Source organism: Meriones unguiculatus, chromosome 15 (assembly GCF_030254825.1).
Source record: "Meriones unguiculatus strain TT.TT164.6M chromosome 15, Bangor_MerUng_6.1, whole genome shotgun sequence".
Taxonomy (NCBI): Eukaryota; Metazoa; Chordata; class Mammalia; order Rodentia; family Muridae; genus Meriones; species Meriones unguiculatus.
The window spans coordinates 10,457,518-10,512,536 of record NC_083362.1 but is presented as its reverse complement, the minus strand read 5'-3'; the positions used below and the strand labels follow the sequence as shown (position 1 = coordinate 10,512,536).

At 44.4% G+C, this 55,019-nt stretch overlaps 1 protein-coding gene across 3 annotated transcripts; it reads left to right on the top strand.

The window, feature by feature from the left end:
- Positions 1-9,241: 9,241 nt before the first annotated feature.
- Lpin2 (lipin 2) lies at positions 9,242-53,066 on the top strand. Of its 3 annotated transcripts, XM_060368154.1 has the most exons (21): positions 9,242-9,465; positions 23,215-23,415; positions 26,477-26,572; positions 29,510-29,808; positions 32,299-32,406; positions 33,017-33,140; positions 33,945-34,287; positions 36,619-36,718; positions 39,364-39,432; positions 40,135-40,322; positions 42,127-42,220; positions 42,623-42,692; positions 43,451-43,540; positions 44,312-44,394; positions 45,248-45,392; positions 45,973-46,121; positions 46,644-46,730; positions 47,520-47,672; positions 47,994-48,108; positions 49,385-49,488; positions 49,767-53,066. In XM_060368154.1, the coding sequence occupies exons 1-21, from the start codon at positions 9,361-9,363 to the stop codon at positions 49,909-49,911; spliced, it is 2,868 nt and encodes a 955-aa protein (XP_060224137.1). In that variant the 5' UTR covers positions 9,242-9,360; the 3' UTR covers positions 49,912-53,066. The 3 variants fall into 3 exon arrangements, with proteins under 3 accessions (XP_060224137.1, XP_021509468.2, XP_060224138.1); XM_021653793.2 differs by lacking the exon at positions 39,364-39,432; XM_060368155.1 differs by lacking the exons at positions 9,242-9,465; positions 23,215-23,415; positions 26,477-26,572 and adding an exon at positions 28,326-28,506.
- Positions 53,067-55,019: the final 1,953 nt, after the last annotated feature.

The following is a 55,019-nucleotide window of genomic DNA, read 5'->3' as shown; positions in this document are numbered from 1 at the left end:
ACTGTCTGCAACTGTGTTTTTTTTTGTTTTTTTTTTTTTTTCTATGTGTAGCCTTGGCTGTCCTGGAAGTCATTCTGTAGACCAGGTTGGCCTTGAACTCATAGAGATCCTCCTGTCTCTGCCTTCCGAGTGTTGGGATCACGGGTGTACACCACCTTGCTTGGTTCTGTCTGTAACTCCAAGTTCCTTCCATGGGTACCAAGCACATATATTACACACGCTTATATACATGCAAGCTTATATACACATGTGCGTACATACATATATATATACACGCAAAAATAAAATTAATAAATCTTGTTTTAAATTGTTGCCATGCAGCTAGGCATGGCGATGCCTTCTGACAAACTATCTTCTGGTTCTAAGACTGGAAGTCCTGCTAATCCTCAGAGCCATGGTTAGCATTACAGCTTGAGGCCACTCAAGACTACAACAGCTGTCCTACTGTGTGCTCTGCCCATCTGTTTGCCTTTAAGAGAACAGTGTAAAAAAACAACCTTACATGTACCTTAGATTTTCTGCTAAGCAAACAACTTTTACAACCTAGGCTAACTTATAAATATGATCTTATTTAGCCTTCCATGCCCTTGACCCAGGAGTAGGTGTTCTAACAGTCATTTGCTGAAACCATCAAATAAGGTTGCAAGTAATCTTATAAAATGAACGCCTGTAAATGTTGTATGCAACATACGGGTATTATTTGATAGTAGTGGTTTGTTTGACGTCTGAGTCAGTTGGGTGCTTTGGAGTCAGTGCCTTAATCCTTTGTAAAACTGGTTAAAATTTCTGTAGAGTGTCTCGTTCTTTCCCCATGTGATGTGTTCTGTGCTGTTCAAGAAATATAAAGCAAAAGGCCTTTGTTAGGAAGGACAGAAGATATATCATTGATGACTCTGGGTTTTATTAGTGGATCAAACTGATGCACTGGGATTGTGTTTTTAAATGATGCATGCATGTACATATATGTACATGTCACACACATGGTCATAGGCACACATGCATGTATATGGCTTGCCATATTTTTCATAAACATTTAACTTAAATTACCTTTTCTGTATAGTCATTAAGAATTTTTATTAAAATTTTTCTGAGAAACAGACTTGGATTGTTGGAAAGACTAATAATTTTTATACAAATTATATACCATTTATAGAGACTCTTAATAAAATATAATACATCATGAAGATGTTTTGGTGCTGTACTTCCTTAGAGGGCACATTTCTCCCAAGGTTGGTACTTGTAGCTGCCTTTTGCTTTCTGGGTCCTGTTTGTTTTCTGGCATTGATGCAGTGGCTTTAGATGTTACCGGCCTTTCACCCTAAAGAATTGCAGAGCTAGCTAAGTGCATTGTTTGAAGCTCTGTTGTCAGTAAAGTCTATTCCTGCTGTCTGGATTTTATTCCTTCATATGTATAATTGTCTGACATATATAAAATTGAGTATTAAAACCAAGCAGAGGCTCCTCAAAGCAGGAGAACTGAAAGTGTCAGACTAGCGTGGGCTGCACAGCAAGACTTTGTATCAAGAAAAAAAACTTGAGTGTTAATGCTACAATTTTTTTCACTCATACGTCTTGGTGATTTTTGGTGTTTTCTGATCTGTTTTGTTTTTGGGTTTTGCAGTGTTGGGAATTGAGTACAAAGCTTTGTGTGTCCCAGCAAGCGTTTACCCTGAACTAGTCCCCGTACTCTAAACTTTAAATTGGATATAAGTTCTGGAAAAAGTTTTATAATTCTGATTATTTTCTTTTGATGTAAATGTCAATTATATGAAATCATTATGTGGTGTCAGACTTAAACATGATGTCACACAACAACAGCTCCAGCAGGGGGAGGTGGAGACAGAAGGATGAGAAGGAATTTGAGGCCATTCTAACTTGAAACCCTTTCTCAGCAGACCAAAAAGAGAAAGATTTTTACAAGTAAATGTCTTCATACAAGTAAATTATCTTTTTGCCGCCTTTTCTGCTAGTTACTTCCTGAAACTACAGGCAAGAATATGAAATGGGAAGTAGTGATAACGAGATACAGTTAGAGGTTGAATGTCTTGGAAGCTTGAAAAAAAGTAGCAGAAAGAAGTGACTGCAGAAACAAATTAGGGTTGCCAGGTCCTCTTGGCCCATTTCGGATAGCTGTTTATGTTGCCATGAAGGGACAGTGTTTCCTGGCAGCACTCATCTCTGTTAATACAAAGAACAAACTGTTGGTTAAACACTGACACTGTGGTTAAAAGCCACAGCTCTCAGCTCAACTTTTTACCCTGGGTCTCTGCCTCAGCAACTGTGGCTTCACCAGTAGTTTCTCACTGATTGGACACATCAGGTTTATCAGTTGTTTGTGTCCTTCACACATGTATCTTTTGAGTTTCTAGTGTGTTTATTGTTCAAATGAACTTTATATTTGCAAGAATTATTATACTGCCCCTCCCAAAAAAAAACCAAAACCTACAAACCTGAAGAATTCTAAGGGAATTTCCAGTTTATAAGTTCTTAGTCAACACCACAGCAGTCCATTTCCATAGATGGAAGATAGCAATGGAAGGAGGGTGCCTGCTAACTGCTAGTATTTCTTAAATGTTAAAACATTGTTTGAAAATAGTGAAAGAAATCATAGGAACAAAGTAACAAGTTACTGGTTTTCCAGGCAGTGCAGAGAATCTCAGGGTGAAAATGTGGAGAAGCAGTCAGAGAAGGGGCGTCCTCCCAGGAGTCTAGTGAGCCGCACTGACACCGCCACTCTCTGTCCACTCTTCACTTCAGTTTTGATCTTTGGGGAGTGAACCTAACCCCCTCCTCCTGCAGTGGTCTCAGTGTTGTTTCTAGAAAATGAACTACTTCTGGAGAGAGCAAAGCCATCATGCTTTTAAAACTACTGTTTTAAAATCTGACAAGGAGACTTATATCTCGGCATTTTTTCTTTTCTTTAGCCAGATCTCACCGTGTGGTCTAGGCTGGCCTGTAACTCTTGCCTCAGGCTCCCAAATGCAGGGACCAAGGGATTTGCCATCTTCCCTGCTTCTGCAGTACGTCCTGTTTATGAAATAGGGTGACATAGCCCTTTTAGCCTGTCATTTCTGCCAGTGTGCAAACTGAGATGAGATGAGGTAGAGATAGAAGATGTTGAAACAAAGTTTTGTATAGTTAAACAAACCTCATGTCTCAGAAAGAGCCAAGGACAACCCCCCCATACGTCACCACCCCCCCATACACACCTCCTCACACACACCTTTTGCCTATGCTGGGCAGGGACTTTCTTCACTTCTTTTGACTTTATTTTATGGTAGTGTTGGCCAGAAATCCTAGCCAGAGACCGTATTTCTGAACCTTAACTGGACTGTCCATCTCTCTCCTCTTAAAAGGCCAGGGTGCTTGACTCTTGCAGCCAGGCACCTCCTCACAATACAGGGGAAGCATGTAGGCTTCAGAGGTATGCTCGCCTCAAACTTTTAAACTGAGGTATGGATATCCAGTTTTCTAAGGAGATTCCAAGCCACAGAAAAAAATATAATCCATTAATCCTTGACTTTAATAGATTAAAAATATTAAGCAATCACTTTTATCAACCAGTAGACATTAAAGCAAAATGCAAAATGTGCTTTGTTTTCTTTTTGCCCGACTGGGGACTAGACCCAGGGCCTCATCATGCCTACCACTGACCTACCTCCTCAACCCCACTATGTTACTTTTATATATAGATGAGGAATTTGGAAAGAAATTGTTTAATCTTTGGGGAAGTCACCTTAATAATCCTCCTGGTATATAGTTTCTTAGGAGGGAATCTAATACCTTCTCATATAAAGTTTGCTCACACAACAAATACACTAGGAACTAAAGAGATAACTGCAGAAGGACATAAAGGCCAGAGCTCCCTCTACTTTTGCTTTGTGTTCTTGGAAGTGCCTGTTTGATCTTATTATTCATTTACAGTCTATGCTGGTAAGGATTGTCTCTGAGTATTATGAAACAAAGCTATATAGCTATTCCCTGCTAAACAGTTAAGTTATAGCAAGAGGAATTTTCTTGGTCTTAAAGCATTTCAGTCTCTTTGGGTTGTTTTAATAGTTTAAATAGTGAATGTAAGTAAGTACAGATATAGGGAGAAACTGTACTTTAGCATGGTTGACCTCCAGAATAAGGAAATCCTCATTTCAGGTGAACTATGGTTCTTCTTTTTCATGTGAGTTACTTGGTTATGAATGAACTTGAAACCATAGAATTATTTGAGTGAAGATTATGGATTATTTTCTGAGACAGAGTGTCACTTTGTAGTTCAGGCTAGCCTCAAATTTGCTTCCTTCAAATACATCTGTGAATTTGTGGGTGGCTTAGGGTTGTAGAATTTTTTTTAATTGCCATTTAAGAATATTTCATGTTTTTTTTTAAACTAATAAAAATGCAGTATTCTCAGTTCCTTGCTAATACAAAAGAAGTTGTTCCACAGTGTGAACACTGGAGGGAGTTCATTTATTTTTGTGTTTTTTTTATCGAAAGGAAAAATAGCTTATAGCCTGAAATAATGTCTATTGAGTCAATGTAACACAGTTTCCTTACCTTTAATTTGATCATGTGAAGTTTTAAATAAATGTTTATTCGTGGTTAAGCCCTCCACAGAGCAGATGTTGTGTATGCCTTTAATCCCAGCACCAGGGAAGTAAGGGATATGAGGATCTCTGTGAGTTCAAGGCGAGCCTAGTCTACATACCAGGTCAGCCAGAGCTACACAGTGAAACTCTGTCTTTAAAAAAAAGAAAAGAGGGGGTGGACATATGGAGCCACGGAAGCGGCCCTTGAAGAATGGCGGAGGCAGTCTTCCATGTGCCAGAGAGGAAAAGAAGACTGTTTGAGAGTTACAAATCACCACTGCTGATCTCCCTTTGCTTAGGACTAAGGTCACAGGAAGGAATTCCAACGCTTTCCAGCTGAAATGCTTAGCAATAGCGTGGTGGTGAGTGGCACTGAAGACACAGAGCCGCTGTATGGGAAGGGTTATTTTGGAAAAGGCATTCTTTCTAGAAGCTGTCCAAACTGGCTGGTGGAAAGGTGAACAGACCTCAGAGAAGTATCAGCATGGAGTGGCATGGGTGTGGACTCCATGTAGATAGGGCCAGGATGAGAGCTCTCTGCAGAAGACCTTACAGACAGCAAAGAACCACCAAGCTTCCTTGCAGAAGGTGAAAAGAAGGGATCTCACAGCATGATGACCACCAACTCTGAGGCCTGCTCCTCCCTGGAAGGCAGAGTGGGAAAGGACAAAGTCCATGACCACTGGAAGTGCTGGACAGTCAGATAGCCTGCAGGGTCCAGCACACACTCTGCCTGCCTGCAGCAGCGGACCTGGCTGTGCACACTTGCTGTGGCTAGTCCATCTAGACATGTGGTAAAGGACACCACAGTTCTTCCCAGGTCCCTTGCCACAGCCAGGAAGCCTTCATTCCCCCAGGGTGGACTTTGGCCTGATGGCAGTAGCCAGGCAGCAGGAGAGAAAAGGGCTGCTCATGAATATGTGCTCAGAGGAAGAACTGTGTCATGTCCAGGAGGAGTTGGTGGCCCCAGATAAAAAGCTGCTGCAAAGAAAGAGACTGGTATGCAGGCCTTTGAGGTGGCCCACCTCACCATCTACACCCATCTCTGAACTGCTAGAGCACATGAAGGGGTTGGTCCTACAGATCCAAGCTGCAGCATCTCCATGACACAGGGCAACAACGGGATATCCAAGAGGAGTCCTGGTGAGGATCAGTATTGATGGTGTAGCAGGAGCCGGAGGCCTCGAACCAGACCAGTGACTAGTTGCAATGAACATTTCCAAGCAGAGAGATATTTGGACAACTTTTCTTTTTGTTTGTTTTCTTGGGAAGTTTGCAGGGGTGGAGAGCAGACACAAAGGGATGGGGATTTGAGCGGGATTGGGATGCATGATGTGAAATTCATAAAGAATCAATAAAAAGTTTTTTTAAAAGAGAAGAGGAAGAAGGAAGAGAGAAGAAGAGGAAGAAGGAAGAGAAGAAGCCCTTTCACACCCAGCGTCCCATGGACTTCTGGGGTTAATAATGAAACATCAACAAAGGATGTGTATATGTTACTGAGCATCATTATCACTTGTGGAATCTGAATACAATTCGGATTCTCTAGACAGCAGTTTTTGTTTCTTGAAGCTAGATGCCCTTTTGAAAAGTTAAATCTTAGAGACTTTATTTCTGTCCATCTTTCCCTTTCCATAACCAAGGCAGTCTCATTTTATAGCCCAGGTTCACTTCCCTCCTGAATCAACCTCTTGGGTACTGGGGTTGCAGACATACACTGCCACATCCTGCCCTCTACTTTTCTTGTTTTAAAAATCACTAAAGAGCCAACATAGTGCTATTTTCCTATGGTCCCAGCACTTAGGAGGCCAAGATGGTAGAATTGCTTGAGCACAGCATGGGAAAAATAGGGAGACATGCTCCCACAGGAAAAACAAAACAAAGCATAACCAACTCATTTCACCCAAGCTGGCCTTACTAACTTCCTACTTGAGGATAACATTGGCCTTCCTGCTCCCTTTCCCATCACCTTCTGAGTGTGGAGACTGCAGGCATGCACCATCATACCTGCTGTATGGCTGCTTGCTAGGAACGAACCCAAGGCTTTCTGAAGGTTAAGTAAGCACTCCTAAACTGTGCTACTTCCACAGCCCTCAGGACTGTTAACCTAATGCCTTTCTTTGAAAATTATGGAGCACATTGAGAATCGCTGGCTGTGGTTTTACTGTGAATTGGACATGATGGAAAGTGTCACTGGGTTGGCGGTAGGAGGGAGGTGTAGATATGTGCCTTGCGATGACATAGGTTCAGATGAGCTCATTTCTGCTTGGGTCCATGGTACACGTTCCTTTGCCCACAGGACCTTCTGTGAGTTACTCATCAAAACAGTGACACAATACCTAGGCGGGCAGGAAACCTGATGGCTGGTCTGTTATGTAAGAGGCCTTTTGAGGTGGCCCTTGCCCACAGAGCTGACCCCGCCGTCCCCGCCCTCTTCACTTGTTGAGCCTTCACTTCTGGGTCTTGCCAGCTGCTTCCCCCGCCCCTGTATGTTCTCTCTGGGTCTCGGCTTGGCAAAATGAAAACACAAACCAAACAAGGTTGTTCTGTGCCTGTTCCTTCTTCAGTGAGAGACCTCTTCTGGGCCTTAGCGTCCTCAGACTTAAAGTAGATGAGTTTTCTCTTTTCCATCTACCCTCCTGCTTAGTCACTGCCTTTTGTGCGCACTCTACATATTTTCTTACCAATATTTTATTCCCTCTGCCTCCAACTTTTCATCTTCTTAGGCCATTTCTCCTTAATCCCCTGTTCCTTTTTCTCCCATTCTTCTCTCCTGGCCTCTGATTTCTTCCTCACCTGGGAGTGAGGTTTTGTTACTCTGTCTGATGCCACGGGCCTGGAGCTGCTGCAGGCCATGGAGGAAAGACTGGAATTTTTGTACATGCACAGTGTTTCAGCCATCAAAGCTCTTTAGTTCTCTTGTCAAGGGAGGAAGTTGTGTATGTGATATGTAATTAAATGGCAAATGAGTGTGGGTGCTTTGTTAATCTGCCCTCTGACAGCTGGGGAAATGAGGTGGCTATGATGGGTTTTCCTGTTTTTAATGTTGGTAAGATTGATTTTTTTTACATTTCTTTTGGGGGTAGAGAGCCTCAGCACACGTGTAAAGGCCAGAGGACAGTATTGTGAGAAAATTTCTCTACTTATACCATGTGAGCTCTGGGGACAGAACTCAAGTTGTTGGGCTTGGTAAGTGCCTTTACCCACTGAGACGCCTCCATCACTCAACAGTTTTATTGCATGAATCTTGATGGAGTCTTGCTGTAGTTAGCATTTCCGTCCCCTCTTGGTCAAATATTTGTCTTTGTGAAGGTTCAAGGTAAAAGGAAAAGTTTAATAATGTGAAGCTCATTAAATGTAAGGTGATCAGCTAGTTGATAAATCCTTGTATAGAATAATTAAAATTCCTCATTAGGAAAACATGTTGCCTCTCAAGACTGTCTTTTGGCCCTAACAACAGTGGCATGCAGCAGAAATGGAGTGTGAATTGTATATGTAATTTCAGTTTCTGATCAGTCATATTATAGAAAGAAGTGTAGGGGCTAGAGAGCTGAGGAAGAGCACCTGCTGTGCAAGCACAGGATCTGTTTGGATTCCGGCACACAGGAAAAGCTGTGTATGCATACCTGTAGTGCTAGCACTGTCCAGGGCTGAAGCAGTGGGCTCACTGAGGCTTGTTGACTGTCAGACTAGCCCTAAGTTTAGTGAGAGACACTGACTCAGAGAAATAAGGAAGAGCAGGGTAATAAAGCAGGGTACGTGACTCAGTCAGTCTGTCTTCTGCATGTGTGCACAGGTGTGCACATCAAATCATGTGCCCCTGTTCCATGCTTAAACACACAAAAGATGTAGGAAAAAATGACTTGTCATTTCAGCACATACATAACATCACAATTTCTTCACCTTTTTTCATACCAGTCTTCCAAGTCCAGTGGCTATCTTCACTTATAGCTTATAGCATGTAGTATTAACCTGCTTGCAAGTTCAGAAAGCACATATGGCTTGAGGCTATTTGTAGTAAACTGCAGAATGTTTGAGATTGGCTTTAATAAGTGTTTTAACTGAGAAAGCAAGTATATTTTACATAGTCTCATCCACGTGTGTTAAGTGTTTCAGGGTTTTAGAAAATTTTGAGGTTACTGCCTAGTGACATCCTGAAAATGGCAAGGAAATACTACGGAATTAAATGTTGCTTTGTCATACTCTTGAAGTCTGGTTTTGTTGTTCATAGAGTGCCAAGCTAGGTTAGACCCCAGATTTTTGAGAAGTACTGGGTCATGCCAATATAATGAAGTAAAAGTATTTATTAGTTAGACTATAGAAACAGTGATGCCATCTAAGCATTTGGAAATCATTGCCTTCGCATGATTACATGAGTTTTTCCTCCCTGTGTAGAGCTGTTTTCATTTCCACAAAAGAAGATGTGATTGGCTTAAGGAATCATTAACTCAATCCCTGTTCTGTGCGATGGAAGCTGTAGTTGAGTATCTTGTGATTGGGCAGGACTTAGTACCTATCAGTGTAAACACATGGCGCAGCCTGCCCCATGCCCCTGCTTATCTTTGGAGAGATGGGGCTGAGGCATTTTGAGCAAATCTCATTGGTAAAGTTGTGTGTGCATTGCTTTTTTTTTTTTTTTTTTTTTTTAAAGACCTGTTTGCTTTCAGTTTTAGCTATGTCCCTGTTTGTGGCAGCTAGCACTTGGTTGTCCCCAGAATAACTTTTGTTTGTTGGTGCCTTCACCTCTGTAGAGTCATGCTCTGTAAGCTTCTTCAGTTCTAAGATGTTTTACCTAGAAGATAGCGGTGAAGATGAGGAGAAGGTTCAAGAAAGCTCGTTGAGTAAAACTGCAGGTGTTTATCAAGGCAAGGCCCCTTCTGGTATTCTGGTGAGTTGCGTTCAGTCATGCCTCTTCCTTGCTTGAGGCCCAGTCTGGGTAGCACTGAGAAGGAACAGCGCCTTCTAAATGAGAGTGGTGAATGCCCCTTGTTGGTATTGTTGTGGTAACTTTCCACTTTAAGAGTGTTCTGTACAACAAAATGCTTGGCTGCCTGCTGTTTGTCCTTGCCTTGTGCTATTCTCATGCTGTTTGTTGTTGTTTAATAATTTCCTGCCTAGAAAAAAAGTGGTTGCTTTAAATTGAGAACTTGTCTACAACTAGACTTCAGAGTAATGGGTTGAGTTCTGTCCTTGCATCTCAGTGTGGTAGTTGAGGGCTACTTGGTTTTTATTGTCCTGGCCAAATCTCCTGTTAAGGCTAAGCTAGTATTTTGAAACTGGCGTTTTGTTTGGGTATGTGGTACAAAAGAATGACTGTAGGCTTTCCCTTTTGTGACTGTAAATGAACAAAAACATGCTTAAATGTGTGTGTGGAGAGGATGCTTGCCTGAATTCTTAAAATCTAGTTTACTCTTGCTACAAGGTACCAAGTAAAACATGGCTTCTAAGTTTGAGTTCTAGAGGTCTGCTTTAAGGAAACAAAGTCAAGTGATATAAAGGTAGTATCGTTTGACTCTGCCTATGGACTCTTAGAAAACTAATGTGCTTAAATACATACTTCAATTATTTTGCTTTTTATTTTTGTTTTGCAACAGGGTCATGCTGGTTGCTTACACTGATTGTTGAACTTACTATCCTCCTGCTGCAGCACTCCTGAATGTTGAGATAACAGGCCTGCACACTCAGCCCAGCTTACATGCTTAAAGTGAGGTAGAGGCTAAGTAACTTAGGTTCAGATACTCTGGAGTTCCAAATGAAAGTACGGATGTTGTGTCTTAACTAAATTACCTTAGTTACTTTTATTTTAAAGCAAATTAAGGTTGAATATCTTTTATGAAAACCAGCATGAGGTCAATAAAATAAAAAATAGATGATTTCAGATTTCTGAAATCTGTTAATTTTGGTTGATTTAGTTTTAAAGGTATAAGAATATTTAAGTTGCCTTATTTTTACCATATTCTGTATGATATTTGCTTTTGGGTCTGGTGTCATAGGTGTCCATATGTGGACTTTTTACTTACTAGTGACAACATTAATTGAGTGTAAATATAAGAATGCTTCTGTGGGAGGCAATCTTATTTTGAAATTTCTATTGTAATATAAAGGGTGTGTGCATTTGTGCACACTTGTCTTAAAGGCCAGAGGAAAAAATGCGGACTATGTAATTCTATATGAAGTATTTCTGAAGTCCACTTAGTGGCACATATGGCCTAGGCTATTGCAGTTCTTTGAGGCCCACTGTGGGTGTTTTCCAAAGGGAAGACAAAGGTGTTTGCTTAGGCTGCATTTTCTTAACAGTTCCCTTTTGTGTCATTGATGTTCTATGAGTCACCACCTCACCCCAGCAAAATTTCTGAATTAGTGGCTTGCATAGTAGATTTGATATCTACTTAATAAGCTGTAATGATTATCTAGTTTGACTTTCGAACGAACATGGGTGTGTTCAGTAAAGAATCCTGACTTTTAGACTAACCAGAGTGCTAAGTGTTGAATCTGGCTGATGGGCAGAAGGATGATAAGGCAAGAAATCCTCCCTTTTCCTGGCTACCAAACTTGTTATAAGTGGATTTGGAGTTCCATTTTAAAAGTGAGCTCTTCGCTCCACTCTCCCCAACCAACACTGTGAGCAGAGGCTCCGTGACTTTCTCCTCCACCTCAATCCCAGAGGAGCGCGGGGTGTTCGCAAGCCCCAGCAGAGGCCTATGCATCTGAGAGGGTATTCTAGAATACTTACACGAAGTGGGCTTTGATAGAACCTCAGGCTTGGTCTTGAAGGAATTGGACACAACTCTGTAAAGGGTCTAAAATTAAAATCTCGCCCTTCTTGGGAAAGCATTTATTTTATACATTTAATTATTTTAACCCAATTCTACTGGGTTACAAAATCCATTCAGTTCTGGAAAAGAAACTGTAGGCCCACATTCTATAGTGAGTAGTTTCTGTGTGTGGTGTCACTTTTTACCTAGTTGAAAATGCAATATTTGTTATTTTTCATTGTTTCACGTCTTAGTGTAGAACATTTTTTCCTCTTCCTCAAATCCTAGTTTATACTCCAGAGGACTTACCTAGGTTTCTTCTGTTAGTCATCAGTCCTAGCTCAGTGATGAAATCATTTGTTACTGGCTGCCGTTGGTGGACCATCTAACATAGCTGCTGTCCTTCTGCAAGGGAGCTCATCTCGCAGTCTGTGTGGAAGTTTGCTGTGAGCATCTCTACGCTGGCTCCTAGGCTTCAGAAGCAGAAGGATGGGGAATTGGAGGGTAACCTGGGCTAATGGTGAAGCTGCCTTAAAATGAAAAGCAAAAAAGGAAAAAGGAAAAAAAAGAAGACTCCACCAAAAGTGAACTCCGAGTAAACCAGAAGAGAGAGTTGTATAATCTCAGAGGTGTTATTACATGCACAGATTGACCAGAAAACAAGTGGCTCTCATCAAGGGCACAAGAGCTGGGATAGTAGAGGGCATCTGTCATCTTGTATTCTCCTACATGTTAACAAAGCGCAGCATGTTGGCCCTTATAGCCTGATGCTCAGTCATAAGATTGAAACTATATTAGAAAAAATAAATCCCTTCAAGGACAGTGAAGCAGAAGAAAAAAAAAAAAAAAAACAGCAGGTAGCATCACCTTCAGCTTTGGGGAACTGATAGCTTGCCTCTGGTCATCAACTTAAAATAAACTGACACTTTGTGGTTCCTTGAGGACTTGAGAACTACTGTACCTGGAGTGGTGGTATGCTGGTCTAGGGACTCCTCCAGGACTCTGCTGTGCAGCCAGGGCCACAACACAGGGCATGGAATCCCTGCTAAGCCCTGCTACGCTTTGCCCCACGCATACGGATTTACAAAATAGACTATAAAGCAGCAGAGACCAATAATTGTTTTTTGTTTTGTTTTTAGAGCATGTGTGTGCAAATGCGTGCGCGCGCACACACACACATACACAGTACATTTTCTGTTTCAGAATCCCCCCTCTCAGGTTGCCGTGTGTCCTCAGTCAGTCTCTTCCAACCTTCTTACTCTTGGCTGTGCTTCCGTAGTCTTCACGTTTCAGTGTCTAATGATCAGATATCTTGTGTCCTTAACTTTGGTTTCATCTGGTATCATCAGACAATTAGATGGGGGTTATATGTTTTTAACAGCACAGAAGCAGTGAATCCTTTTTAGTGAGTTGTCTCTTGGCTATTTGATTATGGCGGTGTTGTAGGCCCCTGCATTTGTAGGAAGGTGTGATTTGGGACAGCAGCCAGAGCATGTCGAGGTGTTCTGCTTTTCCTTAAGTGTGTGTTTAAAATACAACTGGGCCACCTAAACAAATGACAGACTTAGAACTTCACTAAAACCAAATTATTTTAATCCAAAGTAGAGTTTTCTTTCTAAAGCAGATACTGTTCTATCAGACCTATTGACAACAACGTCCTTAGCCTTGAGTTGTTGAGAATGATACTGAACTTTGGGCCTGCAAGTATTAATCGCGGCTTTGTTAGTAGAAGTGTCATGAGACCCCTCTAAACCCAGTGGTAATTCATGTGGCTCACTGCTACCTGAGCTTTAGCAGGGGAAGGTCCTCCAGCCCAGAGAATCTGCACAGTTGGAGTTTCTCGGCATCAGCTTCGCTTAGCTGTAGAATTTAACTAAGGCTCTTGTTAAGGGGCTGAGAGAAGGCAAGAAAATGAAAGGGAGGAAGATAAATGAAATTTAACATATCTTTTCCTGGCCCTACAACCTACATGGATATTAGATTCTTTTATAGTCAAAATATATCCTGGGTACAGTCTAATATTCATGTAGGTTATAAACCTAGAGGAAGCTTTGCCTCTGAAAGTCTTAGTAATTCTTAGAGGTCAGCACAAACAAAAAGAACCTGCACCAGAGAAGGCTTGTCCCAAAGAAATTGCAGATTGTGCTCCTAGTTATTGAGAGTCATCCCTGAGGTAGATGCTGTGGTTTCCATGGCAGCTTACTAAAATTGGGTGACTATGGGGAAGCCAAAAGAGCAGCCTTCTGCATTGATTTTAGAGATCTCACAGTTACTAACGATCACTACCAAAATAGGTTAGTTGTACAGTTAGCATGATGTAGTAGAAGGTTTAAGATTGGGGGGAGGGATTGAGAACTTGCCCCTTAAAACATGAATTTCTGACCATAACATTATAATTAATTCTCCTGGTAATAAAAAGCCTGTCTTTAATGTATGGTAGCATGTGGAGAAGCATCATGGCCTTTGGGGCTTTTGTTTTGAGGTGTTTTGGGGGAGGGAGGAGTGGCAGTTCAAGGCAGGGTTTCTCTGTGTAGCCTTGGCTGTACTGAAACTCACTTTGTGTAGACCAAGTTGGCCATGAATTCAAAGAAATCCTCCTGCCTCTGCCTCCTGAGTGCTGGGACTAAAGGTGTGTGCCACCGCACCCATCGTGGCCTTCTAAAGCCTTCTGAAATGTCTTCATACATGTATCTCTGAAAGGGAAAGGACAATGACATGGCAAGAAATTTGAGTGGGCTTGTCTCTGTACAGCTGCTTGACTTCAGGCGGGGGGCGGGGGGTTGTCTGCTGCGGGCCCTGGTTTTCATACCTGACAGTTCAACCACAGCTCAGCAGAGCAATTCCCACTCCTGTGTAGTCAACAAAATCCTAAATACAAATATTTGTGTTAGCTGTGCCTTGTAATTATCAGGAATGAGGAACACCCAGGGTGAGAGGATAAACTAGAAAATATTTGTACCACAGAATAATATTTCATAAAGAACAAACTACTAGCTGGGCGTGGTGGTGCTTGCCTTTAAGCCCAGCACTCAAGAGACAGAGGCAAGTGGATCTCTGTTTTGAGTTCTAGGCCAACCTGTTCTACATAGTAAGTTTGAAACCAACCAAGACTACGTAGTAATTATCTGCCAGTAATTTTACTTCTTACATGTCTCCTTATTCATCAGCCAAATTAGATAGCCTCTGTTCACCAGTCGCTTCATATAGTGGACATGAAGACTGGGCATATGTTATTTGAGAGATAAGAACTACATTCTTATCTCTTATTCTTAGAAAGGTACATTGTAAGACATGGTTCTGTGGGTGGAAATGAGAGAGATGGGTGAGGGTCTAGGGACATAATTTATGGTGCTATGATGGGGTAAACAGGTCTGGTCATGTCAGTGTTGAGGGTTTGAGGAAAGAAGTTGGTAGCCCCTCTCCTCCTGTACTGCTGGCCATGCTGGAATTTGCCCGTTATTTTGAAATCTAAAGAAATGTACAAAAATAAACATTTAGTTTTTCCTATTCTATTCCAGATTTGGTTGCTAGAGAAAGTGCCCTGGTGCGTTGCTGAATGTTAGAAGTGTAGATCTTGGCATTCTTGAAGCTGTATTCTTCAGATTTGTGATGTCGTGTGTTCAGATAAGCCTAGCCCACCTCTTACTGTGTATCTGTCGTCAGTCCTGGTGTGGGCTCTTGTCACCTCACTTCCCCACACTGACCCAAACAGGAACTTCCTTTTCAGACTAGCAGACTGTCTTGCCCGCAGTTTTCTCCTGGGTCCCTTGGGGTTCTTCAGAATGACCTGTACAGATGTCATTTGCTCTCATGGGTGTATTTTAAGACTTAACAAGACACTCATCCTGAGGTGAGTGTCTTGTCACTGTCTAAGTTATATCTATGCAGGTTTTTTTCCGGGAAGTGTTTGCAGAAAAGCATCTGGTTTCTGTTGTATGAGCATCACTTTTAGGACTAGGAATTGACCATTACTGGTATCTGAAAAGTGTGTGTGTGCATGTGGTGCATGCGCGCATTGTACACACTCGTGTGTATTATATATGTGCACATATCTTCATTTACCTCGTAGATTTCATTGCCTCATTGATAGTAAAATACTTTATATGTATATTCCTCCATTTCCTTGCTGATTCTATTCAGTAGAGCTTCTTTTTGCATTCATTCACTTGTTTTTTTTTGGTACATTAATGAATCCAAAAACATTCAAAGCTAGGGTTGTAGCACAATGGTAGAATACTTGTCTCCTGAGCCTGGCATGGTGGCGCATGCCTTTAATTCCAGCACTTTGGAAACAAAAGCAGGCAGGTGTCTGTGAGTTCAAGGCCAGACTGGTCTACAAAGTGAATTCCAGGGCAGCCACTGTTACACAGAGAAACCCTGTCTCGAAAAACAAATAAAATAAAATAAAATAAAATAAAAGGAGAAAATTATGGTTTCACCCCAACATACCCTACTCCAGCCAGATTCTAAACGACAGCGCAATGAAGACACACAGTCCCTGACCCCATTTCACAGCAGGACTTGGGTCCCTACTGCAGACTCAGTTATAGGGAGCCTCATCCCTGTCTTTGAGAAGGTTCTTGGGTCTTTGTCTGTTTTTAATTTCTAAGTTTTGTTACTTTTTATGTTTATGAGTGTTTGCCTGCATTTGAGTGTGTGTGCCATATCTATCCCTGGCGCCCTCAGAGGCCAGAAGAGGGGAGGGCACCTCTAGAGCCACCATGTGGGTGCTGGGAATTGAACTCGGGTACAATTGATTCTGTTTTGAAATACAATTTTAAGATTTCAAATAGTTGTACCTTGGGCTATTCAAAACAGACTTCACATACGTGTGTGCTCTTAACCTATGAGCCATTGCTCTACCTTGAAGAGTGTTTTATGAGTGATGAAAGCACTGTAGTTCGGGGAGCCAAGCCCTATTCTTTATGTATGTATGTATTCTCTTATGGCTGGGTCCCAGCCCCCTCCCTCCTTTCCTCCAGTCTTACCCTCATGCTCTCTTCCCACCCCACTCTCCCCTTTCTTTTTTCTCTTTTTTCTCAGAGAAGGAGAGGCCCCCCAAGGAGTATCAACCCACCCAGGCACCTCAAGTCACAGCAGGACTAAGCACATCCTCTCCCACTGGGGCCTGACAAGGCAGTCCAGCTAGGGGAAAGGGATCCAGAGAAAGGCAACAGAGTCAGGAAGAGGCCCAACTCCCATTGTTAAGGGACCCGTCCGTATGTTGACCAGACTACACGTCTGCTACATATGTGTAGAGGGTCTAGGTCCAGCCCATGCATGCTCTTTGGTTGGTGGTTCAGTCTCTGTGAGACTCCATGGGCCCAGGTTAGTTGACTCTGTAGGTCTTGTGGTGTCCTCCCTCCCCCCCAGCTCCCTCAGTCCTTCCTCTCACTGTTCCACTTGCTTTCCAATCCAGCATTGCATTGTTCTTTTAAACTATGTGTTCTACTGGGAGGATGGCTCAGTGGATAAAACACTTGCCTTGAAAGTATAAGGACCTGAGTTTGGACTTTACTCAACCTATGTAAAAACACATAAGCACACATGTATGTAATCCCAGCACTCCTGTGGCAAGGTTGTGAGGCAGAGACAGAAGAATCTTCAGAAGCCCATGGACCAGCCAGCCTGGCATAAACAGCAGTGAATGGGAGAAACTGTCTTAAATTAGGTAGAATGTCATACATTAGGGATAACACTCAAGGTTGTCATATTGCTACATATGTGCACACCTGTACTCACAGAAACACACATACACATGGACATTTTTTTTAAAAAATAAGTTTCATTTGTCCTAAAATGGTCCAGTCAGCCCCACTGAGGTTCAGCCAGACATAGAAGTCTAGAGTATACTTTTGAGGATGAGGTCTGCAGCCCAGAACTTGGTTTTCTACAAGCATAGTCGTGAGTAAGAATGGAAACTTACTGGAATAGAAGCTGCAGGAGGTTCTGAACCTGGATATTGGTCAGAATCCTGACAGACCCTTCCAGCCCCACTGCAGCTCAGTGGTGGGCCAGACCTGGAGCGCTGTAATCCTTCCCTGCTCAAACCTGATCCTTTTGCAGATGGCCCAAGAACCACTCTGAGAAATGAGACACAGTCCTTGTTGTATTCCATCAGGAAAAAGGAAGTGGGAAGCTAGGAGGAGGCTGGCCAGGGCTATCTGAGCTCATCTTTGGGGAGGAGCACCTGGTGTCCCACACACTTTGAGAAAGGCACAGAACAGTGCCCAAAGCTGAACATGTCATTAGTTTTATGACAGAGTAATTGCAGAAGTGGCAAAGATTAGCAGAGATTCTTGGCTTTCACATGGGGCTGTGAATCCATAACCTGGCTTATCTTCATGATTAGTTATTAAGCGCTTTTGTAATTGAAACTTCCATTTTAGAAAATGGCCAGAATGATAAAGTTTTGACCAGGGATAGTAATAGTGTTCTTTATATTAAACCTTAATGGGGAGTTCTTGCCACATGTGCTCTTCTGTTCATCTGTAAAGACTGGGTCACTTGGCAGTGCTTACTGCATCCCAGCTCTGTGCCAGATGGTTTCCTGGCTGTCTAGATGGGCATGATCCGAAGTGATGCTTCCTCTCCCTCAGTGTCTGCCTCAGCTGCCATCAGCTCCAACAGATCTAGTTCCCCATGGGACTTAACTGTTCTTTCTTAGAGCTATTCCATCTTCTGACTTTCCTCATGGAGCCCATGCTGCCCTGAAACTCACTGTGTCTCCCAAGAATGACCTAGCACACTTTATCTTCCTGCCTCTACCTCCAGAGTTGTGAGATTGTAGTTGTGTGCCGCCGTGCCTGGCTCTTGTCTCCTGCTTTTTTTTATGTTGCAGTGGCTTCTCTTTAGAACATCCTCCCTATGTTGTCTGCTGGCGTTATCCAGATCACATCCAGCACCCATGGATAAACTTGTCTTGGATCTGAGGTCACGTGTCATCTCACTTTTGCCTTTCAAACTTCATTTCTTTGCCACATGCAATGCTATTGTCTCTTCCCAGAATTACCTGCTAGGAGCCCCCTTTTCCCATCCCATTTAGCCCTTAGACTTCTTTCTACACCTAGAACAAGTTTTGTTTTTTGTTTTCATCCTGAAGTCTTTTTTTTTTTTTTTTTTAAGATTTCTGTATTATGTCTTTCTTGACTCTCCCAGGCAGGTATTTTTCTCTAATATAGCCTTAGGTCAGTAAAGGGCCAAGCAGTGGTGATGCACACCTTCACTCAGGAGGCAGAGGAAGCTGGATTTCTGAGTTCAAGTTCTACAGAATGAGTTCCAGGACAGCCAGAACCACCACACAGAGAAACCCTGTCTGGAAAACAAAACAAAACAAAAAAGTCAGTAAAGGGACTGGCAGTGTGGCTCAGTGACAGAGCACTTAAGTTGAATGCTTGGTTACTAGGTTTTGGTTTTGTTTTGTTTTGTTTTGTTTTTTTCCCACACAGGGTTTTTCTGTGTAGCCTTGGCTGTCCTGTACTCATTCTATAGACCAGGCTGGCCTCGAACTCACAAGAGATCTGCCAGCCTCTGCCTCCATGAGTGCTGGGATTAAGGGGTGTGCCGCCACTGCCCGGCAGATGGTAGGTTTGATCCCAGCACCATCAAAGGAAAAGAAGACCACTCCAACAGCATTGTCACGGGGCATTCTGTAAGCTAAGACAGTATTTGTCTTGTTCTCTTGGTGGATCAAGGCCTTCTGGGGTGGGTGGGGGGCTAGGGTTGTCTCTTTGGATCTTAAGGATTTGACGAGAAGGAGGCTCTCATATTTTAACTGTGAAAAATTACCTTTTGCCATGATCAGGCACGTAGAGCATATATTTGGTTAGTGACTACAAATCTCACTATGTGTTTTTGTTTTTTAAAGGAATTATAGTTGTGGAAGGCACACGCAGACATCTACCCTATAACATCAGCCAGTGTATCTAAAGTTTCAGTTTCATTCTCTTTTAGAACACTTGAAGGCCAGGCATGGTGGGGCACATCTTTGATCGCAGCACTCTGGAGGCAGAGGCAGGTAGCTCTGTGAATTTGAGCCAATACAGTGTCCATAGTGAGTACCTTTCAGGACAGCCAAGACCTGCCTCAAAAGAAAGTCTGAATTGGGTTGAGTGAGCTCTCTGAAAGTCACTGTTGCTAGATTCGTTGTGTAGGCAGCATGTGTTCCTGGCCATTTCTGGGAGTTAATGCACACTAAGGTCCTGGCCTCCACATATTTCAGGTTTCATAGCCTACAAAATATAAAGCCAGTGGCTTTGTGTCGGCCAAGAAAAAAAAATAAAAGACAGCCTGTATTTTTCTACATTTAGCAACTATCTTTTCACAGTAGATTTTCATGTGTAACAGCATCTCTTAACCACAGTAATTAAAATCATCCTGATGGATGTTGTAAGATTTAATCGTGGATTGTATGCTGTGGTCGAAGTGCGCTTTTTACACATTTAGAACATGATTGTTTATGGCTTAATGTAGATGTTTGAAAGTGACCATTTGTGGTGTTTTTCGGTCTTTACCTTTGTGTGGTTTTGCAGATTGTAAGAGTGTTCATTTCAGCATTATCCTTGTCGGTCAGTCACTAGTATTGTGTGCATGCTGCTCAGCTAGTGTGGGGCAGCAGGCACAGCAGCACCGCGTGGGCAGTGTAGCTAAGAGGACGGGAACATGCAGAGTGTGCGGGTGGCAGAGAAACAGCTCCTGGTCAAAGAGGTGATCGGTGGAACTACCTCCAAATAAATTTGGTTTTGGAGATAATCTTTAACATTAAACTGTTGTGTACCCTGACTACAGAAGTGGGAACAAATATTTGCATTTCCTCCCCTTCTATGTGAGACAGGGACACTGATGCCATAGACAGACCCGCAGGGGGCAGAGCAGTAAATGGAAAGATGCTCAGCATTGTTATCTGTTAAAGAAATGTAAATCTTTTAAGTTGTCATGACTAAGATAAATGGTAATGCCACATTGTGAGGATGCCAAGTATATCAGCTTGTAGATGTTGCTGGTAGGATGTAAAATGGTAGAGCTGCTTCTGAAAAGCAGTGTGACTGTTGTAAAACAGCTAAGCCTACAGTTTGTTTGCAACTGAAAAGTTGCACTCAAAAAAATGTTGTACAGAATATGAAAATCCACATTCACAGAAACCCTGTATATGGATACTTATGACTCTGGCTTTATTTGTAATAGCCAGAACTGCAGTTACTTGTCTTCAACAAGAGGCTTTGCTTGCTTGCTGTGTTTTTAATAGTAAGTCTATACTGTGAAATACTGTGCAGCGATAAAAATAGAATGAGTTATTGATACAGCAATAAGTCTCAAGAAAAATATGAGGGAAAGAAGGGTGGCCTAAAGGCTACATACTTTATAGTGCCATTTTTGTGACTTCCTTTCTAAAATGGCAGAACATCAGAAGTAGAGAGCCTGTTAACGGTTCCCCAGGACTGGGGAAGAGAAAGAAAGAACAAGCAGAGGGATGCTTGTGCTGAGGGCGGTGTTCTAGTTCGTCAAACCACCCTGTACCAGACGGGGTTTCTCTGTGCAGCCCTGGCTGTCCAGGAGCTCACTCTGTAGACCAGGCTGGCCTTGAACTCACAGATCTGCCTGCCTCTGCCTCCCAAGTGCTGGGATTAAAGGTGTGAACCACCACTGCCTGCCATGTTCTGGTTCTTACCTGAGACAGTATTGGCTTCCTGGTTGGGATATTTTGCTGGTGCATCCCAAGTACAGGACACTGAGTCAAGTGGACAATCAGTGGAGGCTTTGGAGGCAGCCATAGTTTTTCTCAGAGCTCCGCAGATCTGCACCGATCTCACAGTAGGAAGACTGGTTTGTTAATTTGTTTCTTTATTTGGTGTGTTGGAGGGAGGATTCCATGTAGCCCAGGCTGTCCCTGAACTCCTGATCAAGAAATGTCAATTTTTAAAAATACAGTAAGCCAGGCCTAGTGGCAGCCAGGAGGCAGAGGCAAGTAGATCTCTGTGAGTCAAGGCTAGTAGGGTCCTCATAGTGATGAATTCCAGGCCAGCCAGCCAGGACTACATAGTGGGACTGTCTCAGAAAGAAAGAGAGAGAGAGAGAGAAAGAGAACATGAGATGATCTATGAGTATTCTGATGAAACAGTATTCCTGCTAGATACAGTATAATGTCTTTGTTTATGGTTCTAGCTTGTTTATTGGTAGTTCATTTGATCATTTATTCATTCAAGAAATAATTATTGTCAGATATAATGGCACACATTTCTAATATCAGCATTCGTGAGGCTAATATAGGGTGGTCTTGAGTTCTAGGCCAGCTTGGGCTACAAGGAGAGAGACCTTGGAGAAAGAGATTGGCCAGGTGTGGTTGCACAGCCTTTAAACCCAGCATTAAGGGGCAGGGATGGGGAGATCGCTTGAGTCAGAAACAACCTAGTCTACCTCTTGAGTCTTAGGCCAGCCAAACCCGCACACTGAGACCCTATCTCAAAAAATAAAAATTTCAAAATTTAAGTATTTGTTGTGTTCTTAATCTGGCCTTGCCATCAAAGCCAAATCAACCATCCAAAAACCAAAGTTACCTGTTTGTAATTGTTTCATAATTATAAAGAACTCCACCATAGGCGATCATAGTAAATTTAGCTGCTGGTGTGCATTGTTCAAAGCCAGTTCTTTGGTATGTGCAATTTGAAATTGGTTACCTAAGTACCCAGCATGTGGTCGGAGTTATAGGCCTCAGCTGCTAAGCAGCTAGACCCTGCTTACGTTCATCTGTGTAGACTGTTGAGTGGAATCTCTGCTGCCCACAGCACAGCCCATCCCTGGAGGGTAGGCAGACTGGACAATGTGCAGATGGGAACTGGCAGGTCCCCTCCATCTTCTCAAAGATCAGTACTTTGTCCCTGTTCCACCTAGGACTCACCTGACAACACAGAATGTCTCTCTAGAACTTTGCCGAGATGGAACTTTGAGCTTAGGGCAACTATAGCTGATGTAGAGAGGTCAAACAGCTAATAGCTTGGACTTCTCCCTTAGCCTAGAACTGGTTGTTTGTCTGACCCTGCGTTGGCAGAAGGACTTTGCATGGATTTTTCTTTGACCTAGCATTAAGGTGTCTGCTGAATGATGTTGTGTCCAACCGCTGGAATGAGATCTGACAGCCCAAGGATTAAAGGGTTTGTTTTGGTGTGGGTTGGGTTTTTCAGTGGAAGAAGGGGTAGGAGGGAAAGCCAAGGTTAGGGTACCTCCCCTCCTTTGAGTTACAGAACTCTGGTGATCTTGATTTGAATAGTGAGGTGAAAGAGAGGAACAAAAAGCCCTTTTGTGCCCTGAACATTGTGGGACATAAGCAAATGTCCCATTGGGGGCTACTGAGGTACTGAGGTGATCTCCCTGGAAAGTAATGTTAACATGTCGGTCCTGGAGCAGCTCACCAGTTTGTTTGATGCAGCATGTTTCTGAACCATAGCGTCTCAACTGTCAGTATGTCCCTTGTTTCTCCTGGAGGTGATCCACTGAGCCTTTTCTGCTTGGCTGCTGTGGTCAGAGTGGATGTAGTAGATTCCAGACCACCTCGGGAAGACTCGCTGTGGCCATCCCTTCTCTAGTTGATTCTCTGCAGGTCGGCAGCTATTGGCGGGGGATGGACTTAGTGGAGTCCATGATGTCAGCTGGCCCCACCCTGGGGCTGGGAAAGGAAGTGGAACTTCCTCAGCCTCAGGCCCCACTTAGAGCCTGAGATGTCTGTCCTTGTGCAGAGGTGTGTGAACAAAGCCGCAGCAGCAAGAGAGTGATGGCTCCCAGCAGCAAACGAGCAAACAAGAGTGTGTGTTTAGGCAACTTTTTTTTTTTTTTTTTTTTTTTGTCACTGTTGTCAGATCGAGTGCTGACATCCTGTTATCTCCCTGCAGTCGCAAACCATGAACTATGTGGGCCAGCTGGCCGGGCAGGTGCTCGTCACTGTCAAGGAGCTCTACAAGGGCATCAACCAGGCCACGCTGTCCGGGTGCATTGATGTCGTGGTGGTGCGGCAGCGGGACGGCACCTACCAGTGCTCGCCCTTCCACGTGCGCTTCGGGAAGCTGGGAGTCCTGAGGTCCAAGGAGAAAGTGGTGAGTCCCGTGTGCAGTCTGCCCCAGGCGGGAAAGGACATCAGCGCACCAGTCACCGTGGCTCTCTGCACCCATTCTTACTATTTTTTTTAACTTGTGTGCTATTGAAGACAGTGGTAAGAAGCCAGCTTTTAGGTACTGCTTTTGAAGTGGCTCCTAAATTCAAAAGACAGGAAGTTTCTCCAAATGAAACAGAAACTGAAATTATGAAGATAATCCTACATGTTGAAACTCAGAACAAACTGAAGATAGTTAGAAACGAGGAAATTGGGTTGTTTTTTTTTTTTTTGTTTTGTTTTGTTTTTTTTCAAAAAAGAAAATTTTCCTTTTCTGAGTACAGTACTTTAAAACCGTATAGGGGCAGCAGGATGGCTCAGTCAGTAAGGGCTCTGGCCATCAATCCTGATGACCCTCTGAGACCCACAGGGTAGAACAGGAGAACATACTCAAAACTTATCCACTGACCTCCACGCGTGACTCACATGCACACTTTACACCAAAAATGAAAACTGCAGGCTGGAGCTGTACACCAGTCACCGTAGGTTTGCATAGCGTGACAAAGCCCAGCTGAGCACCTAGGAGGGAGAGGCAGGGCCAGCGGTCAGGTCAGCCTCAGCTCAGCCCATCTGAGGCCAGCTTGAGATTCCTGAGCCCCTGTGACAGACAGAGCAGACAGGATAATACCGTTACACTGGTTATGAATGAGTAGACTAAGCTCACGTAGGCAAGTGTACGTGTGTACACTGTAACACAGTGCCCCAATTGGAGGTTCATATTTTTTCTCTTTTGTTTTTATAGTCAGGGAAATGTTGTTTGGGTTTTTTAAAATATCTTCTCCCTAGAGTATCGGGCAATAGGAAAGTTTTTGAAGTGTGTGTGTGTGTGTGTGTGGTGAGTTTTAAAATGCATTTGGCCACTTTTCAGACGCACATACTTGCTGACACAGGTGGAAATGTCTGTGTTAGTGTTAAAGGACCAACAAGTGTAAGAGGGAGTTTTTTTGCTATTTTGTTTCTTCTTTTTTTTTTTTTTTTTTTTTTTTAAAGTGAAAGAAAATGGGTTTTACCAGACTAGACTCTTTTTCTTTCTGAAAACACATATTTTTTGGGTGTTAAAAGTAATTTTCCTCTGGATTTTCCAGACTAGCCTTTGCTTATCTTCATTTAGAAAGCAAAGGCAGCTACAGTTTTACTTCTTGACTTGGCAGCTTCCATTTTAGGGCAGTGTTGTGCAGCCATAATTACCAGTTAGTGCCTTTGGTAATTGTATTCTTTGTACTTTTTGTAGTGACACTATTAGTAATTTCAGATTGGAGCTGGTCTGCGGGGGCTGAAACCATTTGTGCCCTGCACTTTCTCATTAGCTGTTCTCCTCCACCCCAGCACACCCCACCACTCCCTGGAGCCAGGTTTCTAGTTGATAGGTTGGCTCTGTCTTTGGGCCTCTCAGGTGGGGCTGCGTAGACGTGTCAAAGCACATTCTCTGTGAGGAGGAGCTGGTGGGGTGCACTCTCTGCTTGCCTTGTAGTCGCCATTTGACTTCCTTACTGGGTTACACAGTTAATTTCATTGACTAGGAACTGTTAAGTACCTAGTACAAAGTTAAATACCTTGTGAAGACGCCAGTACTTTTAGGAGCATAATACATAGGGCACAAGAAAAGAAAATCTCTTGTTTCCTGTTCCCTGAATCTTAGGGGGTATATTTGAGAAGAAATTAGTCCTATGATTTGCCAAAACACAGCTTTCTTATGACAGTGAAGCCACATCTACCTTAAGATACACTGATAATTCACATCAACTTCTTGTCTCTACTCTTTTTGGATTAGGGTAAGCTATTCATTGATTCTTTTTTAAGATTTATTTATTTATTAGTTATTATTATACAATGTTCTGTCTGCATGTACACCTGCACGCCAGGACACCAGATCTCATTATAGGTGGTTGTGAGCCATGATGTGGTTGCCGGGTATTGAACTCAAGACCTGGAAGAACAGCCAGTGCTCTTAACCTCTGAGCCATCTCTCCACCCTTAGTCATTGATTTTTAAACTGACAAATTTTCAAATGTTGTGACACCCGAGAAACAGACCTGAAATCATAACTACCTTAAAACTACTGTTTAGAGAGACAATTGTTTTTGATGATGTAGTCTTGTTTGATAGACCATCCTATTATGTAACTCAGGAGTTTAATTTCAGAAAGTAAACTTTTAGTTGCTCTTTCACAAAATCGATATCATGATTATTTATTAAAGGAAAATGTCCAGGGTATTAGAACTGACCTCAACATGGGCGAGAAAACCCCACCTGCTGCTGCCGTAAGCAGAAAAGCTCGTGAACCCAAAGTCCAGGGTCATCTCTTTCGGCCAGTGCCAGTTTAGGAAGGTTTTAGCGATGCTGCCAGGGTTTTGGTTTCCCACCTCAGAGCCCTGCCTCTGATTGTTTAGTTCTTTCTCACCACTCACCAGCAGAGTCCACAGAAGACCAGCGATTGCTCACTCACTGGTCCTGACAACATCTATTATTGCACAGTGACCTGGATTAGAAGATACTAGCAGGGAATATGCTCACAGCTCAGCACTAGGGTTACTGACACATTTGAGTGCTGAATTCTGCAAGACAAAGCTTAGGAAGTGCAGAAACGTTTCTCCCATTTCACAGTATTTGGAAGGTTAAGCTGGGAATGTGGCTCAACCATGCAACTACCACATTTGAAAAATCTGAGGCAGAATTGCTGCCAATTCAAGATCAGGGCAGGCTACGTAGCAAGCCCCTGTGCTCCAAAAAGAAAAGAAAGTTGAGAGAGGAAGCAATACACTTTTAAAATGCTATGAAAATAAATGCAAAAACATTTTTTCAGCCCCTGGTTACCTGTCTATCCCATTGCCCAAGTTTACTTCTTTTTCAGGGTGGGGAGATGTCTGTGGGGCTGATGACAGTGTTTCTGGGGTTGTAGCTCTAGAAACCCAGTGCCAAGTTTGGCCTGAGAGCCTAGAACTTAGGCCTAGGTCAGCCTAAATGAAACTTTTTTTTTTTTTCTAACTTACTTGTTTCCTTCTTAGATTGATATAGAAATCAATGGCAGTGCAGTGGATCTTCACATGAAACTGGGGGATAATGGAGAAGCCTTCTTTGTCGAGGAGACTGAAGAGGAATATGTAAGTTCTCAAAGCCCCTTTGCACATTGTGTCGGGCTTCTAGAGCATGTCTCAAAACAACTGCTCCTCTCTTTTCATGATTGTGTGAATGATTATTGGCTAAACAAGCTTTCATTGTATGTTGAACTTATCTTCCCCAAAGATCTCACACCAGCTTTCAGGGTATGGAGAGCATGCAAAAAGCTGCTGTTGTACTATCAAGAGGCTTTCCTGTTTGTCCATCATTGCTTATGGCTTGACTTGAATTTAGTCAGTTCTGCCTCGAGGCATATCTCTTTAGACTATGTCTGACTATGTACATATGTGACTTTTAAATTCAGAAGACCAGAGAGATAGTTCAGTGGGTAAAGGCACATTCGACATAGGCCTGACAAGCTTGAGTTTGTTATCTAGAGCCACATAAATATGGAAGGAAGAACTTCTCCACAGAGTTGTTCACTAATGCTAGACTGATATCATGTTGCCTCCACACACAACCCCTATACACACACACACACACACACACACACATATAACAGTTTTAAAGAAAGATTCTCTTTGTTTGGTTAGGAATATCATATTCATGACCTTAAGAGCCACTGAGTTATGATGACAGAAGATTTAAATTAATTAGCCTGCGTGTTTTCATATATTAGTGTATATTTGGCCTCTTCTACAAGACAGCATAGTCTATATAGGTCCCCTGACTGTGTGCTCCCAGGCGTACACAACCCACTTTGAACAAAAACAAACTGTCTTTATGCTGTCAGTGTGGCTCTTTTCTAAGAAAAGACATAAGCATTGTTATGTCTTTTTTCATATAAAGTTAAATCTTACAGCAAAAATAAGAAGCTTCAAGGTATTAGGATACAGAGGCTTTTTGGCTTTGAAGGTCAGCTACTAATTTGATGTTGTGAATTCACAAAGAAAACAATGTCACTGGACGAAAAATGAGTTTATTTTGGTTGGTTTTTAGTTTGGGCAAGAGTGCCATGCAGGTGCTGCTCTGGGAGGCCTCATCAGCTCCTGTTCTCCCGGACAGACCTCTCTGCTATTACCTCACTGCGTGTACACAGCCTACACAGAATCTCGCTCCTCAGAAACAAAGGCAGGAGCAGTGCGAAGCATAGCAACTAGTAGCTGGTACGAGATAAAAATATTTTTGATGTGTTTATGAAAATCAAGCATAATCCTTATCTTTTATTAGACCTGGGTTGTGCCTCGCTGGGTGGCAGGTACTGCCAACATTCTGTTTAAAACCTGCCTTAGCAAGGGAAGAAAAACTTTAACACTTTATCTGTTCCATATGCAACTGAATTGGCCAGATTTCTCTGCACTATAGTAAGTTCTAGGACAGCCAGAGCTACATAGTGGAGCCCTGTGTCAAAAAACAACAGTAATACAATAAAAATTATAAAATGTCATAATTCATCCAGCAAATATTAGAATTGCTAGTTTTGACATATACCATGGATAAAATAATAATAAAATCCAGACCTGCTTTTGAAAGGGATTAAAAGTTAACAAACCCTTAATAAAGGCACAGTTTACTTAGTTTTTTGTTTCTCTGCCTTTTTCTTAATGAGTGTCCATCATCAACATCCCTTCTCCGTCAGAAATTCTGAGACAACCCCTTTTTAACAGCTGCACAGTTTCCACGGTGTGCATTTACTGGTTTATTTCACCATTGTCTTATTGGTAGATATCTTTACTGGATTTCTAATGCTGTGATCAACACCGTGAATTTATTTCACCTTATAGCTTACTTCCTGATGGGAAGTCAGAGCAGGAACCTGGAGGCAGAAACTAAAGCAGAGGCCATGGAGAATCGCTGCTTACTAGCTTGTTCCTCGTGGCTTGCTTTCCTGTATGACCCAGGACCACCTGCCCTCCCTGGGCCGGGCCCTCCCACATCAGTTGTTAATGAAGAAAATATGATGGAGGCAATTTGTCAGGTGAAATTCTTCTTCCCAGATACTTCAGGTTTGTGATGAGTTGGCAAAAACCAACCACTATAGACATGCAGGAGCTTTCTGCCTCACCCCAGCACTCCTGTGATAGAACTAGAAGATACGACCAAAAGCCAAAGCAACCGGTATCTAACAAAACCACTAATGAAAGCTCTGGAAGTCGGGGCACATCAGCCTCATCCGGGTGCCACAGTTGTGTGTTGGTGGAGAGCGGCTTCAGGGTGTTTACCACATCCAAGTTGAATATTTCCCATATTTTAGTGTGTTCAGTTAGGTTTTCTGAACTGTTGTATAAAAATTTGACCATTTTAAATTATGAAGGTAATTTATGCCATCTTACCTACCTCTCCTTTCTTCTTGGTATACAGAAGAGTAAAACTGAAACAAATGGCCAAGAAGTTCACTAGATTTATTCAGTATTAAGTTGGAAGTTTAATTATTTTAAATATTGGGCCATCTTTTCTTCCTTTGAGTCCCTGAAAGGCTATTTGGAGTGAAATTCACTGATCTTATTCATTGTAGGGTCTCACGTCTTTTGCAGTCACTTTTCTCACCCCCCACTTGTTTGGCCACTTGGCTCTACATCTTACTAGTTGGTGCCCTCCCTCACCTGCCCTGCTGCCCCTGTCGGGTGTGTCCTTGACCTTGGTCCCTGCTTCATCACGTTCTTCCCGTTGTATCCAGCCTAGTAGTACTTGGCGTGCTGCTGCCGCTTTGCCAGCCCTTGCACAGAACTTAGTTGGCTCTGCTTTCATGGCAGCTTTCGTGTGTCCTTTGCTGAGTTGGCAGAGTAGTTCCTGCAAATGTACATACTGGAAAAAAAGTTACACACTGAAATGAACTAACGCTTGCTTGAGCCAGCAGGTGACAGCCTTACCTATAGGCACAATGCCTTCCTACCCCTGTGAAAGTTGTATTCTCAAGGAATGAAATATTGCTTTGGTGACTGTCCAGTTTGTCATGGATAACTTCTCTCTTATTCGTTAAGGAAAAACTACCTGCTTACCTTGCCACCTCACCAATTCCTACTGAAGACCAGTTCTTTAAAGATATTGATACCCCTTTGGTGAAGCCAAGCAGAGATGAAAGGCCACCGCAGAGTGCAGACATTTCTCACACCTTGGAAACAGAGACAGTTTTCACTCCAAGTTCTGTGAAAAAGAAGAAACGAAGGAGAAAGAAGTGCAAACAAGACAATAGGAAGGAGGAGCAGACAGTTTCTCCTGTTGCAGAAGATGTATTTGTGGGTGTGAGCTCTGATGAGGAGAAGGGGGCCCAGGCAGCAAGGTGGGTTCCCAGACTGGACAAGGGCCTCTTTGGGCCGGTGCTTGCTGAGCCCCGGGTACGCAGTAGAGGGCCGGGGAGCCTGGAAACTGCTGCTGTCTCAGGTGTGTATGGGAGTCTGTTTATTGTGGAATCGAGGGAGAAGCGCCACAACACCCTTACTGTTCAAACTTTGGGTATGCCACTAAAGTGTTCGCTGCAACATCTTCCCATTGTCTGCGTGGCTTCGTTGGGTGAGCAGGTTCAAGTGAGAGCATTATATTTCAGTTGTGCAGCTTTCCAGCCTTTGCCCCCCAACTCCCTCCACACCTTTCCTGTCCCTCTCTACTTCTCCCTCCCCTGCTTCCCCATCCTTCCCTTTCCCTTCCTCATCCCTTCCCTTCCCTCTCTTTCCTTCCCTTCCTCCCCTGTTCTTTCCTCTTTCCTTTTTTACTTTCTCTTCCTTTCACAGAGTCTCTTTGTGGAGCACAGCACAGGTTGGCCTCAAACTCATAATCCTCCCAATTCCAACTCCTGAGTACTGGAATTGGTGGACGTCACTATACCTGGCAACCATATTCAGGATCTTGTATTTGATATTGAACCTTTTCCTGAGAAACTGGGAGTTTCGTTTTGAGTTTATGAGCAAAATACCCTATTAGGTTAAAGAAAGACTTTCTTTTTTTAATCACCACTTACATACCAGTCAATAGAAATTTCAAATTATGCCACTTTTCAAGCCAGCACTGTCCAGAATTTCAAGGCAGCAGTTTACGGCAGACTGTACAGTTGTTCTCACATGAGACAGGCTTTTCTTCCACCTGTATGTCCCAGTGGTCACCCAAACACCGGCTCTCTTGATGGCAGCTCTTAAACAGAGGCTGCTGCCAAAGGTGGCTTGCATGTGGCGTCCTTTACTGAACGGGGAAGGACTGAGGAGAGCATTGCTGACCAATGTGGGTATTTCAGCTCAGCTGCTGGAAGGGTATGACACACTTGTCTGGAAAGTGGTGCTAGTGAAGTACTTCTGTCAGTCAAAGAAGGAAAGGGGAGGCTGGTGCCCACCTGCGATCCCAGCACTCGGGGAGGCAGAGGCAAGTGGATCTCTGTGTGTTTGAGGCCAGCCTGGTCTACAAAGTGAGTTCGGGACAGCCAAGGCTACACAGAGAAACCCTGTCTCGAAAAACAAAGCAAAAATTGAAGTATAATTTACAGGCATTTGCATTTACAGAGACAGAGCCTCAGTCCGTAACCCTCCCTCTCTGGTCTGGGGCTCACTGTAAAGACCATGCTGACCTATTCAGAAATTCACCTGTTTCTGCCTCCCAAGTCTGGAATTAAAGGTGTGTGCCACTGTGCTTGGCTTAATTTTTTTACCTTTCTTTTTTTATTTTCTGTATTTAGTATGTGTGTATCAGTATTTTGCCTGTGTGTATATCTGCACCACATGCGTGCCTGCTGCCCATGCCCCAGGAGAGGGCATCAGATTCCCTGAAACCGTAGTTACACATGGTTGTGAGCTGTCTTTCATATGATTGCTGGGAATCGAACCCAGGTACTGAGCCCTCTCTCCAGCCTCAACTTTCTGTTTCTTAGAGAAAATTTACCATTTGATTTCTTTATTATTAAATAATAATTCTTCCCTGGTGTCTGTGTAGGAATGTTTCTTTTCCTCTTGAGTGAGATTGTGTGGAGATTAATCCTAGAGGAAGGATTTCATTGAGGAAAACCTTTAATGAACAGGATGATCTTAAAAGATACATACATTCATATATCTTAAGTGACATAGCTATATGTGAAGGCTTTGTCAAAAAAGATGTTACCGCAGGGGAAGTAAAACTGAACAACAAAAGGCACTTTTCCTTCTCTGCTCTTAGCCCAACAAGCTAAGTGGTGTGATGCTGATCTGCATTGAGAGCACTGTCGGAGCTTGGGTGCTCTGTGAGAAGCCCTGACAGCTGCGCTGCGGTGCTCTGTGCTTGTCAGAGTGTTTAGTGAGTCCCACATGCTCTCCTTATAACCTCACTGACTGAGGAGTAGACAGGATGTGTGATATATGCTCTAAACATAAAAATTTAGGCTGTAGCTTTTTTGCTTTGAACATAATCTTAAACTAAACTTCGGGACCTTTTACTGTTATTTAAATGAACTTATACCGCCTTAAGTTTTAAAGAACTGATGAATGGCAGCCAGTGAGAAACACTGCTATGTTGTCAGCATAAGCATAGTGAGGAGGATTGATCCCAACATTCATGAATGCCAGGCAAGCGCTCTACCATGAAGCCATACCCCCACCCTGTCAGGAATTTCTAATCCTATTTCTTTTCTGTCCTTCTAATATATACCACTGATTACTGCAGTGAGTGGTGGGTGGCTTTGGTTAATTCTCGTTCATATTAGCCATTTAAAAACATTCTACTGATCTTGCAGCTTTCTATTAGGAGATTTATCAGTAAGTTGGGGACCCATTTTAAAGCTGACATATCATTCCTGCCTCACTGTTTTCCCCTTCAGAGGATCTTCAAATGCTTCCTTAAAGGAAGAAGACCATAAGGAGCCTACCATCTTCCGTTCTGGGGATCACTACCCCTTATCTGATGGAGATTGGTCCCCATTAGAAACGTGAGTATCTTTGAAATTTCTGTTTGCTTAAGTGAAGGGGGCCACATATTAGTGGCTTTTATGTTACTTGATAGTAATACCACTTTCCATTTGTGTAATAGTAAACATTTGGTAAAATTTAACATGAAAATGAACTGTTTGAAGCAATCATTTGTTCCTAAATTTAATCCTATTCTAATGATGTTTGCCAGTTATAAATCTGAATAGTCACCAGAGAGTTAGTAGATAATTGTGAGCTGCCGTGGGGTTGCTGGCAATTGAACCCAGGTCCTCCAGCTCTTTACCACTGAGCTATTTCTCCAGTCCCAGATTAACTGATTAGTAAGCCCACCTTCCTTCGTGTTTTGTGTTTTCTGTGTTATGAAATTGCCTGTATCATTGGTTTCCTCTGAGAAACAAATAATACACACCATGAAGGATCTACAAGGGAAGCTCCTTAACAATCACTACCTGGCATTTTTATTTTATTAAAGAACTCAAGCGGAATACATAATTGATGTTTTCTTCAGTGGAGCGTTTGTACCGGAAGCTGACATATTCACACTTGAGTTGCTTCTCTGTGCTCTGAGGCTCTCCAATAGTGAAGCCTTGTTTCCCTTTGTATTCACAGCACTTATCCGCAGGCTGTGTGCCCCAAGAGTGATTCCGAGCTGGAGGTGAAGCCAGCTGAGAGCCTGCTCAGGTCTGAGTCTCACATGGAGTGGACCTGGGGCGGATTCCCAGAGTCTACCAAGGTACTGTGGTTTGCTGGGGAGATGGGATGTGTCTGATTAAACACTAGCAAAGAGTATTTACCTCTGTTCAATGAGGGAAGTGGCGTTGCCCTCTTGTGGTTGAAAAAGTAAGTAAAAAACATGTCCGTAACATTTCCACTGTACCTTTACTTGTAACTGGAGGAATCCAACATTTTTTGTGTTTCTATCTAACAAATAATGCTGATTACAGATAAATAGAGAAAAAAATTAAAGATACTTAAAGGAAACTAGAGCGTCCACACTGTAATCTTAGTCACCGAAGTTAGGGTGGGGCATAGTTCGGTTGGTAAAGATTTGTCTTCCATGCTCAGGATACTGGGTCCTGCCTGTCCCCAGCATCTGGGCAGGAAGAAATTCATAAAAGTTTCAGCTGTTCATGCTGAAAGAATAATATACTGAAAGTTCCATTTCGTGAAAGGAAATCATTTAAATCCCCTGTTGAATTCAGTTTTGTTGAAACAGAAATGTTCTTGATTGTTTAAGTTGCTGTAAGGAGCACTGTGGTCGTGTTAGTAGAATCATGGTCTCATGCATACTATAAGCTCTCAAGGTGGGCGTTCTCTGCCTTAGACTCTGAAAATTGTCTAGATTTTTCCAATGTTTGACTCTCGTGATAATAGTTATGAATGTAACTGTCTTATAAACATCATGACATTGATCAAATTAGTTATTCTGCCAGATGTGGCCTATTTCACATATAGTCAGCTAGTGTGTTACCATATAAATAAAATAAACCATAACACGTACATATGAAGTTAAATTTTAAACTATTCACTTTTGCAGGTCAGCAAGAGAGAAAGATATGACTATCATCCAAGAACAGCTACAATTACGCCATCAGAAAACACTCATTTTAGGGTTATTCCCAGTGAAGACAGCCTCATAAGAGAAGTTGAGAAGGATGCTACTGTTGAAGATACCGTCTGTACCATAGTGAAGCCCAAACCCAGAGCCTTGTGTAAGCAACTGAGTGATGCAGCTTCTGTTGAACTTCCTGAAGCACCTGTGGAGGCTCCTCAGATTTCATCTATATTAGATGCAGACCATGTTCCCTGCTCATCCTCAATAGAGGCTCCCGCAGAACCCAAACCAGCTGCTAAAGTTGACTCGCCAACAAAGAAGAGAGGTAACTGCTTGACATTGCACACTGTCAGTGTAGATAGTGCATTGTTTCACTGCTTCGTGTGCTAGGTGATAGCTGCCTGTGTATTTGTGATCTCCAGACAGAACCTGTCCCAATTTCATTGCAGCAGCTTATCCATTGTGTGTATTCTTTTACTCTCTAAAGTCCACCAGAACAAGACTTTAAACTGTGTTACTTTTGGTCTTCCGAGTCAATACTCAGTAGGTCTTTAAAGAAGTGTTTATTAGAGCTGGAGAGATGGCTCAGTGATTAAAAGCACTGAGTGCACTTCGAGCAGATTGGGTTCAATGCCCACACCCACATGGCAGCTCACCACTATAACTCCCAAGATCTGACACCCTCACACAGACATACATGTGTGAAGCAGGCAGGCACTGAAGTGTATAAATACAAAATAAATCATAGCCAGGCGTGGTGGCACACACCTTAAAAAAAAAAAAATTACTAAGAGGTAAATGAATGTGTTCCAACCAGCTGGTGGTATAGTAACAGTAGTACAGTTGTCAACACGAAGAATTCATATGTGTATTCCCCAAGTATACTCAGCATCTCTGCTAACTCAGGTCTGCCCAAGATTCATGTGCTGTCTTGAGTTAACTAAGAATGTTAGTGAGTGAAATCTTAAATGGCCGTTTTATTAAGTAGAAGTAAAAATTGAACAGAGAAAAAAAAAAAACATTTTCTCAGACACCTGATTAGCTGAAACACAAATCTCTTGTATGTTTTGTATGACTTAAAAACAAATATCTACCAGAGGCTGATTACTACCACCCACATGGCAGCTAATAACCATCTGTGGTTCTAGTTCCAGGGGACTCAACACCCTCTCTGACCTCTGTAGGCACTAGGCACATAGTCATATATCAGGCAGAATGCCCATACACCTAAAATAAAGAAAAATACTTTTTTAAGCATCCACTAATTATCAGTGCTTGCCCCCCACACACTAATTTTCCTCCTAAACTGGTGTGGAGAATGAGGAGCCCAGCCCAACAAACAATGCTCTTAGTTGTTTCAGATCAGGCTTGATACTAAGTGACACAGTTACCCAGTGAAAGCCATAGACTACACAGTCTGAATGCTGTCTCGGAGCCTATCTCGAGGAAGTAAAACCTTACCTTAAACCACCTATCATATTCAGCTACTACACTTTGAAGGAGGGAAAATGAAAAGGAACACCAAACGTTCCAGTATCACAAAATGATACAGGTTCAAATCATTCAGAAATAACTTGTCTAGAATAAGAGTGTGTCTGTCAGGGGTGTTTGTGCCCAAATCTGACATCGTGCTGAAAGGTTTTCACCAAAAGGCTGCGAACTGTTCGTTCTGCTCTCAGGACTGTTGAGGAACATAACCAGTTCTTGTGTGGTGCGTGCTTTGTTTTGATGTACAGCACTGTGCAGGAATTCACAGGAGCTCAGAATGGTTCCTGCCGTCTCTGGCTGTGTTCTCTCCACACACACCCCAGCTTTATTATGAAAGTTTTGTACATACGTTGGTGCATTACTTAATGGCAGGAGGTTGTCTAAGAAGTACATTACTAGCAGTTAGCACTGTGTGAACTTCATAGTGTTTTCTACAGTGTGAATCAATTGACCTGGCCCCTTAGTGCACTCAGGAGGTGAGGGAACATGAAGTGCTGTGGCCAGTATAGGACGACACTTGGGATTTCAGTGGGTAGATGGGAGTATGCCTTAAAGTGATGGTAGATAATTGATAATCCAGTCACTTTTGTCATTATCAAGCGTATTCTGTATGTAATTGAACTGCTGTCTAACACAGGGCTAGCAATGCCATACAAGTGTTTACGCCACCATCGTTGCAAACATGCTGTGCTACCCAAGATGCTGTGGTGTCACGAGGTGGGAGAAATTTTCAGGTGCAGTGTGATATTTGGGACTAGCATTGCGTATGCATCCACAAGGGTCATTGGGTGGCACAGTGCAGAGCTGTGTCTCCGTGTCCTCTCTCGACTCCCTCCCTCCCTCCCTCCCTCCCCTCCCTCCCTCCCTCCCTCCCTCCCTCCCTCCCTCCCTCCCTCCCTCCCTCCCTCCCTCCGTATCTCCCTATCTCTTGACTTAGAAACAGGAAGCCCCTGGACACCTAAGTATAATCTGTGGAACCACAGTCCCATCGGCAGACACAGAGGAAGGGAGAAACCGCATAAGCGAGGACAAGGACAAGGCAGCAAGCATTCTAGGGGCCTTGCTGTAGGCACATAGTGGCCCATCTTGTTTAGAAAACTTTATTTTATGGCAGAATTGTAAATAGAGAATAATTCTTACCTCTGGTGTGTTTCTCTTTTAATATCAGGTGTTCACAAAAGAAGTCAGCACCAGGGACCTGATGACATTTACCTCGATGACTTGAAGGCTCTGGAGCCGGAAGTGGCAGCGCTCTACTTCCCTAAGAGGTGTGTATGCTATGTATCAAGGAGACAGCTTGAGGTGCTTGTGCACTGAGGAGGAGGCAGCTTGAGAGACTCCGGTAGTGTCATCTGAGCAAGAGGAGTGATTGTCTTGCAGTTAAATCTGTTCATGTCTTCTGCTTTGGGAAGCTCATAAACAGTGTGTGCTTTGACTGTACAGACTTGAAAGTACTTGTTTACGAAAACATTTGGTACAGTAGGGAGAGAGCCAGGTGAAAGTGCTTGACTTTAGAATTTAGTGCTCCCTGCCCCGTGTGTGTGTGTGTGTGTGTGTGTGTGTGTGGTGTGCCCATGCACAGTGCACATTCACAGAGGTCAGAGGACAGTGGAGTCAGCCCTCTCTCCACCATGTGGGTTGCGGGGACCAAGCCGAGGCCGCCAAGCTCTGACGGCACTTTTACCTGTGCCACCCGCAGCAGTGGCTTGCTACTCCTTACACCACTAATAACAAACTGAACATACCTGAGGAAAGTCTTTGGCATTTGTTTTATTTAGGTATGTGCTTTAAAATAGTACATTTCAATTTGTAAACATTTTACAAAGAATTTCTTAACGCCTTGAAAGAGTGTGAAGCCAGTTCTGAACCTGAGTCTTAATAGGCCCCATTCTGGGGGACGCTGTGGCCTCATATCGCCCACAGTTCTACCATGTCACAGCACCATTCTGCCCGTCCCTCGTTATGTTAAAGCGACTTGCCTGTGAGCTTCAACACACTGTACATTGACTGTCTTCCCGTAGTCGCTTTGACCTTAGAGGAATTACTACCTAATACACTGGCCATAAAACCCAGTGTATTTTCTTCTCAGAAAGAATGGGTTGACTCTACTGAGCCTTCTACACAATTATATTCTTTCAAATGAGTTATTGAGAAAACAAACTTTATTTTTACCTGGAGTGGGAAAACTAGATTGACATAAATATATTTAATATTTTTAACAGGTATTTTTGAGAGGTTCTTCAGGTTTCTTCCTAACTCTGCAACATAAATTATCTTAAAATACCACCATGCTTCATTGAAGTAATAGGTTTTTAAAGATGAAAAATTGGAAATTGCTCTATTTTTTTAAGGGTAGGAAAAACTAAAATGTAATCTCTTACTTTTTCTCATGTTTCCAAGACCTTTTACTTTACTTTTATACTAGATTTTTTAAATATCCCTTTTAAGAAATAGAGAGCAAGGCCAGGCATGGTGGCACACACCTTTAATCCCAGCACTTGGGAAGCAGAAGCAGGTGGGATCTCTGAATTTGAGGACAGGGTGGTCTACAGAGATGGTTTGAGGACAGCAGACAGCTATATAATAGAGAAGGTCCATCTCAACAAGCCAAAAAGAAAGGGGGGAGGGGTAGAAAGACCCAGTCACTGTCGCAGTCCCGGCTGTAGTTTCCCGGGTAGGACCCTGTCTGTTCATTAGCCACACTCGGCGAAAGGAGTGACCGTGGGATGTGTTCCAGTGTGCTTTGCGGTGGTTGTCTCTCCCTGTTACTAACTGTCCTAGTTTATCCCGCCACGCTTTGACACGTGTCCCATCATTCCTGGGCATCTGGCAGCGTGCTGAGTCAGATGGCATTCCTCATGACACCAGCTGCTGCAGCTGATAAGCACAGTGCCTTACTTGGGGCAGCGTTCCAGCACTAGCGTTAGTGGGAGCCCCCACACAGGAGCAGAGAGGGACAAGAGAGAGGCCTCAGTGGGGGGGGGGGGTGCAGACCTTTGCCTCCCACGGTCACAGCTTAGTCAGGTGGCTCTGGGAGACCTTGTGTGCCCAGTTAGAGAACAGACAGTCATCGTCTGGTCTGATTCAAGTGTGGGTGTTGCCTCTCTGCCCTTCCCTGCATGGGTCTGCTGCACAGCCATATCTCAGGGGGCATGGCTTTCTAACCGTTTCTAAGAAAGAGACAATTTCTCCATCAGTTTCATGTCAGTTTGGAAGTTAGGTGCATTACTATAAAGAGAAAATTCCCCCAACCTGAAACTACTTCCTACTAGGAACATGTCTGCGTGCCTGCACTCTGCTGTTGCCTACCGCTGAACTTTTAGATGGTTTGTTTTGTTTCCAGAAGTTCATGTTAATTTCACCAGATGTGCCGTGTTTTGTTTTGCTTTAATAAAACTTAAAAAACCTTCTTGGGTTAGGGATGTGACTTAGTAGCCGATTACCTGTCTCACACACATGAGGGTCGTGAGTTCAATTGCCAGTACTAAAAAAAAAAAAAAAAATTCCTAGCCTTTAGGAAGAATTTGAACATCTCAAGTATTATACTAAATATTCACCAAAGTTTAAAATACTTAAAATGTTTGTGACAAAGAAGTGGGATGTGCCATTTCCTTTTTCACACGTAGGTTCCTTTACAAAGGCTTTCCAGACCTTCTGTGCGTTGCCTAGAAACACCCACATCACACACATCACACAGGAAGGCCCAGACCTCACTGCTGCAGATAGTCTGTTTCTCTAGATGCTTCAACTCCTGAGTACTTCTCTCCAGTAACTCCCGCCTCTTAAGTTAGTTTTAGAGTCCTAACATGAAGTTAGAGAAAGCCTTGGGGTTGGGAGGGCCGCTGTTTTCAGAGCACAGCCCTGGACCCAGTCATTTTCTGCCTGGTGTATATTGCCATGCCTTCTTTCCTAGGATGCAGCATCAAAGGGCTTCCAAATGTCAGATTTTTAACTCTCCTGTTATTCCATCATGGCAATTTAAGTAAGTGCTCATAACTCTTTTATTCCTTTAATTATAGTCACAAAGCCCCAGTTTAATGGCTGGCACTATCGTGAGTGACTTTGTGAAGTATTTACAACATTCACAGTTAATTTTTTTAATTCTTTAGAATTCAGATTCTCACTGATGTCATTTAAGATCTGATTTTTAAGCGTATTACTTTAAAAACCTGTAGAGAGTGGGGTCATTTGGGAAGATGGCTTGGTGACCAAGAGTGCTTGCAGTGAGAAAGTGTAGGAGCCTGAGTTCAAATCCCCAGCACCCACATAAAAAAGGCGTGACTGCTTCACATGCCTGCAGCTGCAGTATTGGGTGGTGGAGATAGGCAGATCTAGAGCTCTCTCTGGTTGACCAGCCTGGCCCAGATGGCGAGCCTGCGGTTGTGGGAGGGAAGAACCTGATTTAAGGCAGATAAGTCTGAGTGAGAAAAGACACCTGACTGACACTGTGCTCTGGCTCCTCCAGGTGTGTGTGCTATCCCGTGCCCACAGGCATGCACATGCCCTCATACACCCCAAGTCGGGTTTGATTTCTGGCCCTTCCTCTCAGGGGATAAGCAGTTTTGATCTGAGACCCTAGAGAACCATACACTAAGCCAATAATAATAATTAAAATATATATTTATTTATTTATGAGGCTATGACAAAATAAACACCTGTTCCTGCTTTCTTCCCTCTGCCACAGTGACACTGACCCAGGCTCCAGGCCGTGGCCTGAAGCTGACACGTTCTCAGGCTCTCAGTCCCCACAGTCTGTGGGGAGTGCAGCTGCAGACAGTGGCACTGAGTGTCTCTCTGACTCTGCCATGGACCTGCCGGACGTCACTCTCTCCCTCTGTGGAGGCCTCAGTGAAAATGGAGAGATTTCTAAAGGTATGCTGGACGGCTGGGCCTGGTCATCACTTGGTTTAAAATCTGTCCTTGTGCACAGACCTCTGTTCAATAAATTACTGGTGTGTGTGGGGGGGAACTACAGAGAAAGCTAGCTGTAAACATTTAATGGTGTTTAAATTCTCCGCTGGCCTGTGTGAGTGTGGGGTACTTTTTCATGAAGCCACACCCCTAGAGCCTCACCCTTAAGGGTTCTGGGCTATCTCACTGCCTTTGTGTGAGATAGTTTTGTGAGCACCTCTGCCTTGAAGCCTGAGTCACTCTCAGGACTTGATAACTGACAAGCTGTGCTGTCCGCAGAGCACTGGGGTGGGGTCACAATGCCTTGACGCTGCTCGCGTGTAAAGTTGCTGACGTATCTGTGGGGGTGGGGGCCCCCACTGCCTTCCTGACAAACATGAGGACTGTGTGTGAGTGTGGGTCATGAGGCGCTGGGGTGGCGGCTGTCCACTGAGTACACAGTGCCAGGATTTCTAGCAGAAAGTAGGGTTACCTCTGTCCCATGTTGCTCCACCTTTTGTTCGCCCACCTCCTGTGGGTAGAGTGAAGGCAGAGTCTTGGGCTTGCTCCACAAGTAGTGTGTCTTAGCTACACCTAATCCCTCCTTACTTTAGTGTAAATAACAACTGAGCTGCCTAGGTCAACCGCGTAGTCCAGGCAGATCTGCTTCCCTCGGTTTTCATGCCTCTTTCAACTTTATATTCATTTTAAATTAAGCTGTTTTCTCAATTTGGCCACTGGCCTGTGGTAGCTTTTTCTAAAAGGCAAGGTTTCCTTCCCAAGAACAACACCATCACTTCAACACTGTCCTTGGTCTCCTCTCCTTCAGAGAACAAAGACGTGAAGAAACACGAGGTGAACAGAGCCCTGCAGCTGCCTCAAAATGGCAGCTGGGTGCAGTGAATGTTAGAACATAAAGGATTGTGGTTTTTTGTTTTATTTTTGTTTGGAGTTTAGTTTGTTTGAATCCTAGCAATATGATAGTGTCTTTACTAAATATGGAAAATACAGCTTTTTTAAATTTAATTTATTTACTTATTACAGTTTATTCACTTTGTATCCCCACAGCACTATCTCGTCTTCTCCTGGGCCCACCCATCCAATCTTCTCCCCCTATGCCCTAGTCTCCTGATAGGGAAGGTCCTCCTCCCCTCCTATCTGACCCTAACCTATCAGGTCTCATCAGGACTGGCTGCATTGTCTTCCTCTGTGGCTGGCAAGGCTATACCCCCCCCTGGGGGGGGGACGGAGAGATGATCAAAGAGCCGGCCACTGAGTTCATGTGGGAGACAGCCCCTGATCCCTTACTAGGGAGACCACTTAGATACTGAACAGCCTGTGGGCTTCCTCTGAGCAGGGGTTCTAGGTTATCTCCATGCATGGCCCTTGGTTGGAGTATCGGTCTCTGCAGGACTCCCTGGGCCCAGGATTTTTGGCTCTGTTGATTGACTTGTGGAGCTCCTGTCCCCTCCAGGTCTTTCTAGCTCCCTCTTCTTGTGAAGTTCAAGGTTTGCTGCAGCAGGTACCTTTACAGCCTGGTCATCACAGACAAGGAGAAGGCAGAGAAGCTGAAGCAGTCCTTACCCCCTGGTTTGGCAGTGAAAGAGCTGAAATGAACCAGTCCTGCCTCTGCTTTTAACTATTAAAAATTCTGGAAAGTAGGAAAAAAAAATAGCTTTTCTACAAAGCCTTTTTTTAGGCTCATAAGTCCTTTAGCACAGAGCACTGTGAGCGTCCTGTGGGGTCTGTGCACTGTCACCACGCTGACCACTCCTTTGCTTTACAGAAAAGTTCATGGAGCACATCATCACTTACCATGAGTTTGCGGAAAACCCTGGCCTTATCGACAACCCAAACCTCGTAATACGGATATATAACCGGTAAATACCGTTACTTTGATCATTGCTAAGTACTCTCCAATATTAGCCGTCATGGTTTTCCCTGCTTTAAAATTTGTGATCCCATAAATGAGCCAACAAACAATGATTGGTGAGATGGAAGCTTCAGCTTATTTTTTCCTAAGTCATTGAAATGCTGTGTTTCTGTTTCATGGATATTCTGTTTTCTGGATTTTTCTCAGCTCAGAGAAGTTTGGTTTAAAGCAAATCTTCAAAATATAGTTGCTTGTCTCTTTATTGGAAAGAATGAGCAGTTTGATCTGTATTTTTCCACTTTTCCTGTAGTCTTTCACCCCTCCCTCTGCCTCCATCCTTTCTTCCCAACTCTGCTTTGCTTCTGACACCCTGTGTCTAATAGTTTTGTACATTTTTTGTTTCTCATAGTTACTACAACTGGGCTTTGGCTGCTCCCATGATCCTTAGCTTGCAAGTATTCCAGAAGAGTTTGCCTAAGGCAAGTGATGTGCATTTGAAACCTTCAAAGTAGCCATAACATGTGACAGTCAGAAAGTTTATATTCTATATTATTGGGCTCCATTCAAGGTTTTGAGTTTAGTACTTTATATCAGGGGTCCGAAGTGCTGTATTCGCCTACTGCAACCGAGGTAATAACCTGGCCTGCCACCTACCTCATATTTGTTAAATATTTATACCAATTTCTGATGTTGTATGAAAATTCAGAGATAGTGACTAAGAATGCTCATTGATAGAATACTTTCCTGAAAGTGTGGAGGTCTGAGTTCAGTCCCCAGTAACACAAAAAAGAAAGGGGAGTGGTAGGTTTTACTAAGTCATCAGTTAAAAAAAGTCAAGGGATGAAATATCTTTTCAGCATGGGAAGAAGCAGCAGAGTATGGGTGACTTCATCAGAAAGGTGACGTCAGTGTGGCCAGACTGTGGCTGAGATGCCTGTTAAACAGAACTGCCCACCACCAAGACATTTGTGTAATCAGCCAAAGACAAGAGATGAGATTGTCTGTCTGCTAACAGAACCTTCTGGTCCATGGGCCTCACACCACAAAACTGCCCTGGACCTGTCATTTGCAAAGGAGTACATTGCCTTTCCTTCTGAGCTACTTAAAGCACTAGATGGGTTTGGGATGTGTGTAGAGCATTGTTCATTTTAGAATAAGGCACTGTTCTGCAGGATAATGGTAGTAAGGGATTGGTGATTCACAGCGACTAGGTTGTATTGACCTATACTGTTTGTAGGCCACAGTCGAGTCCTGGGTTAAAGACAAGATGCCAAAGAAATCTGGCCGATGGTGGTTTTGGCGTAAGAGAGAAAGCATGACCAAACAGGTAATGAATCTGGTTTATTTTAAAAACAGCTCTTTTTCTGCCACTCATAAGAGGGCGGGCTACAGGCAGTGGCCTCGGCCAGCAGCTCCACTAGTGCTTTTACAGTGATGTGAGGGAGGTGTTTGAACGGCCATTTTTTAGGAAGGCTGGACTTAGAAGGTAGAGCTGGGGGAAGCCGTGTAGGTAGTCAGGGTGGAACCTGGGCAACTCTGACCCTGACTCTAGAGCTGTGCTCTTTTTCCTTCCTGTGTTACTGTTCAGGTGGGCAAGAGCTGGTAAGCCCGCATAGATGTCCATGCAGACATGCAGAGCATTCCTTTTAGCAAAGGAACAGGAGAGCAGGTTTGTCCAGAGACCCATACTCAGCGAGTCTTCATTTCTCAGAGCCTTCTAAAGAAGAGGGTTCTGGGAGCTTTGCCTGTTGTCTTCCAGAGAGCAGAAGGGGGGTCCTGCCTCACCCATTCCTATTTCTGTCACTGTGGTTTCTGGCTGACCCTTTCCCTTCTGCAGGTGCCAAGCAGGGGACTTCAGGTGTCTAGCAGAGATCTGGTATTGGGCCATTTCTAGTTTGTGGTTTAAATGGTGTTCTTAAAGTTTCCTGCAGTTCTGTGAAGATTGCTCCTTATAAGCAGCATATGATTTCTGCCCTTCAGCTACAAGTAGAAAGTCTCAAGTTTCTAGTCATGGGTTGAGGTTTTTGTTTCCAAGCAAGGACTGCAGCTGAAGTCTGGAGAAAACATTGTACACTGACATTGTCATTCTTCTTTCCAGTTGCCAGAGACCAAGGAGGGAAAATCTGAGGTCCCATCAACAAATGACCTGCCTTCCAGTGCTGAGGAGCCAACGAGGGCCAGGTGGGTGCCGTCCTTTCTCCTAGCTCAGAGCACTTGGGCAATCCCTGCTTGGCTGTTAGGGCAATCTTGCTGAATTTGTAGCCAGAAATACGTTTGTCCTACAGAGAGAGCTGACATTAAGTGATTGGTAGGGAAGAACTGCCTTACCTCAGCACTTGTAGCTGCCATGCCCATCACAGCCAGGATGGAGGAAGGCAGGGTTAGGGAAGGCTCCTGACACAGTCAGAGCTGTCGTCCTGGCATCTCAGAGGGGCATGCTAACACTTCTGAAGGGAGGCTTGGGTACCTCCCTCTCCTCTGGGCATTCGAGTTGGCTGGGCCTGAGGAAGACTGAGCACACTGTGTTTGCAAGTGCTTACATTCCCAGCCCTGTTCTCCACTCACTCCCACACGGTAATCCTAACCTGGGAGTTTATCTTCTCACTCTTCTACTTTCTCTTTGAAAGGAGTATAAAGTGAACTTACTAACTCTAGAACTGTTCCCTGCTGTGTCCAGTGAATGCCTTGGGCTCAGTCTACCTGCTCACTTTGCTCATGATGTTTTAAAAGATAGCGATGCAAAAGTAACTGGCCTTCTCAATGTATGGTGTCAGTGGTCACAGCATCGTTAAGTGGATAAGCGGTGGAAACAACTCTTGCCGTCCTAGAAAGGGTGGAAGTCCTGATGTTGCTCTTTGTTTTGTTTTGTGAGCCCAGCACTTCCTATATAGCCCAGGCTTGAACAGATGCTTCTGCCTCAGACTTCTAGGGGCAGGGATTGTGGACCTGTGACACTTGTTTATTTTGTCCTAAATGATAAAAGCCCTCATCAGTCAAGCTCCGTGCATCTTTGTAACTATTTGATGTTGGATAGGCCTGCAGAAGATGACACTTCTAGTGATGAGGGGTCACAGGAGCTGGAAGAAACAATCAAAGCTGACACCATCTCCATGGAGGCGACGAGTCACTGTAGCACAGCTTCATATAAGAAGTCTCTCCGACTCTCCTCGGACCAGATAGTAAGTGTGAGCAGTAGAGCTATGCTCATATAAATGCTCCTCTCTGGGAGAGCAGCACCCCTAGACCCTGGTGAGCAACTGGGGCTACTCAGAGCATGTGGCACAGGTTTCTTCCCACCCACACCTCCTACATCGGTGTCTGGAAATGAGCCAGGGAAAGAGTGTTTTTAGCAGGCTTCTTGGTGAATCTTCCTTCTCACTCAGCACAGGACCCCATGCTGCCTCTCGGGACTCAAAATAGCAGAGCAGAGACATTCTAAATGTAGTTTCCAGCATCTCACTTTGACATGTTTTTACTGTGAAATGGCTTTACTGGGGTGAGCATGAGGCTGTGGTCAGGGCGGTGATTAGTGATTTCAAGCGTGGTGAAAGACAGGGAGGTTTTGTTTATGGTGGGTATCAGAAAAACAGTACTCAAGCAGTGTGGCTTCCTCAACCATTATGACCACGTTTGAGTTTGGGCTAGGATATACGTGCTAACTCCATGAAACCGCATGCCCTGAGTTTGTTATAAAGCTTTAAACTCTGTTCCAAAGTATATATTTTCAGCTTTCTTTAATGTTATGTTTTTTTATAAAAGGCAAAATTGAAGCTCCATGATGGCCCCAATGATGTCGTATTCAGTATTACAACCCAGTATCAGGGCACCTGTCGTTGTGCAGGTACCATTTACCTGTGGAACTGGAATGACAAAGTCATCATTTCTGACATTGATGGAACAATAACCAAGTAAGCGTGAGCCTGCTGTGGGTTGCAGGAAGGATATGGGTTGGGGAGGCAGTCAGTCCTCAGTAATAAGGAGAGTGTCCTTTAGACCGTATGCCTTAAGATGTCATGTCCTGCAAGCAGCCCAAACGCAGTCATTTTTATGGCTGAGGAGGAGGCGTGTGGAACCGTATATGCAAACGACTTCTCAAAAGTACCTTGGAAAGGTTTGGCTATTTGATCCCCAAATTGTAGTGTTCAAAAAAGACAAACTTAAGATTTTAGGGATAAGAGAAAAAAAAGATATGCTAGTACCTTATCTCTGAAAATAAAGACTAGCTCTCCTGCCACACCCCACTTAGGAGCTCATTGGGGTGTATTAGCACAGGGCTGCTATGCAGCTTCATGGAATCAGGAGAAAGCCAACTTGGTACCTTGTCCCGGGTTTGCACCCCACTTAGTGCTCATTGACAGCTAGGATGGAAAATGGAAAACGTTTGGCCTTATGTGTTAGGTTTCTGGTATTTGTTTCTGCCCTCTTCCCAGGTCCGATGCTTTGGGACAGATTCTCCCCCAACTGGGTAAAGATTGGACTCATCAAGGTATAGCTAAGCTCTACCATTCTATCAATGAGTAAGTACCCTCCGCATATGTCCTTTGCCTCATTTTTGCTTTGCCCATGAACTAGAGAAAAACAGATCATCCATCTGTATATGTTGTGTGTTTATAGCCTAAATACTTTTTTTGGCTTTGTTTTCCAGAGAGTGCTCTTGATAGCCTATAAATGGGTTTCACCTGCCTTAGCCCAGGTTTAGTTACCACCAGCACCTGTGTAGTCAGAACTGCAACTATTTTTAGCTAGAATTTATCAAGAGAGCTGATTTTCATATTGTGGTTTATTTACTGATAGCATTAGGCATTCATAGAAAACAGTTTCTTAAGGGAAAAACTAGTCATCCTTTTTGGGATGCTAGGATGTCCTTGTTCCACTGACCTGGAGCTGCATCTTCAGCATGAGTTGAGAATACCATAACATGGAAATCAGAATGTGTCATTGCGTGATGTGATTTTACTCCCTGTCCTACAGAATGGTGTGTGTCTAAAAAATGTTCTTAAAATAAGACCCCTTGGATAGCTCCTTCGCAGCAAATACTGTAAAGGTGGCCCAGGGCTGTCCATTTTGGATCTTTCTCTGAACTGCGCGCCCCATGTATTTTGTCAGTGCCTTACAGGTTAACGTGACTCATTTTTGCATATACCTCTCTTTTTGTCCATAGTATGTAACCCTAACCTAAGTTCAGTGATTGGATTTTCAAAATAAATGAGAGGAACTTGATTTGAATCTGAGAAAAGAGAAAATGTTGTCCTGTCTTTGTCCAGAAGATGTAGTAACGAGGCTGTGTGTGTGTGTTTGTGTTTTAGGAACGGTTACAAGTTTCTGTATTGTTCCGCACGTGCCATCGGCATGGCCGATATGACCCGTGGTTATCTGCACTGGGTCAATGACAAGGGCACCATCTTGCCGAGAGGCCCTCTGATGCTGTCTCCCAGCAGCTTGTTCTCTGCCTTCCACAGGTAGCCTGCCCGTGGGGGCGCTGGGTCCTCCTTGGTGGTGGGAGCCGAGCTCAGGCCCAGTGGGGTATGAAGAGAACACTGACCTGGTCCCCCAGGCCGTGCCGTGTCTGTGCTTCTCTTCGTTCATTGACTATCTGAAGTGCTCAGTCAGGACAGTGAAGTAAAGCATGATCACTCAGATGCTCTGTCCTGAGACTCACTAGGATGAAGGCTGACAGTGCAGAAGTACTGAGGAAGTGGGTGGCTATAGCCTGAAAATCTTTCCAAGAACATACTGTAGGAAAAACTGCCATTTCTAATTTGGTGTCTTTTCTTGCTTAGGGAAGTGATAGAAAAGAAACCAGAGAAGTTCAAAATTGAGTGTCTGAATGATATTAAGAACTTGTTTGCCCCGTCCAAGCAACCCTTCTATGCTGCCTTTGGAAACCGTCCCAATGTAAGTGTCATTGGAGTGTGTGCTTGTACGAGCCAAGTTCAAGAAAAGGTGCATCCTGGGGCAGGCCCAGTCATGTCGTAGTTCTCGGGCCAGGTCCACAGGCAGAGTCAAATCTCCAGGCCTGGGGACTGGACCGAGAGCCTTCACATTCCAGACTGCACTCGACCTTTGAGCCTCGTTGTCTCAAACTCTTTGGCCCTTTTAATTTTTTTCTAAAAATCATTTGGATGAGTACTTTGCCTGTGTGTGTGAGAGAGAGAGAGAGAGAATACTTTGCCTGTATGCGAGTGTTCATATGCATGCGTATAAGTACTTTGCCTGTGTGTGTGTGTGTGTGTGTGTGTGTGTGTGTGCGCGCGCGTGTGTTTTACCACATGCGTGCCTTGTATCTGGAAGTCAGAAGAAGTTATCACATGTCCAGGAACTGGAGTTACAGATGGTTTGAGTCACCATATGGGTGCTGGAACTTGGACTCATGTCTTTCTGCAAGAGCATCAAGTGCTCTTAATAGTGAGTCATCTCTCTAGTCTCTTTTTAAATTTTTTTCTTGAGACAAGACCTCAGTAAGCTACTCAGGCTGCCCTTGAACTCATTCTGTAATGTAGGGAGCCTTTGAACTTGAAACCTTGCCTCGGCCACCTGAGTAGCCGGGATTACTGGTCCGTATTAGAGATCAGGCTTATTCAAATGCTCTAGCACTTGGGAAGCCCTGCAGTTCCCTGCTGACCCCAAGACTATACAGAAGGATGTCTTTCTTCCCCTCATCCTCCAGCCCCCACCTATTTTCTTGGGCAATTCTGCCTACATTCCAACTGGTTCTCTGCCTTAATTCTAACTCATTGGTTCTCAACCTTCCTAATGCAGTGACCCTTAAATACAGTTTCCATGTGGTAACCCCAACCATGAAGTTATTTTCATTGCCACTTATAACAGTAACAAACTTACAGTTGTTGAATCATAATGTAACTATCTTGATATGCAGGATATCTTCTAATCAACCACTGTGAAAGGGTCATTCGGCCCCCAAAGGGGTTGAGAACCACTGTGGTAACTGATTCTGAGCCATGCCCTTGAGTCCACACCAGAACCTTGGTGTGAGTACCCCTCTGCTTTGGCAGGTCTCACCCTCCGTTTGTACTGCATCCTGAGAGGGTGGGGGCGGGAGGTGTTCGTATCGTGGGCGTTTTCTGCTTCCCCATCCACTCTGGGTCTGTCGTGAGTTGACGCGGTGGTTCTGGCTCACCGGGAGCCAACTAAGTTTTCCTTTCTTCTACAGGACGTCTATGCTTACACACAGGTTGGAGTTCCAGACTGTCGAATATTCACCGTGAATCCAAAGGGTGAACTAATACAGGAAAGGACCAAAGGAAATAAGTCATCGTAAGTACATTCAGGTTGCAGCCCAGGTACAGCTGAGGACAGATGAGAACGGGGCCAGGCCTGAGGAGCAAAGCTATACCTCTTTAGTGGGTTTTCCCTGTGGATAGCAGCATAAGGACTGTCTTTACTGTGTGGAAGACAGGCTGGTCCCTGGGAGAGGGCTACCTCTAGGTGTTGAGTGGCCCTCTTTATCTGAAGAGCCAGCTTAGCAACCGATGGTCCTGTGCTGGGCAGCAATTGTAATGTAACAGCTGTGCCTTTTCCCCGACTCCTCCCAGGTACCACAGGCTGAGTGAGCTTGTGGAGCATGTGTTCCCACTTCTCAGTAAGGAACAGAACTCGGCCTTCCCGTGCCCAGAGTTCAGCTCCTTCTGCTACTGGCGAGACCCAATCCCTGATGTAGATCTGGATGACCTCTCCTGAGCAGGGCCTGGATGGTCCCTCACTTCCCAGCAGGGAAGGTCACCGGACCTCTTACAGATGAAGAGCCAGGCTGTCAGGAACCTGCTTTCCAGAACTGGGACAGGGCCCCGAAGCTGGCACTGCTGCCCTCTTTCTGCTTCCCAGGCCACCGCTCAGCACCTGGACAGAGGAGTAAGGGGGACTCCGCCCCAGTGGGAAGCCTGTGCTTCATTACCTATGGGCTCCCACATGCTTCCTGGACAGTGTGTGCTGGGTACCACTCTGCTGCCGAGTTTAAAAAGGAAGAAACCACAAGCTTAAAAGACTGGAGCAGCACATTACTACACCAAGTAAAGAGTTAAAATTTCCACCTCAGTTGAGACCGTTTCTCTCTGTAGCCAGGGCTCTCCCTGGAGGGCCAGGTAGTGTTGCCGGCTCTGTGTGTGTCCTCCTCAGGACACCTCCATTCTTCTCACTGAACTAGAACACCTGCTTCCTGTGCCAAGTTGGGCAGCCCCCGGCACCTGTGTGCCAGCACCGTGAGCCCAGCTGCACCAGCATGGGCTCTGGAGGGAGAGCACCCCGCATCGTCATCTCCTCACCTGTCCCTGCTGCACCCTGAGAGAGAAAGTCTGTTACTGTTGTGACCTCGCCAGAAGATCAGGCACATGTGTCATGTCTGCAAGTAGCAGGGAGAAGTTGGTTTAAAGCACAGAAAAGGTGGTGGCAGCTTCACCTCAGAGGTGCAGAAAGGCAGCTGCGCTGGGTCCTGGGAATAACCCTGTTCTCTGGCATTGTCACCTGCCTGAAGTGGCCCTTGGTAGGTATTTCAGAACAGGATTTTTGAGATTGTAGGCTTCAGATTTGCCAAGGAAAAAGCCTTTGGCTAGTGGCATTGATCAGCTATTTGGATTCCAACCATGTAATGAAGTCCATGGAGGCATGTGAAAGGAGTTCTGATGTGCCTGTTGAGAGCTAGCATCTCAGCAGCAGCCTCAGCCCATCACTGTGACTCTCGTGCAGATGAGGGCCCATGGGGTATGAGTCCCCCGGCCCGTCCTTGGCGGCAACACACTCTGGCATGGTGAGTACTTTGGTCAAGTGTTGGAACGATGGCACCGGGGAGTGATGTCCTAAAGTCTGCAGAGCCTGTGGCCATCTGGGTGTGGACAGTGCTAACGTCAAGAGAAGTGTTGGAGGAAGGCGCTCCAGTGACCGTCAGTGGCTCTTGGTCAGGGCCCTGCACTGGGAAGATGGAAGTAGAGCTTCTGAGCAGAGAGGGGCTGCACCTAAAGAGAGTTCTGCTTCAGCTCTGCGCGCCCCTGCAGAGGACGGCTGGCCGTACTGTGCTTTAGTTCGCTTCACCTAGAGCTGGCTTTGGAAAGGGGTGGTTATTTTCCAGATTGGAGAGTTGAGTGTCCCTGCCTCAGTTTAGTATTGCAGTTGAATGCAGAGACTGTGGTAATGATTCTGAATAAAAGAAGACAAACCCTTTGAAACATAGTTCTGAGTGGCAAAACCTGGAGGCACATACTCCCATCAAAGGGGTACTCCCCACAGTGCTGCTATCCCTGTCAGAGTTATTGGTGTCAGTAGTCGTAGGGAAACAGTTATGTTTATGTGAAATAAGATTCTGTGGGCTGGAGACATGGCTCAGCAGTAAAGAGTTATCTGCTCTTCCAGAGGTCTTGAGTTCAGTTCCCGGCAACCCCATGTGGCTCACAACAATCCGTAGTGTGATCTAATGCCTTCCTCTGGCGTGCAGGTGTACATGCAGGCAGAGCATTCATATACATAAAAATAGATTGTGCTAAAGCAGCCTTGTGGCACTTGACACCATGAAGCCGTCGGCACCCCAGGTGACGTGACACACCTTTGCTCTGGGGGAAGAACGAGAGTTGTGTGCACTTAACGTGAGCTTAGTCGGCTCTCTGTGTTACAGAAAATCTATCATGTTTCCTCCTCAGACCATTTCTGTTTGTCCTTTAGGGAGTTTTTGCTGAGCTAGTCTGTTTCCTTTTCCTGACACTTTCCCTTTGGACACATGGGCCTTTTCAGAAGGTCCCTTATCGGCTCGGGGTCTCCTGGCCGTACTGAGGTGGCTGATCTTCTTTCCCCGTGTCCGTTAGCCCTGCACTTGTCACTGCAGATTGATCAGTGGGTATTTAGGCTAATGAATGTAACTCTTCTTCCTTATTTAAAGGAGTCTTCTTGCTGAAAGGACATGATTACTATTACTGTAGTGTTATTAAGTATTAGGTGTGTGCTGAAAATCCATTGCCATTTGTTACAAATGACATTTGTTCTTTCTGTGAAAGAGAGATGCCCTCAAGTGTGTTTGCACACAAACCCTCAGATGGCTTGTTGCAGTGTCCCCCTTGTCTTCAGTGACAAGTGATGTTGAAGGGACAGACCGGCTTGTTGCATCAGTGGACCGCCCCCTTTGTCTTTGTCTTCGCAGTTCAGTCTGATTTTAGCGCTGGCTTTGATGCTGATTGTTGGAGCTTGCACTGCTGTGGAATTGGTGGCTGCTCTCTGTCAGGCTGTGTAGGCTGTACATGCCTGGAGTATGCACACGTAGGCCTGTGATCAGTACTGCATTTCCTGTGGTCTAACCCATCTTCAAAGTCAGTTGGAAAAAGAAATGTACTATTGTGATGACCCAAAACAAAAGCTGCTAAAAATCCTAAACCAGACAAGGACCAGAGCTGAGCATCAGGGAAGCTCCCATCCTCTGCAGCCCTTGCCCGTGGGGCGGGGCCAGCCTTCTGTAGTTCTCCTCAAAGCCCAGCGTCCAGAAGAGAAGAAACGGTTAAGGAGACAAGAGCACCCTCTTTTTGCAAGTTTATCATAGAGCTCTGGGAAGCCTTGTTTCCATGTTTTACAGCACACTGGGGTTTATTTAAAACCGGGTGAAGTAAGTGCTCTTCCAGGGGAAAAACTTTTTTTGACATGAAGGCAGAGGAAAGATTTCTTTTAAAAATTAGGTTCAGCTGATGAAGTATTGGATTGTTAGACAGCAATGTGACTAAGCAGCTTTAAGCTGTCAGGAATTGTAAACATCACTGCAATACCTTCAGTTATGGCAAAGATGTCTCCAGATGAATGGCTCATATTTTGGTGCAGTGTTTGATGTTCACAACACAATGTTACAATAATAAACTAACAAAAACTGAGTGCATTGGGCTCCTTCCTTCAGGGGACATTTGACCATAGTGCCAGAGGTTGACGATCATAATTGCTGGTATACATAAACCGCACATTGCCTTTGCTGACATGTTTGTCTAAGGAAGGACCTCTTCCTGTTGCTCATTTGTAAACCCTGGTTCTAGAAGTGAAACTAATGTGTCTGCCTTGTAGGTTCTGCCCAGAAGAGGTTTACCCTTCCATCACTTCTCTTACAGTCTGATTACCCACTGCCCCCCCTCAGAGCCTTTATTCAGCCCTTCCTGTGGTGTGTGTGGCAGATAATGGTCCTGATGTTTCCTTCTGAGTAACAGTAGACGCGGCCTCGATCACAACCCCATATCATGTAGCTGATGAGCTCGTATTCCGTCATCCCTCAGATCACTGGGCAGCAGATAGTACACCTGTTGGAGCACAGGGGCTATACTTGGTCCTAGAAAGGGTCCCATTATAAAGGAAATGGGGTTTCCTTCCAGACAGTTTTAAGGGCTGTGGGAGAGGAGCAGGCATCCATGCATGAGCCCAGAGGCCCCAGGTTGGCAGCCCTCACCTGCCTGCATGTGTGCCTCTTCCCATCGAAAGATGGCACACAGAAGCACAGGCGTGTGTTTAGACTGGTAGGGCCAGGCGTGAGGTGTCCGCTTCCCCTTCATGCTGCAGATGGTGTGCAGGAAACAGCGATCATCCTGGGAAGGCTGGCCGTGTGCCAGCCTGGAAGAGGTTTGAAATAACCCCTGCCGCATTCCTCCTGGCAGGTTCCATTTAGCGGTAGTCGTTTAAATGATGCCATTCGCTGACGGTACGAATGGGGCAAAATGTTCCAGTTTTTAGCAAGTGCTGCCTTTTTCCCAGCAACCAACAGCTCCATGATTTCAGAAGTTGCACCCTGAACCTGGTGGCCCTGTGGTGCATACCGGTCAGCCCTGCTTCTTGGGAGGACTGCTTGGGAGCAGCCTGGGTGACGTAACCAGAGTCTGTCTCAGATTCTGCAAAAGCTATCCAGAACCTTTAGCCCGAGTAAGTACTTAAACTCGGTTTATGCCTCTGACTCACGGTCACATGACCTGAGGGGTGTGGCAACTTAGGAGCCCCTCCCCCAGACAAGCTCCCTTTTCAAATCTGCGTCCTGCATGGGCTGTGTTCCGCTTTCATCCCCTCGGTCCTGCAGTGAGCAGGGCTGCTGAGGCTGGGCTCACTCTCCAGAGAGCTGGAAACACCTTTGCCAGTAGCAAAGACACACGCAGTGGAGGCCGGGGTTCTGTTGGCTCCTCTAGAGACCCGCCTAGGAGTGGGGAACACAGTGGCCTTGGGTCTGCTGTCAAGTCCCGCCCTCCACCCACTTGGCACTGAGTAAGGTCTTCAAAGAAGACTGTGAGGGAAAAGGGCAAAAGTATGTGTGTGAGCCAGCTGGGTTTTCCTGAAAGCACTGCTGCTTTGGGTTTTTCCATGAGTCATTTCTAGGACAGGCAGGGGTACTCTGACCTCTGTGGCCAACTCCTCACAGGGAGAACTCTAAAATGTGCAGCCCTTGGCCATCCTTCCAAACATCCAGCAATTTTTTATCAGACAGCCCTTGAAATCCAATGTGTTTTTACTGCCTTGGTCTCTTCTGCCAACTAGATTAAGAGCAAGACGAGGATTTTCCCTGTCTGCACCTTCTACTAGGGACTTGAGGGACTGCTTTTCCCTACAGGGACTGGCTGACCAACAGTTTTCCCCGAAACCTGGTCCGCAAAAGCCTTCCTGAGCCGAGTGTCCCGTGTGCCCAAAGCCTAGTGGGGCTGCTGGGAAAGTGTTGCTGTGCTAGGCTTCCTAGACCCAAATACGCCCGTCTTCCCAGATGATCTCGGGGTCCAGTCAGCCGTCCGTTTTATATTGGGCCTCCTGTTGCTTAGGAACCAGAGTCCATAGTGCTGCTGCCTCTGCCAGTGGGCTGTGCAGGG

What these genes read in the sequence shown, in the direction of transcription:
- Lpin2 (XM_060368154.1), top strand. Translation starts at nt 9,361, where the DNA reads ATGTTTTACCTAGAAGATAGCGGTGAAGATGAGGAGAAGGTTCAAGAA. An exon ending in AGGCCCCTTCTGGTATTCTG is followed by an intron (nt 9,466 to 23,214) that starts GTGAGTTGCGTT and finishes ATCTCCCTGCAG; the next exon opens with TCGCAAACCATGAACTATGT. An exon ending in AGGAGACTGAAGAGGAATAT is followed by an intron (nt 26,573 to 29,509) that starts GTAAGTTCTCAA and finishes TTATTCGTTAAG; the next exon opens with GAAAAACTACCTGCTTACCT.